General features: G+C 31.5%; 5 protein-coding genes across 5 annotated transcripts in view; 3 read left to right on the top strand and 2 right to left on the bottom strand.

Annotated features, from left to right (window-relative positions):
• Nucleotides 1–3,712: 3,712 nt before the first annotated feature.
• LOC132741114 (uncharacterized) lies at nucleotides 3,713–4,662 on the top strand. The gene is made up of 2 exons (XM_060729207.1): nucleotides 3,713–3,835; nucleotides 4,198–4,662. The coding sequence occupies exons 1-2, from the start codon at nucleotides 3,751–3,753 to the stop codon at nucleotides 4,515–4,517; spliced, it is 405 nt and encodes a 134-aa protein (XP_060585190.1). The 5' UTR covers nucleotides 3,713–3,750; the 3' UTR covers nucleotides 4,518–4,662.
• An 8,530-nt stretch (nucleotides 4,663–13,192) lies between these two features.
• Nucleotides 13,193–23,595, bottom strand: LOC132741115 (low-density lipoprotein receptor-related protein 12-like). Its single transcript, XM_060729208.1, has 6 exons — nucleotides 23,353–23,595; nucleotides 20,204–20,361; nucleotides 16,982–17,072; nucleotides 15,985–16,125; nucleotides 14,673–14,890; nucleotides 13,193–14,039 (listed from the first exon to the last, which is right to left on the bottom strand). The coding sequence occupies exons 1-6, from the start codon at nucleotides 23,420–23,422 to the stop codon at nucleotides 13,968–13,970; spliced, it is 750 nt and encodes a 249-aa protein (XP_060585191.1). The 5' UTR covers nucleotides 23,423–23,595; the 3' UTR covers nucleotides 13,193–13,967.
• Nucleotides 23,596–28,016: 4,421 nt separating this feature from the next.
• LOC132741113 (low-density lipoprotein receptor-related protein 12-like) lies at nucleotides 28,017–35,648 on the bottom strand. Its single transcript, XM_060729206.1, has 6 exons — nucleotides 35,559–35,648; nucleotides 33,850–34,004; nucleotides 33,306–33,393; nucleotides 30,752–30,892; nucleotides 29,293–29,504; nucleotides 28,017–28,256 (listed from the first exon to the last, which is right to left on the bottom strand). The coding sequence occupies exons 1-6, from the start codon at nucleotides 35,626–35,628 to the stop codon at nucleotides 28,239–28,241; spliced, it is 684 nt and encodes a 227-aa protein (XP_060585189.1). The 5' UTR covers nucleotides 35,629–35,648; the 3' UTR covers nucleotides 28,017–28,238.
• Nucleotides 35,649–59,177: 23,529 nt separating this feature from the next.
• LOC132741112 (uncharacterized) lies at nucleotides 59,178–60,362 on the top strand. Its single transcript, XM_060729205.1, has 2 exons — nucleotides 59,178–59,324; nucleotides 59,640–60,362. The coding sequence occupies exons 1-2, from the start codon at nucleotides 59,240–59,242 to the stop codon at nucleotides 59,957–59,959; spliced, it is 405 nt and encodes a 134-aa protein (XP_060585188.1). The 5' UTR covers nucleotides 59,178–59,239; the 3' UTR covers nucleotides 59,960–60,362.
• Nucleotides 60,363–65,187: 4,825 nt separating this feature from the next.
• LOC132741111 (uncharacterized) overlaps nucleotides 65,188–66,327 on the top strand; it is a 2,211-nt gene continuing 1,071 nt past the window's right edge. The window contains exon 1 of the mRNA XM_060729204.1: nucleotides 65,188–65,697. Within this exon, the coding sequence (XP_060585187.1) occupies nucleotides 65,613–65,697 (85 nt within the window). The 5' untranslated portion in view covers nucleotides 65,188–65,612. The remainder of the gene's footprint in view (nucleotides 65,698–66,327) is intronic.

Genomic DNA, 66,327 nt, shown 5'->3' with positions numbered 1-66,327 from the left:
GTTTGTTTTAATCATTAAAGCAAGCGATGATTTATATGTATAGGATATCGACCGAGTACGAGGTCTTTCTGTTTAGGAAAGACCTGGTCACAAATTTCATGTGACACCGAGAGCGCGTACGATGTACGAGGCCGATATCCAATTTACACCGTTAAAACTATATTGGCTTGAGCAATGGCTGATCCGAAGCATTCGATGAATTGCACAAATATTATTTTTAACACAACACATATACAGGTAAGCTTTTATCAACGTTCTGCTTAAATACAATATATCCTTTGCTTTCCCCTTTAAAATCAAAAATCAAAAAATCTAAATGTGCAATTTGTCAATAATAAAGTGAATAGATCTGTAAAAGAAGGTATGTTAAAGAATGAATAATTATGTTCATAGTATGTCGTATCAGACGATGCAGATTCTAGGACATTTGCCCCCGGACAGTTGACCCTGGACGTATGTCCCCTTTTTTGCCGTTGTGTCTTGTGACTTGTCATCTCGTGTATAGATTTTATGTATGCCAATGGAAACATTTTAGTTTTATTTATTTATCGATGCTATTTTGACTTTCACAAAATTTGCGCGAGAGTTTTTGTGTATTTAAGTACAATGAAATTTCGACAATAGGCGATGAATACTGGTAGCAAACAATTCAACAATAAAATATTTTTTTAAAACAGGGAGTGCGCCCCTTCCAAAGATATGAGGGGGCAAATGACCACCATTGCAAAAAGGGGGCAAACTTCCGAGGGGGCAACTGTCCGAAGGGCAATATGTGGATACCAAGCAGACCAAGAAAGACTTACATATGCATATTGTTGACAAGTGTGAAATATATTAACCGAAACTATATTTTATATAGCATATTATAAAGTGTTCTAGAATAAAATATGATCGTTCATCAAAAAATGTTTTAAACTAAATCACTAATAACTTTATTTACATTTTAAAATCGTAATGAGTATGCTGTGATTTGTGCTATATAGTTTCATAGATATGAACTTAAAGCTTCCATTTTGTTATATTATGAACTTAATGACAGAATTACTATTACTTTAAAAAATGACGCGATTAAATAAATGTTAAATGTGTCCTAACTTTGACATGCTATACATTATTTTTATTGAAAGATTTAATATAGGGTTGCTGGAATATTTGCTTAGTTAAAAGGGTTTTAATTTTTGATTGCATTTCATGTTTTCTTTGTCTGCACATAGGCAGGTCTATTTTTCACGTGTATTTCATGACCGGGTCTGTCTGACTAGAACAGACCTGTGCACGTGCAAAAGATAGACCTCATAACGGACTTTTTTTTGTTTAAACAGGTCTATCCGAAAAATATAGACCTGTCACAAACAATAGAGGAGGTGTGTAATGTAAAAATAAAATAGATACTAAAATGTTGATTTTTGAACTTATTTCTTTAGCTCAATACTTCCTGTTTTATGAAAAATTCGTCTGAAATGGAGGCTACCAGTGGGGAAAACAGATTTTGATATTATATATATATTGAGGAAATTTCACTTAAAATGGTATTTTAGCATAAAATAAAAAGAAAATGTGTTTGTTTGTCGTGTAATATGTAATTTCATTTCGTCCCATGAACTTTCAAAACCGTACTCTCACTCGTGGCTATGCTACTCGTGAGAATACTGTATTTAAAGCTCACTCGATGAAATGAAATTTCATCTTACACAAAAAAAAACAAATATCCTCTAAAAACAAACAAGTATCGTCTATATATAAAGTTTAGAAACTATATGAATGGTTTGGTAGTCTATAAAACTGCTATTAAAGCATATTTCATCAGACATTGGAGTGGGGATTTTCCTATTGACACATAAATTTACAATTCTAATGGAAATCATGAAATAAAAGATAACTCGGGATAATTATGACAATTATGTGATCATGATTTCAATCACTCACCCTGAAAAATGATTGAATAATGTTTTCTTGAAACAATCATACAACCTCTTTCAATATTAGTGTTCTTTATGTACCTCTTGCTGCTGTGGCATTTTTGGTAAAAAAACATTAATATTATATATGTATGAAGTTGGAAAATAGGCATTTATTTACAAAAAATAAATAAATAAAAAATAAATAAATAAAAAATAACTAAAAATAAAAACCAACAATGCTCAATATGAGTTGCAATTCTAAGTACTATCCGTTAAATATTTGAGACATCTTTTTTATAAATAAGAATCAAGCTTAATCGCCAAAACGTAAAAGTGCTTGCTGCCAGATGAGCCAAAATATTTCAAGAAAGTCAAACTTGGAAGAAAATGTACTGGGATTTTAAGAAAAGTAAACTGATTTAAGATTCAAGTGATAATTTACATGTTATGTTACATTTATGACTAATTTTGTCGTATTGGTCAACATATTTCTACTGTGTGGCTAACGCAGTAAAGGCTATTTTCTTGATCTCTTTTTTGGTAATTTATGTGTAAAGAGTAGATGCCGAGTACAATGTGAAAATTACATTTTCTGCTCCTTTCTTAAAATTTTGCGTTTTAATACATTTCCGAAATTTTAATAAAATTTAGAATGAATTTGAAGGTGTGCTGCTTTAAACTGGATATGTATCTTTTAGCATAAATGAACATGACAACGACAAAAAAAGTTGGTAGACATTTCTGAGACATTTTTTTATACAAATATGGACCAAAAAGAAACGAAAAGCACAGAAATCCATCCAATAATCATACAATATAGCAGTATATATTGTAAGTAATATTGAAGGTAACAAAACTCACTGAGTCACATGATTTAAAGAATACTTTGCTGTAGTCCAATATATACAGCTACAGACAAAGTATATTTATTCAGTTTTATGGTTTCCATGAAATTTAAAAGGTTTTCCAATATAAGAATACGTAATATGCATGCAAATTTTATCTTATTTAGTCAAATGGTTAAAGAGAAGATGCCATTGAAAACAGTTTTATGACTAACACGAACGTAGAACGATTAGTTTTATTCATAAGCACTTTGTGACCAGGCAATCTTCAATGAATGTTAAGAACCTATCTTAACGTTTTTTTTTTAGAGTCAAAGATATTTTCAATTTGTCCGGTATATAGAAATTTGAAATAACTTTGCCAGTAAAATACTTCTAAAACAGATTTTTTTCTAAACTTCTAATACTTTTATTTTCTAACCGTACATTGACCTTCGTGTCACTGGTAATGTACTTCCCTTAATTGAATGATGTTCGCAAACTGTTTACAAAAATGTTTACAAAATATAAACCTTGAAGACGATCTTGTCGTATTTTCAATTAAGTTTTAATTTTACCTACTTTTCTCAATACATTAATCAAACATTTCATTTAGTGAACAAAATGATATAATGCAAATTTGACTACATTTGAAAAATCAGTAATGAATTGTTACATGATATACTCAAAAACAACATTGCCCTCGGTGGTTCACGGCATTAAAAAAATTAAACTAAGATACAACCAATCCCTTTAGGTTATGACACTTTTGATTTGTCAGTTAATATATCAAATTTTCATCTTCAACAAGAGGGTGAAGACTTTTGATTGGTTCATGTCTTTATGTAAAGAAGAGCTTTAGTGACAAATTACTGTCTATTATAAAGAAAAGGAAGAAAAATGATATAACCTTACCCCATCCCTTTAAATAATGAAATATAAAAGCAAACAAAATCATTTCGATGACATTGATAGCCATACTTTATTTTGCTACTTTGTCTGTAAAAAAAAGGTGTAAAGCAACCATGGGGCTGTTGAAAAGTAAGTGCGCATCAATTGTATTGGTTCTGTGTTTTTCAGCTGTCAATGGTTACAATAGCAACAATAATGGTAAGTATAGGTGCTTTTTGTGCTTTTATATGCTACTGGGTATTTTCATTTCATTGGCTAACACCGTTATGTAATCATATATTGTGGCCTTTGTTCAATTTTTAATTTAGTAATCTAAACGTAATTGAAACAAAAAAAAAAATTTTTTTTTTAAATTATCCTGTTATTTCTATGATAAGGTGTTCAACAAGATGTTATATTTTTGATAAATATCACAACATAATTATATTTTTGTATGGTAAATAACCAATTATTCGTCGTTATGGTCATTTTACTACATGTATATGATTTAAGTGACGCACTATAAGAAATATTTCTGTTTAAGAACCAGATGAAATGCATTTATATTTTCATGATTTCAGGTCTTGGATATTTCCCAAATTTCCTTTCATCACCTTCTGTCAGCAAACATTCATCTAGCCAATATGTTTATCCGAACACCGTTCCAGTTTCCAGCTACATCAACCCGGTTCTGCCACTAAGGGTGCCTGCTTATTCTAACATCGCTTCTGCTCAGGGAATAGTGTATCCAGCGTTTATGCCACATGGAATATCTTTATTTAGAACACCTCCGCCCCATACTGGACATTCTATTCACAAAAATGTTTATAATCACAAAGACGTTGTGACAAAGTCAGTTTTATACTCTGTTTTATTGTCACAAATCTTAAGAAAGATATGATAAGCTTAAGAATCTGCCTTGTTTTCTCACTATTTATTGCTTCATTTTGCTTATTTTAATTAACTAGTATTTATTATTTATAATTATTTTGTATCAAATATATCATATACGTCAACATTTAAATGCTATGGTTATGCTTTAAAAATAAAGTTAAATTATTATTAAACAAATTTTGTTGTTTTCTTTTGCTTTCTTATGACTTTTTGTATCATGATTTAAAAAGAAAATATTAAAGGAACTCCACTGAGGTCCAAAAGCCTTAAAACGTAAAATATGAATTTCTTACATAGATAGCCACTAGGGCACTAATAATTCAAAGATTTGCGATATATAATTAAAAATTATACCAAATACGACGTGTCTTTTTTAAAATTCTTCCAATAATTTGTTTTAAGGTCACGTGCTTAAATCAGTAATCCAAAAATTATTTTTTTCCTAAAATTCAAATATTTTCACTTGAAGGTGAGCAGCTGTGCATGTTTACTTAAACATTCAATCGGAACTTCTCGGCGATATTAAGCATGTATAAAGCTGAACAGTTACCATTGCAGTTAAATGGATAAAGAGTGCTTTAAGCGGTAATAAAAATGTCTTCATAGGAAATACTAAATCCATTTATAATTCTTCATTTCAACACATGTAACTTATAATATTTTTTTTCACACCAAAGAACCGAAGTTAACTGTTGAATCCGTTTAGTTATAATATTCTTACACCTATGACAGTATGTTATATTCACATGTCTAAAAATGTGTTCGCAAACACCAGCTGTACCAGGGCTTAGCACTTAATGCTTCACAAATCAATTTTTTTTAATTCTTTAGAAATGTCAAACATGTGTTTAATAATGGATAAAGAGCATATTTTATGTTTAATGACTGTAGAAAGTAATGCTAAATGTGCAGTAATGTGTCGTTAAGGTATCAAAATGTGAATAAATTAGTATTTTGACTTCCAGACGGTTCGAGAAAACTAGATAAGAAATCACATTTAGGTCGTGCCTATAAGCCAGTATTTATGAATGAGAATTGAAATTATTACTAAAACGATATCATTTAATACGAAAGCTTGTCTATGCGTTGTTATTCATTTCTGGTCCTCAAAGATTTTGATTAATGTCCTTTTAGTGTTGATTGTTGAATCACATTTAAGCCGGTGCGGGGGGGGGTAAAGATGATATATATTACATTTTCTCTAACGATATGATTTAAATTGATAGTTCATCTCAGGGTTATACATATATATTTTTCTGGTCCTTCAAGATCATTGGTTACTGTACTTTTAGTGTTGATGATTGAATTACGTTTAAGCCGGTGCTGGGGGTAAAGTTGTTATATATTACATTATCTCTAACGAACCGACTCAACAAACCAAGTCTGCAGTTCTGAACTATTTACTTAGTTCCCATTGCTCTCGAAAGATTTCTCCTTCACATGCTTAAAAAAACAAAACAAGGTCAACAAGGAGGGTAGGCATTCTATAAACGCAACCTCCACACGACCGACAGAACCAGCGGCATGGAGACAAGCAGGACACCGAACAAAACAGGAAAGGACACATGGCAAAGCTCGGACGGGGTGATTTCTTTCATAAAACATAATAGGAATTGATAGAAATATTGACGATATAATATTTATTATATTTATTCTCAATATGAAGATATTAATATATTTATTTTTTATTAATATTTCATTATTGATAATATATTTGTACTTATTATCACACACCCGTGCCGATTTTGTGACTCCGTAAATATGGTATTGCACGGCCGTGCATTTTGAGAATGAAAAACAATAAAATAAAAACAAACCCAAACATGCAAGGAATTTTCTGAGAGACATTTCTTTAATAAGATACATAAACTTTAGGAATGTTTCTCGTTCAACGAAATACAAACATATTAATTTCCTTTTGTCAATTGCTATATTCTCTTTAATTATACAAAACATCAGATAGATTTTGCAGATTTAATATTCATTGTTTTTTTGACCATTGTGTTGCCACTGCATTAATCATACCCTTCTCGTCCTTTGAACACAGACTACTTGGCATTTATTACAGAATGCAATTAAAAACCTTTGTAGAGCAGCGCATGTATAAAATATATGTGTTCAGAGTTAACTAAGAGACCCTTACGACCATAAGACAATATTCCAAGCTACAAGACCAACGGATTGGCACCTAGTGGGGCACCGGACAAAATGGCAAAAGCGGTAGAGTAGAAGGGCATGTATTGGTTTGTTGGTTTGGTTTACGGCAAACTAACACAGTATAGATCATATTGCGCCGAAACAGGAAACATGATTTTGGCTAACCTCGGGAGTTACTTCAAAGTAACATCAGGGGTCAAAACCACCTCACATACTGGAGGTAAGAGATACATAGACTCAAGTTATTCGTTTGAAAATTACACGCTATTCCACTTGGATAAATTTAACTGGTGCATTATTATTAACTTCTTATCTTATTAAAAAAAACTGTCCTGTCCTTTTTTGTCAAAGTTTTCAAATCATTTATTTAATTTAACTTTACTTTTTAAATATTCAACATTTATTTTGTAAAGTAAATTAATGAATTTTTCATGTTTTTCAAAGAAGCAAAAAGATAGATTCTTCATACTTTCAGATATAAGTTTATGATCCATAATATTTAATCGACATCAATGTTTTATCTGAAAAAGAAATTATCAGTATTGAAATTTTGAGGTACCAATCTTAGTGAACAAAACGTTGGAAATTTTAATTAGCAGACGAAAATATGGTCACATGGTCAAAGAAAACTCGATTGGCACCAGGTGCATAATATGGGTTATGATACTATCATATTTAAATTCATTTACGAATAAGACAATGCACTCAAAATTTTTTCCTGTCATTTTTAACAACGGTTTATTGAAATTTCAATTTTGAAACTGCTTGCCTAAAAACACATCATTGTAAAATTAAGTTAATTTCATTCAGTTCATTTTTTCAATCAATTTCAGCTGAATTAAGATATGACCTTGATGCCAACATGTGATATTTAGTGTACTAATGAATCATATTTATTTCATAATTATCAGATAGGAACATATACATCAAAGAACACAATCTGAAATAAATGATGGATGCAAGAAGGTATTATCTTTGCCAAGGTTGCTGTAAAGTATGTAAAATAAAAAGAAATATTGTTATGTAACAATAAATGAAATCATAACTGCACCTCAGATTTGAGTCTGCTTTGCTCGACGACAATGTTACTGTTTAAGGCAACTACTATAGACGACCCGCTAAGATGGTTTACAAGCATGAACATTAAAAAAAAATAGCATGGGTGCAATAAACACGACTCGGTTGGTTACAATTATTAGCAGAAATTCAAGGAGAAATCAGTCTCATAGACAATACCAAAATGTTTAAACTGCAACAAAAATAATCACAATTGCTTCATAGCAAAGTAGGTACAAGATGCATGGGGTCCTTTTATATATTTTTTTTTACACTTTATACAGTGTAGTAACATGGCATATTTAATAATTTGTATGTATAAAAATTATTTTCATGAGCCAGTGAGTAATGTTTCATCTTTGATTTTACTGTTTGAATATATAACCATACTTAAACCAAAAAAGGAGCAGTTGTTACTTGTTTTTTCTGTGAGAAAATCACATTATATTATGATTTTATTGCGCTTTAGTTTAACGTTGGCAACCCTAGTCCAGCATGTATCATTATGATTCTATGCATTGGACCAGAACAGACCAAGATCACCATTTTGTCCATGGTTTGCACTGGTCTCTTAAGTCTGTACATGAATTTAAAATTTGCCTCACAAAAATAATGAATGGTTTTCTCTATATTGTCTATAAAAGATATAAAGTATTTCAAGCGTAAAATATAGTAACTCTTAATACGCATGAAAAAAAGTTCAAATAACAATAAGGTGAAATAATCACATAACAATAAGGTGAAATGAGTACATTAGCACTCAGCTTTATGTTTTACTACTAACGAGAAAGATTATAGTGAATACTAATTTTAACGTGAAAGAAGGTAATTGGCATTGCGGACATAATGTCCTAATAATACAGTATGATAAAATGTACGAAAACACCAGAAAAATAATGAATGGAATAATATAATCAATTGATTTATAAGCCGTTTTAATACGTAAGTAATTATCATGGCATATTTATAGTGGTTTTATTTCTCATCCATTTAGTCTGAAATTGACGGACTTTCATTCCTGTAATAAATTGCATTGCATTTTACCGATATAACTGTAATAAATGGCATTGAATTTCCCAAATGTCTGTAGTAAATGACTTTAAATTTCTCCAATAATTGTCATAAATGGAAATGAATTTCACGAATTTCTGTAATAAACGACATTGAATTTCACGAATTTATTATTATAATTATTAAATTTCACCAATTTATGTAATAAATTGCATTGATTTTCACCAATATCTGTTAAAAATGGTACTGAATTTCACAAATATCTGTAGTAAATGGTATTGAATTTCACCAATATCCGTAATAAATGGCATCTTTTCGAAAGGTAGTTTTGTGGTGATAGCCGTATTTTATATCGGTTTAATAAATTCGATTTTTTTCTATTTCAAAACTTCTAAAAATGTATTAATCGCTGAATAAAGGTACTTCTATACATTGCAGTTTCAAAGTCAACAAAGATATCTTAACATAAACTTGTCTCAACAGCAACTGTGTTGGCCGGCCAATGACATTTCCGGTCAGTAACACATTTGCCGATGGCCATTACACAAAATGTTCACATTTTCTGTAACAGTCACGTAAAATCAAATGTCAAACGACAGATTTGGATGACTCAATTAAAAATAATGACAAGGTAAATGGCTAAAGATGACCACTTTCTGGGACGGTTTTGATTGGCTAATAAAAATGAAGCACACGGAAAGGGTACGGCTGACTAAGATTTTGGACAGGAAGTATATTCTTTTCTAATTTTCGAGCACTCCCTATCATCTTTAATATAAATACCCAACTCAGAAATTTATGCTATCAAAACAAAAAGGTCTCTAGTATCTTATGTATTCGTCTTCAAATATTCACATAAAACAAATCATGGATTTCACAAGATTTGCTTACTTTGCAGTTCTGTTAACCGTGTACATTTGCTCAGCTCAGGCATATAATAGCAAAAATAATGGTATGTATATTTAATTATAATTAATAATTGAATACTATTTTAATTCATATAATATTAAATGTCTATTTTAATCTTAAAATAATACGCCTTTAATTTGTTTTTGTTCGGGCAAATGTTATTTAATTGATACCTATTTTAATCATAAGAATAAATCACATTTATTTTTACAGAAAGAGATATTACAATAACTCATAGGAACGAACAGCTTCGTTATTAAATAAAATTTAATCTGGATAGTAAAAGATGAATCGTAAATTAAATGAATCATATTTCATTAGCTGGAATAAAGTACAGTTTTAAATTGCATGAACTAAATATTAGTGTTTTTCACGATTCCCATAAAATAAATAATGATAATAATAATAATGATAATAATAAAACAAGCTGATTTTGAAAATATGAAAAGAAAAATTGTATAAATATTATATATATGTATATATAGTAAAATGATATAGATCAATTATTCAAAAATACAGCATAATTGAAACGTTTTCCTACCAAATTTCCTTAGTTTTAACTGATTTTTTTGTGATATTTCATCGAAGTAAAATGTACTAGTGTTGACTTTCCTCAATGCAATCGGTGTAACAAAATAGTCAGAAAACGCAATTTCTAATACTTGCAAACTATGAATGAATAAAAACGCTGCTTGGTACATTTTATTTGATAAGCATTAATGTTACGAAAATACTTAGTGTGTACTTCATGGATAACACATATTTATTACAAGCATTTCTCAATATTATTGTTTATATTTTGTCATACTAATTTTAGAATTGTTATGATTTTTATACTCCGGACAGCAGAGACGACAAATGCTTTGCGTTCGCTTCTTTATCAATCGTTCTTGAAAAGTAAGCCAGTGCTGAAAGGGCGTTAGATATGTTAACCTTTTCATCAAAGCTCATCAATTTAATCATGCTTGCAATATTATAAATTATGTTGTGCATCACTCAAGAGAACTGAACTTTAAAAATGGTAATGATGCCGACACAGTTACAATTTATTTTTATCATTTCAGGTCTTGGGTTTTTCCCAAGCTTGCTCTCTCCTCAACTGATAAACAGACAGACGTACAACTCTTATGTTTATCCGAACACCGTTCCGGCACCAAACTACATTAAACCGGTGCAACCGTTTTTTCCCGCAGCAATGACAGCCACTTCGTACTATGCACCGGCTCCTAAAATAATGTATCCAGCACTTATGCCAGTTTCCAGGTTTGGAGCATACCCAGTTCATGCCGGGCATACAGCTTATAAGCCATTCAATAACCACCAAGATGTTGTTACAAAATCTGTGCTAACCTCTGTAATTTTGTCAGAAATTTTACGCAGAATATAAAACTTACGAATGGCTGAAAGATGAAAACCATGGGAAACTGTGATATTTAGATGTTTAAAAATCATTGTTATTTATTAATTGTAAGATGTTAAATCATTCAAAAATCATAATTGTATTGAATCGTCATTGCATTAGTTTGAAAGAATGGATGTATATTTATTTTTTAGTGCATTGCTATTTATTTAAACAATAACATTAGTCAAAAAATGTTTTGTTTTAACTACTATTAATAAATCGTTGCATCGATACGGACAGAGTTTTTTTTATTTATCTGCTTGTAAATTTAATTGTCACACTTGCTTAAACAAAGTCCTTTTCATATATGTTTATTTAAAAAAAAGTTTAAAATGGAAAAATTATTGAAAACGCCAAGCACGACAAGGCCGAAAATATTGCAGACTCGGTCGATGAACATTAAGACAACGGGGAACGAAATCTACCATCCATGCCCCTTATTCTGCCTTGTGTAGAATTCACCTTTTAATTACAAAATGTTTTACTTATTTTAAATACTTTCCTGTTTTGTATACACGATTTTGATGATCAGTTTGTGACATTTTTATGTCTCTCCGTGAAAAGTGTTGTTTGATTCTAAAATTGATGTCTTATTTATATTAAAGAATAACTCCGGTTACATGATTAATGAATGTTCATCTTTTCCAAAGAATGGCTTTAAATTCAAATCAAGTTAAAAAGGCAAACATGTTCATGGTTAAGAAATTTATTTGTGGAAGAGAAAGCATTTTAGTTTGAAAGAATTTCAACGGTAAACTGCTCAGAGATGAATTTTCAAAGTTTATCTAAAAAAAACTTTTAAGTGTTCTTTTTAGATGAGATTTTATTCTTTTTTGCAAAACATAGTATCTACGATACTTTTATATAATTAAACAATTATGAATAATTGAAACTGATCAATGTAATGAACATTAACTCGACCGATCATTTCTTTTTTTTCAGAAGTTTTTAATATGCTCGAATTTCTTATACAAATAACATGTAAAAATAATTTCAAAATTTAAACAAATACTATTTCATATTCCAAATATATGACACCATTTGACTTCTGTTGACCTCACAAACTATCACAACTATAAACATTCTTTACAGGAAAACGTTTTTACCGAACAAAATAACATAATTGCCTTATTTTGTATTAAGAATTTTGCCGACGAAGTAAATGAGATGAAATAATAAATGAATGTGTTCTGTGCTGAACTAATGATTCAATCAAGTTTCACTGAATTGTAAGTTGCTAAATATAGCTCGTTAACAAGGTCATTTACAGATGATAGGTAGGTGATTGACTGGCTTCAGCCGAATGTTTCATTGAATCCAATACATAGCAGAGCAAAAGAAAGGTTTTTTTTATTTATGTTCTGGTAAATTGTGCTAAATAACTCAATCAAACTTCATTGAACTTTTGATTAGTACATTTGCAATGGAAAAAAATAAATATTACTCAACTTTTAATGCAAATCCCTTCATTGTAATAAACCATTGTTCGTTTATCGGCATTCTTTTTTTGATTTAAAGTCACTGAACCCAGAACATTTTTTTTTTAATCATAAATAATTTATAGCATCAATCGGTATAAAATAAAGCTTTTTATACCTCCATCCGAATTCTGTACAAAAAAAGTTCATCACAATAAAAGAAGATGAAAACATGTGCACCAAGCTTCAAGAGAAAATTGAAGACTCGGTTTGATGAATAGGCTTTGAATCGCGTATTATTCCTCACCCACATCCCTCCCTAGCACCGATTCAAGCAGTTTCACTTACACGCACTTTGACAAGTTACATACCACGTGAGTGACCAAAGACAGAAACATGTTGTTAAATAAATCAAATTAAATGAATTACATGTATAGCATACGTGGATAGGAAACAAGCGGATGATGACTTCAATGCAAGTGGTAGTAGGTTTGAGCAATGCAATATTTTTGCCTCTGACAAAAGTAAGATAAAAAAAAGTGGACTCGAGATTTGTTTTAATAAAATTCACACCAAACGAATGATTTTTCTTTCACAAATGAAACAGAAAAGATTGAGAAAAACTGAAAAGGCCATTTCATATTGAAAGTTAACTAAATATTTTTTCATTTAGGTTTTATTAAATTTCTTTATAAAACACAGGATGACAAGCAAAATAAAATATTTTAAGTCATTTTAAGCGAGAGAGATTGAGAGTTAAGCAAATGTAAAAAACAACAACAACTAATAACAGATCGTAAGTGGAGAAAAATACAAAATAATACAAATTAGTCGAAATATAAAAGATAAAAGAAAGTCAAATCAGTATGACAAATCAATGAAAGTAAAAATATGAGAATAAAATATAGTTTTTAAAAATTTATAAAAAAAATTCGTAATTATTTTGAAATGTTAAATTAACATTGGTTCTTTAAAGACAACTGAGCTAGGACGTTAACCATGAAACAATTTCCAATTATCATGAATTATATACAATGTACTATGTGAATAGTGAAGAGTGCAGACCATGATCTTGGTCTGCACTGGTCACATGGGTAGAAACTGTTGCAGCCAGCAAGCAAAAAGCTAACATTCAACATATATGCACTATTGTCTATAACTAAAACAAATAGGGAGTTAAAATCAAAAAAAATTTCATTCGTAAATCGTTTAGTCATGCAATACAAACGCATAAAATTATATTGTTAGTAAAAAAAAGATTTTGACAGGTTATATGGCTCTATATAAAAATGGGAATGATCCGCTACGCGAGTGTTTTATTTCAAAGAAGCGTTTATAAACTACCGAATAACCTGTAACAAATTTATAACACAGAAAACTTTCATTTTAGAGAAAGCCTTGAAATTGTTTCATAATTTCACAGTTGCCGTGTCTATGGTTTATATAAACGTTACGGTCGACATTACAAATATGTACACAGTTTTATATGTACGCCTATTTTTCTTCACGTCGTGTAGTTATATCCTGTCCCATATCCTGTAGTCTGCGTCACAATAACGGGCTGATATATGCCTCGCTGAAAATAAGAATGGGCAAACTGAACAAACAGCATATCTTTTTCGAAGGTTTTAGCACCAGATTGTCCAATCTCTTACACAGTGATCTCCCTTTATCAGTACAGCGATCTGCCAAGGGAGGTAATCACTGTTAGACGTTTGCAGATTGTCGACTGTTAGAATGAGATACAGGCAAGCAGGAAACATACGAATTTTAAAGGGACTATTTTTCTGTATTTTTGTACTTGAACTAAAATGTTCATGAATTTTTTACCATTTCTAAAATGTTCCTGAATTTTGTGCCAGTACTAAATGAAAGTTCCTGCATTTTGTACCATTTCTAAAATGTTCCTGACTTTTGTGCCAGTACTTAAAGGTTCCTGAATTTTGTACCAGTACTAAAATGTTCCTTCATTTTGTACCAGTACTAAAATGTTCCTGAATTTTAATCCAGTACTAAAAGGTTACTGAATTTTATACCAGTACTAAAAGGTTCATGAATTTTGTATCAGTACTAAAATGTTTCTGAAATTTGTACCAGTCCTTAAATGTTCCTGAATTTTGTACCTGTACTAAAAGGTTATCAAAAGGTTTTCAATAAATTTATATGAAATGATATACGAATATAAATAATAAAAAAGGGGACATCTTACCTTAGAACGTCGTCGGCGTCGTGCACAGCAGACGATTGTCAAGCATGTCAGTCCAATACAACAAATGAGTGAGCCAAATACAATGCCAATGATTACTGCAGCAGCGAGGACACCAATACAGTCAGACTCATCTCCACATGGGTTGTATCCATTACAGACCAACCCATCACAGATGCAACGTCCATTTCCACAAGAATACTCACTTGCGTTACACTTTCCTAAAACAAAAAAATCGTTTGCGTTACACTTTCCTAAATACAAGCACTTGCGTTCATTTGCGTAACACTTTCCTGTAAAAACTTATCACTTGTGTTGCACTTTCCTTAAAATATTCCCTTGCCTTCAGCGATCGAGTTACCTCTTTCGGCTGTATACGGTACATCGCTCTATTGGTCCGAGCTTGTGCATGTCGCTAAAATCAGGTGTCAGCAAAGATGAAGGTTTTTTATTATCTATATATTTTGAAAGCTCTTAACCAAATATCGAAATGCAAAGATGAAGGTTTTTTATTATCTATATATTTTGAAAGCTCTTAACCAAATATCGAAATTCGGAGAATGCTATGCCATGTAAATTAATTAAGATTTCCAGAAAACTTGAAATTATAATTGTGTTTGAAACGTAGTTATATAGCAGCGTTTCCCATTTAGCGAATTAAGCGTTGAAATGGACCGTTTAATCAAGAAACAGCGATTCAGTTTAAAAAATAATACGTTTCTAGTAGATATAAGGTCTATAAATTAAAAATAAATTAAAATCATATAAAACATTAGTGATTAAAGAAAATATAGGATATTCGAACTTTCCTAACAAACTAACCAATGCTGTAATATGTCAGTAGCTGTGTGTAAATGCAACGCTATTCATTCAAATTGGGCTAAGAATCGCACAAAAACTTGATCTTCAGTTAAATAATAGTATTTTTCTTTACAACCCTTTGCTTTCTTCCATTGTTTTAGACTTAAAATGACCTCAGCGGAGGTCCTTACCAAACACAAACTTTTTCTTTAATTAAAGATTTTTATTTTTTCACAGTTGAATAATTTATCATTTATGTGAGTGAATTAGTCAATATTTCAGACAAGAATCATAGGGCGATTTGTAAGTAAGTCAATCGGTAGCAAATTCAAGTGCGCTGAATTACGAGTATGTATATTCCAAATTGCCAAAAACGGTACACTTATAGAGCCAAAACGGAAAAGATGAAAATCTTTGCATGCTCGGTTTGATTGAGTATATTCATGGCTGACGTGTAATATACAAATATGTGACGTCATATATTATCAGAACAAAGAAAAATGATAAACTGGACCTGTATGAAACTGTGTAATCACCATGTCAAAGCCCCTGCTCTGGTATTGAGTTCCGCTATGGAAATACAGGAAAAGATTGGATCCGTTCGTTACCCACACTGCATTGCTTATTGATCTCCCACAAAGATTCCCGGTTAAACCTGAATTTATAATTATATTCTTAAATCAAAAAAAAATAAAATAAATAAAAATAAAATAAGAGTCATTTTTACTGATCGCACATCTTCTTATCACTTTGTAGTCTTTGTCTTGCTTATATGTCCAATCAGAAGGCCTATCTGACTATTTTCCCAGAAAATGTTCCTAGCAGCGTTAATCAAACGTCGAGTCTATCTCAATAAACTCTTACAAAACGTTCGTCAACAACTAATTATGTAAGATGCTAAAAAGAAATTATGCAACGTCTAAAACAACTACACTTGGACTTACGTCCTTAAGTTTTTTTAAATGTTTTTTTTCTATCTAACTAACGTCTAACTCTTATTTACTTATTTTCATCTAAGTTAAATGACTCACAAATATAGTAAATGAAACATGAAACCAAATTTCAGGTTAAAACATTTGATGCATAAACGAAAACATTTGATACATCAAGGAGTAAAACGTTTCAAGACCCAGATTCAACCAAAAGATATGCAAGAAGCGAAAAGCACTCTATGTTGCAAACAGCTAAATTCTCTGACAGTCATAGTAACTCTGGTGACCCTTCGAAGTGAACTTCGAAAAAATTAGAAGTTGAATCGAGATAAAACGACGGCCATATTATATATTCTTAAGATAATAAACCACTTGGGCAGATGTTTACTATGTAACAGTACCATTCTCAGACACATGGTGCACTGTTGCATTTACAGTAAGAATAACTCCCATTGGCCTATGGAAAATTAAAATTTCAAAAATAGTAAGGAGTAATACAAGTCAAAAATTGTTAAAATATTCATGTTAATTAATTGTATTTTGTAAGACTGTAGATTAAAATTAATGTTTAAAGGATACCTTCTACATATGAAGCATTCATACGGGATCCATCATGCACCTGTAACCAATTTGATTGACAATCTGCAGGACCATCTTCTACGTCAAATTTCTGAAACAAACATGAAATTTTGGTGAAACATTTGTTCTGCTAATACGTCTGAGATTGATATTCCCTGTCCAACACCGTTTACATTAAAGCAAATGCAGCCAATCGAGATTTATTTTTAAAATTCTGATTACAGATTCTTTGCTTGAAATAGGGATAATAAGACAGCACAAAAGTGATACTGTAACAGTATTATGCTCCTCTCGAACTTGTATTGACTGAAGTCCTGTTTTACTGTAACATGACCTGACAAGAATGGAGGCGAATATCCGCCAAAAGTATATGTATCTTGATGACATGTTTATATCTGAATGGTACAAGTACATATGTTGCTGCAATGCAGTTATTGAGAAGCTCCGCGCAAAAGAGGGGTTAATTACAGATACCTTACTGAGTTATTCATGCACAGATGTCATTTTCTTTTTAGATTAAGTACTAGTGTACATTATCCATACATCCAAGCAAGAAACGCCGCAAGTGATGATATCAACTAGTAGACATCTGATGACCAGATATTCTTATAAACTTTTCAATGGTTAATTGGAATTTACCAGAATTGTACATGTATATCATAGATGAATGGGCGGACGAAAGGAACATTGGTATACTTGCTAGAGATAAGAATATCAAATGTATTTTCTTTGGAACATACAAAACAGAAGTCAAAATGAACAAAGTCTGTTTTTTTGTTATTAAAATTGTAACATATTACAAACAGAATATAACAATAGCAACAAAACGAATTAATATAATAATATTACATGCATTTTTATCATGTCAAATTAAGAAAAAGGGTTTCTTTTAATACAGAGGAGTTAAGATACAGTAGCTAAAATGTAAGTCCCAGATAAATACTGAAAGTACGAGTAGAACACACACTGGAATGAAAAATTTGTGATGAATTAAAAAAAAATCAGGATGTTTTTGTTATACGCGTTAACAAAAATAATGGTACATTAGAAATCATGAATAAATTTGCATGGCATGTTGATATAGTTAAATATTATTTATCAATGGAAGACTGTTACCTGAATTTTAGACAGATATGAGGAAATTCACTAAGATCATGTCCGTGCGAGTCAAAGCTACTTGACATTGGTTATAAATAAAGAGTTATTGTTAATTGATTTATTGTGAGATCAATCTACTATTTTCCTGAATCGCTTCAAAATCCTCGTCCAGTTTTAACACCGCATTTAAAAATTGCAGACCAAAGTTTCTAATGTTAAAATGTCACAGTATTCGGCAAATCAACATTCCACTGAAACCACCATAAAACCGATTGCCTTTAAACAAAATAGAATCAACTTCTTACAGCAAACATTCCAGAAATCAGGGTCAATTGTAAAAAATAATATTCATAAGTGCAATCAGAAAGCAGCTATTAATTTACTTGGAAAAAAACTACGGACAAATTAAATTTGAAGTCTGGTCAGTTTAATCTGTATCTATATATATTTAAAGGCTTTTAAGACCCGTTGATGTTCTTGTGTCATGTTCTTTGTCCGTTTTCCGTTAATATTTTGTTGTTTTGTCTGCAGTGTTCTTGTTGTATGTTTCGTTACGTTTCTGTTCTATTTCTTCTATCCGTCTTACGTCATTCATACTGAAATCTCGAGCACTTGGTTTGTAGGCAGAGAAGTATCTTTTTCTGTCTTCTTGTCTATAATGTTAATGTTATGTCTTCTATTGTCTATCCTATCAAGTTTGTCCGTTTCTTGTCTTGTCTTCTGACAGTAATTTGTAATGGTCTGCTCCATATAGTTATTTATCAAGTACTGTTTTGTGTTTTCCGTTTTGTGGTTTGTCTTGGTGCTATTCAGTGTCCTTTGGAATACTTAAGTTAGGAATGTTGTATATCCTGTTAATTCTTTTACTGTCTGTATTTGTTAACATATTCCGTTGTTGCGTTTTATGTTAGTACTTGTATTATTGGTCCACATTTCCTGTTCCGTTCAAGTGTCATCTTATCTGCATCGTTGATGTCCCTGTATTTTGTACCATTATGTCATCGAATTGTTCTCTTGTCTGTATCGTTCATGTTCTGTGTCTTGTTCCATTAAGTCGTTCTCTTTGTCTGCATCGTTCAGGTCGCTGTGCCTTGTTCCATTGAGCCATGCTCTTGTCTGTATCGTTGATATCCCTGTCTCTTGGTCTATTAAGCAGTCCCCTTTTCTGTATCGTCGATGTCCCTGAGTCTTGTTCCATAAAGTGTCTTGTCTGTATCCTCGATGTCCAGTCTTATTTTTCTGTTCCGTTTTGTGTCTTTTTTCCTGATAGTTTCTTTTTTGTACTCACATATATTTGATTGCAGTTTCGTGTCTTGTCGTCTATTCGATCCATAGAATCCTCCATTTTGTTGTTCTCTGTCGAGTGACTCTTTTATGTATGTCTATTTGTTTCGTTATGTCTCTCTCCACTTTTCCATTAGGTCTTTGGAATTGAATTCTGGTCCGTTTAATTTGTATCTGTATGTTTTAACTATTAGTCTCTCTTTGTATGTTCTATTCAGTTCTGTCAGTCTCGTAGTCAATTCTTTCTTTAAGTGGAGTAGCGGGGGATCGAACTCACGACCCCTTGTTTGGTAGGCAGACAGCGTTACCACTGCACCATAGCGCCCGCTCTGAATAATAACGGTTTTTGTAAGTCCTTTATACACCATTACTCCAATGGCTAACAAAAAAGGTAGTGCAATTAAATTTTAACACCTTTACTTAGGAAGCCAACCCACGTGGCTTTTAGTATACCGTAAAAGAGAATATAACTCTAATTAAGTAATATTTTATAGACAACTTTGCTGTTACTTTAAGATAATCTTGTTTGAAACCGAGACTGAATTTCGAAATTTTCAACAGCTGCTATGGTATCGCAAGAACACGTACCAATCTCCCGATTTCAGACATTAAAGGCGAATAATAGGGCTATTTTGCACAATGAAACGTTCCATGAAAAATGATCGTTAACACTGCAATAATGCTAGAAGCACTGAATGTAACGCCTTAATTAAATCAAATTCTATATTTTGAAGGCTTTTCGGACCTCGGTGGAGTTCCTTTGTGAAGAGTATGCAACAAACACGTTAAATATAGTCAATAGTTGTCAAGCTCTTATTCATTAATTTAAAGCACTCTTACCCTGAAGAAAAGCATAAACTGCTCATTGTATTTCGATGTAGTTATTAGTAAAGTACAGTCCATGCTTGGTTGAAAAACATGACTTGATGTTAATTTGAGCCGGATAGATCCCGTGTCAGTAAGGTCTAAACTGCCGCCACATTGTTCATCCATATAATCTGTAAACAAACAAAAATAGAAAAAATGATATATATATAATTTAGCAATGTACAGAAAGAACAAATCGCCTATAAAAAACACACAAAAAAACGACAATACAATGCGGACCTCTCCAGGCCTTATACCTTGAGCCTCTGAAATGTTTACACATTATCGTCGGTCCAAACAACGATAATTTCATGCGGGCATCTCAACCATTTTCTTGGGGTTAGTGCTTTGTGCCTTACATTTTAATACTGTAACAAAGTGCCTTCAAACTCTTGCAAGGCCTAATCCGCAGCGGAATCAGACAGATGGTTTGACACAGGAGAAAGGTGTGGGTTATTTTTTTTTTGCGAAAATTTATACACTAACAAATCACCGATCAAAAAAAAAAACAACACCAAACAATAAAACCAACAAAAAACACCCCCCAAAAAAAACAACAACAAAAAACAAACAAACAACAACTTGGAACTATTTTTCTTCAAACGATACCATGATCAGTAAAATAAACAGCTTAAGATTCCATTTATACGATTAATATATGTTTCATCAATTTTCGTGAATATATGTATAGCAGACAAACATTCCATACACACGTTATAAAATCAGCATAAATCTTCATTACATGAAGATAATTTTACCAACAAATCAGTACACTATGTATATCATCCTTATGTGAACAAAATACACTACAAAAAATTAATTTCCTTGACATATACAGCAGGACTTGATTTTGCTATCTTCGGACAGCTTCAATACTATCTATCTTCTTTTTTGGTGACTAATTTTACATCGTTATAATTATATGAAAACTTCACCACTGAGTTATTTAAAACTTAATCAACCATATACCAGCATTTAACATTTAAACATGAAAATAGTAAAACAGACTCGTAAAAGTACTTCATTATATCAGTTCATATCAAGGTAGTGTCTATTATAATATATAATATTTTAAATGAAATGGTATTATGTCTGTGAAACACGTGCAGTTTTCAATTCATTTAAACTGATATGTGTAGAATATATTTACGATATTATATTATTATTATATTACAGATATTATAAAACACCCTGTATTAACGCACAAAATTAAAGTGACATTATGCTCATTTTTTTCGTTGTCAGGTCGTGCTTAATTGATTTAATATTTCGAAAGATTGACTATTTTAATAGTCATTGGCCAAAAAAGTAATAATTAAACATGGAAAGTCAAATATTAAAACTGCCTAAAATATAAACAGACTGTCGCACTCTTTTTATCATTTGAACGTTTAAGGTACATTTTGAAGAATATTTATGAAATTTTCCATGAATCACGTAAGAGGTTATAGATTATTTCTATGAAGTGGAATTACAAATTAGAAACAATGTCAAAATATTAAACTTTTTAACCTGCTACACAATTTACACTTAAAAATCAGTCACTTTAAACAATTTTCCTTTTTCTTCGGTTTTAAATAGATATTGGTAAAAACTAAACTACTTTTGCTTTATTATAAATCATTTGAAATCTCAACTAAAGTTATTCACCTGAATGTACATGTAAAGTCTTAAATTAGTAACGATATCAAATAGCACTGCCATGCTACAATGTATATAAAGTATTTAATATCTGTCCTTTAACTAGGTGCCTATAAAGCAGTCTGTCTCCCGTAAAGAAATCTCTGAGCTTAAAATCAGATCTCAAGTTTTGATTGGACAGAAACTAGGACAGAATATTCATTAACCAATGAAAATCCTGAGATCTGAGACAGAAGTCAGGAAAGAAATAATAACCTCGAGGCTAGTTATCCGGAGTGAGATTTTTTTGTATATATATTTTCACTCGCACGATCTTAAAAATATCTAAAAATTAACCACTTCTTAAGCCTAGGTCACAAATAAGAAAATGCCGCCGGGCGGCGTCTGTTTCTCCAAAAAATCGCAATATCGGCCGGCGTCTATCGTCAGTGACTATCGGACGGCAGCAGCTGAAAATTTTGCTCATCGGGCGGGCGCCTTCGAGTTTTAAGTAATACTTAAAAGCTAACGGCGGCCGGACGATAATTTTTGGGGTCACTGAGTATAAATATCATCGAGCGGACATCGTTCGGACGCCGGGCGGCGACCGGGCGATGATTTTTTTTGATCGGGCGATTTTTTGTTCTACTAAAACAGCGTCCGATTTAAAAGGCGTCCGGGCGGACATCGGCCGGGCCCCGCCCGGTGCCTGAATAGAGCTTAGTAGTCAAACGATTATCGCCCGGTACCCGGACGATTCATGTACAGGCACAGGACGGTCATCGTTTTGTCATCCGGCGACCGGGCTGCTTGTGTTTGTTGTAATTTCAGCTTGAAGAAGTTGTAATTGCCTCAAAAATATATTTGTGAATTTCTTTTGAATACTAGTAAACATGAATTTTTTCTTCAATGTCCATGCGAATGTCTGATTGATTTTCGCCTTCTACGGCCTCGATACTGGCCGTTGGTGACTCGTTGTCAACAACACGGACCAACTCCTTGGCCTTCCCCTTGGGTTTGGCAGCTGACTTCTTTGCTGGCATAATTACAACTGGCTGATTTATCTAGGATGTCATTAAATGTAAAGTCATTGTCGCCCGGCGCCCGCGCGGCAACCGTCCGATTCCCTTTTAAATCGCACAGGCGCCGTACGGACATCGGGCGGCGACCGCCGGATCCGTTCAATTCTTTCTGTAAAATCCACTCGGCAAAAATCGCCCGACGACTGTTTCATTCGTGACCACGCAAGGTATCAGATTTAAAATCGCCCGGCGTCCACGACATCAAAAAATCTGCCGATTTTATAAAAATCGTTTAATCGGACGGCGCCCGTTTTATTTGTGACCTAGGCATTAGTGAGATAAATTCCATATCTTCTAAAATCAAGCAAAATTTAATGTTCTATATTCAATAAACAAAAATATATGACATGTTTACGCACATAACATTATATTTTTACTTGTAAGACCACAAATCAAACTGAAACAAACAAAAAACCTTACATTTTGGTAAAGCTGAAACGTTGGTACACCAGTGAGATGACACAAGAAACATCACAACCAAAATCTTCATTTTTGGATATTCCTGATCCTTACATATAAACTTAAGATATCACACTCCGTATAATGTAAAAAGCTGGTCGTAAATATTACGCGTTATGTTTTATTCAAGCATTGATAAATGTATGTTTACTATGATATGACAAAATTGTACAATGTAGTTTATTTTAAACCGGACTTTACCACAACACAGTATTAAATTTAAATGTGTGTCATAAACAGAAGGTTTGCACGTGATTTAAACCAGGAAGATAATTAACTGATGTCAAATATCTTCCTTATTCGTTTTTCTTTCGTCTGCATCGGTTTCATAAAAGCTTAAAAGATATTGTCACGATCAAAGTTAAATGAAATATTTTTTAAACCTCATTAAATTAAACTAAACAAAAAAACTATACTTAGTTGCATAAGAAAGTGTACACTTCGTTATACTCTAGCAAATTAACACGTAATTGGTCAGAATAAAAGTAAGTTTAGTGCGACAAATAAGCATTTTTAGAGAACTTTCTTATAGGAATTGAGATCCTGTACAGTAAGCTTTTGTACATGTATAATGAATGCTACGTACTAATAAAAAAGCTGTAGGTATCAGTTCGTATAGGAATTCAGACCCTGTACAGTAAGCTTTTGTATAATAAACGCTACGTACTTATATAATATATAAAAAAACTGTACATATCAGTTTATTTGATCTTGTTCACAGCAATATAAGGCTCAAAGCTCCCCTGCCTGAAAAGAAATATTTTTTTTTATTTCGCAGACGATTGTTACTGCAGATAACGAGTGCCTTACTGCCTCACACATTGTTATATATACTCATTTGCAACAGAAAGTATGCATCTGGTTAATTGGAAATTCTGTATATATGTATTTACTTGTGCAAAATAATGACAATTTGGTATAGAGATTTGCAACCGTTTAAACATTATCTGTTTGATTCCAACGCGGGTTTGATTTTGAAGTAGAAGGATCTCCTCTGCACAATATAAGGCTCTAAGCCCTAATCCAAGGAATATGTACTAGAGATTTCCGCGTGGCATTGTCGTTTTAGGACCGGCGATTTGTAATTCCTGTATATATAGTGTATAAAAACACCATTTTCCTGAGCCAACCTTTTAAACAACATTGGTCCGATTTCAATGCCTATTCGATTTGTACAACATGTACTTCTTCAAAGCAATATAAGGTCCAAAGCTCTCCTACTTGAAAAGAAATAGCAAGAGGTCGCTTTTTGGACAGGCGATTTGTTATGTTTGTATATAAATTGTTGAAATTTCCGTAAAAAACACAGTATTCTCGAGAAAACCGTGAAAAAATCGTTTGACTGATTCCAATGCGGATTCGATTTTTTTACAAGTTTGCTGGGTAAACTGTAATATAAGGCCAAATCCCTAACATAAGAGTTATGTCCAGGAGATTTCCGCATGGCATGGTCGTTTTTCCGACTTTCGATTGTTCTTTCTGTGTATAAATTCTAGAAATTTCCGTAAAAAACATAATATTCTCGAAACAACCGTGAAAAAAATCGATTTGCCTGATTCCAATGTGGATTCAATTTTGTACAATTTTGGAGGGTTTTCTTTGTACAATATTGAGTTCAAATCTCTAACCCAAAAAATATGTCCGGGAGATCTCCGCATGGCTTGGTCTTTTTTGGACCGGCGATTTGTTCTTTCTGTAAATAAATTGTATAAATTTTCAGAAAAAACACCATTTTTTAGAGCCAACTGTTTAAACACCATTTGTCCGATTTCAATGCGGATTCGATTTTGTACAAGTTTGGAGAGTCTTCTGTGCACAATATGTACAAGAGATTTCCGCATGGCATGGTCGTTTTTTTGTTCCGGCGATTTGTTCTTTCTGTTTATAAAGTGTATAAAAACACCATTATTTCAGAGCAAACCGTTTAAACACCATTTGTCTGATTGCAATACGGATTCGATTTTGTACAACTTTGGAGAGTCTTCTGTGCACAATATAAGGCTCAAAGCTCTAACCCAAGAAATATGTACTAGAGATTTCCGCGTGGCATGGTCGTTTTTGTTCCGGCGATTTGCTTTTTTTCTCTCTATAACCGTTAATCTACTTAGAAAGCAACATCTTAGTGACAACATCCTTCTCAATCTGAGAGTTACATTATGTCGGCACTTTATCAAAATATAATTTAGTGTAGTTCGACAAAAATGCATTTAAGAGAATTTTCTTATAGGAATTAAGATCCTGTCCAATAAGCTTTTGTGTAATGAACAGTACGTACTAATAAAAGAAGCTGTACATATCAGTTTATTCGATCTTCTTCTCAGCAATATAAGGCTTAAAACTCTTCTGCTTGAAAAGAAATAGCAAGAGGTCGCTTTTTGGACCGGCGAGTTGTTATGTTTGCATATAAATTGTTGAAATTTCCGTAAAAAACACAATATTCTCCAGAAAACCGTTAAAAATCGTTGACTGATTCCAATGCGGATTCGGTGTGTACAAGTTTGCTGGGTCTGTTTCACTGTAATATAAGGCCAAATCCCTAACAACAGTGAAAAAATCGTTTGACTGATTCCAATGCGGATTCGATTTTGTACACGTTTTGGAGGGTATTCTTTGTACAATATAAAGTTCAAAGCTCTAACCCAAGAAATATGCCCGGGTGGTCTCCGCATGTATTGGTCTTTTTTGGACTGGAGAAAATTCACCATTTTCCAGACCCAACCGTTTCAACATCATTTGTTTGATTCAAATGCAGATTCGATTTTGTACACTTTTGGAGGGTCTTCTATGCACAATATCAGGCTCAAAGCCCTAACCCAAGAAATATGTACTAGAGATTTCCGCGTAGCATGATCTTTGGCATGGTCGTTTTTCCGACTCGCGATTTGTTCTTTCTGTATGTAAATTTCAGATATCTTCGTAAAAAACATAATATTCTCGAGACAACCGAGAAAAATCGGTTTGCCGGATTCGATTTTGTAAAATTTTGGAGGGCCTTCTTTGTATAATATAAAATTCAAAGCTCTTACCCAAGAAATATGTTCGGGAAATCTCCGCATGACTTGGTCCTTTTTGAACTGGCGATTTGTTCTTTCTGTAAATAAATTGTATAAATTTTCGGAAAATACACCATTTTCCTGAGCCAACCGTTCAAACATCATTTGTTTGATTCAAATGCGGATTCGGTTTTGTACAAGTTTTGAGAGTCTTCTGTGAACAATACAAGGCTCAAAGCCTTTACCCAACAAATATGTACTTGAGATTTCCGCGTGGCATGCTCGTTTTTTGTTCCGATAGTTTGTTCTTTCTGTATATAAAGTGTATAAAAACACCATTTTCCTGAGCCAACTGTTCAAACACCGTATGTCCGATTTTAATGCCATTCGATTTCGTACAACTTTGGAGAGTGTTTTGTGCACAATATAAGGCTCAAAGCCCTAACCCAAGAAATATGTACTTGAGATTTCCGCGTGGCATGCTCGTTTTTTGTTCCGATGGTTTGTTCTTTCTGTATATAAAGTGTATAAAATCACCATTTTTCTGAGCCAACTGTTTAAACACCATATGTCCGATTTTAATGGCTATTCGATTTTGTACAATTTTGGTGGGTCTTCTATGCACAATATCAGGCTCAAAGCCCTAACTCAAGAAATGTATTCTAGAGATTTCCGCGTGGCATGGTCGTTTTGGGCCGACGATTTGCTTTTTTATCTCTTTATAACCGTAAATCTACTTAAAATGCAACATCCTCCTAAAACTGAGAGTTACATTCTTTCGGTTTTTTATCAAAATAAAAATAAGTTAGGTGCGACAAAAATGCATTTGAGAGAACTTTCCTGTAGGAATTAAGATCCTGTACGGTAAGCTTTTGTATAATGAACGTACGTTTGTATAATGAACGTAGTACTACGTTCTTATAAAAAACCGGGAAATATCAGTATTATATATATTATTTTATATATTTTTATTATATATCTTCATCATAGCAATATAAGGCTCAAAGCTCTCCAGCTTGATAAGAAATAGCAAGAGGTCGCTTTTTGGACCGGCGATTTGTTTGTAGATTAATTGTTGAAATTTCCATGAAGAACACAATATTCTCGAGAAAACCTTGAAAAATCGTTTGACTGATTCCAATGCGGATTCGATTTTGTACAAGTTTGCTGGGTCTCCTTTCCTGTAATATAAGGCTAAATCCCAAACGTATGTTTGTACACAGTTCAAATCATTAGGTGACCTTACAACGTATGATGTATATTATTTCATTGGTAAAACATGTTTGGAAATTCATAAAATCGTACATCGGTAACAATCTTTTCATATTAAATTGTATGACGTAAATGATGTCATTCCGTACAATCTGTAGCTACAAAGAAACAGTGGGTGGGTATGATTTATTTAAATAACCAGAGGCAATAACCATCTTTCTGGTAAGTTATGCGTGTCTGTTACAAGAAATTATAATTTGATAGAAACACAAGAATAGAGTAAAATAATCGATTGCACAAATCAGTACATTTAAAAACTCCATATGTAGAGCCTCTCACTTTATGTGTCTTACTGCTGAATTACAAACATATATTTTTTTTAATTGAAGTTTTATCAAATAAAACGCTATAAATGACAACTTGTGTGCAGTTTTTTATTTGAAATACAATAATATGGAAACAAAAATAGCCAACATGAATATTCTAGATGATCGGCGCTTTTAGCAGCCATCATGGACGCCATCTTGGATTCTGTATCGGACTTGAGTCAAATGAATATCCGCTGCAGAAACCGCAGACCCAGACGTACAATTTAGTATATAAATCTTGCTGTTGGCTGACATAGACCACTTCGGTGTCATTTTATTCAATCAATTCGTACTGTAATTGTAAAAATATCGGAATTACAAATTACCGTCCATTTGAAAGCGAAGTTGCAAAATTAAAAACAAGTTGCAGGCTCGGTTTAATCACGGTAGTGATAATTGCAAGCTACCGTTCACGCCCCCTAGCACTGACTTAAGCAAAATTCAACATTTAACATGAACTGGTAAATGTTTGAATTTTGAAACATCTACATATATGTTCATATTGCGGTTATCATGGAACCTTCGATCTGACACGTTAGTGCCATTCTATGGAAAGCAGCATAATGTCCCCAAATGAAAAAAATGTGTGTATCCTAGGGTGCATGTCCGTGCAGTCTGACCTGGCTATTTGCAGGTTACAAAGGTAATTACAGCAGGGTGAAGGCTTTATATGACATAAATATTACACATAAAAATGTCTGAGAAAAAAGGCTAAAATTTGATTAGCCTTTCGGGGCATTAAAAATTTTACAGTATATTGCCAGTGCTAGGTTGGCGTTGACGTTTACATACACTTTCAAGTTTAGTACATGATCAGTCTCAATCAAACCCAGTTTGCAACATTTTCAATTTTGTGGTTTTGGGCATTCGTTAGGGATTACGTTTTCTCTATTTTACAACATTTTGACTAAAGAACCTTCTGTCTGTCAACAAAGCTATTTTCCGAGATATATTTTCCAAGTTGTGAATCATTTCAATAATATTTAGTTAGAGAAAAGACAGACAGATTAATTTCACTTTAATATACACAGTCTTCTTTGCAAATACCACTACTGGCCATGAACAGGCTCAGTCAAACCGGGCCTGTAACATATTTAATTTGCCGCTTTTGGACGTTCTTTAGGAATTCTGTTTTTCTCTATGCTTGCTCAATTCTTGATACTAGATCGTAAATATAAAATGTTCTATTCTAAAACTATGAAATGTAGAAATTACTGAAGCTCATTGTATGATTATACATATTTTTATGCTGTCAAAAGTTTCAGTCAACATTTTTTTTAAACAGAATATTAATACATTTAAAATTTGATATTACAAAATTTACTCACATTTTGGCGTCGTCGTCGGCGGTAAATCAATATCAAATACAAAACACAGATGACAAAGACAAAGGATCCGGCGGCAATGCCAATAATGACTCCGGTGGCAAGCTCACTGGTACAGTCAGAATAATCCCCGCATGGATTGTACCCGTTACACACCAAACCGGAAGAGACGCAGCGTCCATTACTGCACGAGAACTCATCCTCGTGACATTTACCTGCAACAAAAAGGAATATTTCAAACTAATGAGGTTAATTTTTAAAGCATATCTCACTTTGTAAGGAAATTATATGGTTGAGACTTTGAAACTTGTCTGATTCTAGAGATAAGGAGTGTTCTTTGGGATTGGGTTTTTTTCTGAATTTTTATTATTTCGCAGATAACATAAAAAATTAAGAACCCTTAAGAATATATTTGCAGGCAAGTCTGGGATTTTTCCCAAGATTTCTGATGGTCTGGATCAATATAAACCACTATTAAATGAAGCTTAAATAAATATAAGATGTCAATTAATTAGAAATATGACTGTATCATTCCCAAGGTCATGGTAAAAAATCTTGCCTACTATGAGTGTTCTTTCTTCGTTAACCTGCTGTCCGCAAGTGGATCAACCCATGCAACTAGTGTAGACTGTTCGCTATTCAGTAGGGGAACTTTGTCATTTTTTTTCAAAAGAAGATGAATGGTTTTGTAGATTGTTTAGTACGACATAATTGTTATGTGTACATATTTGTGGTATTTTAGTTCCTTCTATCTATTTGATCTTTTTTCAGCTTGGGTGCAACCAGTTTTCCTACTTGAACACTGTATAATCACGCTTAGGATATAGGGCCTGTTTTTTTTTATTAAATTTGTATTTTAACGTGATATGCGATATGCCAGCTTCACAACCTCAGATCCCCCTTTAAAATTCCGCTTTGTTTAGTTCCGCCCATTGTTTTCTCGTTTTGGGCACACGCTTTCTTTTACTTGGAGACCATGCACCGCTTTTCATGGAATGGCACGAAAGTGTCACATTGAAGGTTCCATTAAAATCGCCGTATGAACACATCTGGGGATTTTTCTAAATTCAAAATATTATCCTTTTTTCATGTTTACATGTTGAATTCTGCTTAAGCTGGTGCTAGGGGACGTGAACGGATACTTGCACTTTTCACTTCTTTCAATTAACAAGCTCAATAAAACCGAGCTTGCAACATTTTCAATTTTGTCGCTTTTGCGTTCTCTGGGGATTTTATTTTCTCTATTTTGTTCAGAATGAAAAATGCACGAGTCCGCTTAATGTATTAAGCGTGTTCAGGGTGAAGCGGCCAAATATTTTAAGAAAAACATATATTAAATATAATATCAATAAAACTGTAAAAGGATGCAAGTAAAAGAAAGTCAAAATAAACATTTATAAATGAATATAGATATTAAATCAATAAAGCAATCTTGCTCAAATGACAATGGTTAAGAGCTTACCGGTATAATACTGAGTGATGATCATGTCAAACCCTCTCTCCTGTCGAATACTACTACTTTGAAAGTAGAGGAAAAGATAATTGCCGCTTGTTTTCCTTACAGAGCTACTCATGTAACTTCCACACTGCCTATTTGATAGTCCTGTAATATTCGAAAGAAAAATGTTCTCAATGCTTAAGAGCAAACACCGGTAATATTCAAGACAGAAAATCCTCTTATATTGAAGAGAAAATAAATCGGCATCAGTCAATGGATAAACTCTACGTTCATTGAACGCCGCCTTTCTTTGTTGATCTTGTTTATCATATTTTATCTGGTGATATTCAAAAGCAAAAATATCTCCTTTCCGCTGAAGTTTGTTTCTCTGTCACAAATAAAGATTTTCTCTGACACACAAACAAAAAAATATTTAACTGACCAGTTTTGGTACATTAGTTTCAGTTGGGCCAGGGTCAAATTTACAAACAAATGACAGTTTTGAAATTGAAATGGACAAATGAGCCGATAAATAATAATAGTTTGAATACTTCAAGGGCTTGTATTGGGTTTAAGTTATTTAAAAAACTAAGGTTTAAGTGGTGGTGGTGACCGCCTCCGTGGTCGAGGGGTTAGAGTCGATGACTTCTAATCCAGTTACCTTTCTGGCGTTGGTTCGATCCATGGGAGATGCTTTGGTAGTTTAGCGCGGAGGAATGTAGGCTACTACTGTTGTAACTCTCCAGGAACGATGGTTAGGAAACTACCCGCCTATATGACTGAAATACTTTTGGGAAAAGGCGTAAAATAAAACAAACAAATTAACAATCAATTAAGTGGTGGTGAGCCATATTTTTTAAAGAGTTCCTGCAAGAATCATGAAGCGCCCTCAAATCAGCAAAGTAATCAGACGACAAAGGAGTACATACTTTTCTCTTTGTATGCTTCTTTATTGTCTTTAGATTGAGCAATTTTAAGAAGCAAGAAACAAAGGAGCATGTTATTCTAACTGGTGAAATTGGGTGAAATTCTATTATTTTTGTCATTAGTTTTCGCGATAAAAATAGAACAGGACCATCTGCTAGAGAATGAAATAGAAAAAAAAAAACAATGTGATCCCTCGGAAGCATTAATCACAACAAAATAACATAAGAATTGCAGACTCGGTTTGATTGAGTCTGTACATGAGGATAATAGAATAAGTGCAAAACATCCCTCACGCCCCCTAGCACCAGCTTGAGCGGTACTCAATTGTCAACACTTAATAGTGCTGGATTTAATGATCCCGAAGGACCAGAAAAAAATAACAATCGGAAGTGAAGTGCGGGCAAATTTTTACGGCCGCCGCACGGCACTTGACACCAGCTGTTGTGATGTATACATATCTGGAGACAACGTGACCCCTCGGAAGCAAAAATCACAAACAAAATTACATAAGAATTGCAGACTCGGTTTGATTGAGTCTGTACATGAAGGATAATAAATAAGTGCAACATCCCTCACGCCCCCTAGCACGGCTTGAAGTGGTTACTCAATTCTCAACACTAATAGTGCTGTATCAATGATCCCGAATGACCAGAAAATATAACAACACTGAAGTGAAGTACGGGGCAACTTTTTACAGCTGCCACACGGCACTTGACACCTGCTGTTGTGAAGTATAAAATCGGGAAACAAAGTGATCCCTCGGAAGCATTAATCACAACAAAATTACATAAGAATTGTAGACTCGGTTTGATTGAGTCTGTACATGAGGGATAATAAATAATTGCAACATCCATCAAGCCCCCTAGCACCGACTTGAGCGGTACTCAATTCTCAACACTAAATAGTGCTGGCATCAATGATCCCGAAGGACCAGAAAAATATAACAACACTGAAGTGAAGTACGGGGCAACTTTTTACAGCTGCCACATGGCACTTGACACCTGCTGTTGTGAAGTATAAAAATCTGGAAACAAATTGATTCCTCGGAAGCATTAATCACAACAAAATTACATAAGAATTGCAGACTCGGTTTGATTGAGTCTGTGCATGAGGGATAATAAATAACTGCAACATCCCTCACGCCCCTAGCACCGGCTTGAGAAGTATTCAATTTTTAATAGTGCTGGCATCAATGGTCCTGAAGGACCAGAAAAATAAAACATCACTGAAGTGAAGTACGAAGTTGAACATGTATTATTGTCTGTTGAAGTGAGATAGTAAGTATATAAATGTTAATTATGAAATGCATTTATTTTAGATGTGTGATTAAAGAATTGTGTGTTAGGATTTGATTGTAATTGTGACGCGGTTATTTGTTTGCTGAGAATGCTTAAAAACTAATATATGTATTATTTCCAAGATACAAGAATTTATAATTCGATACATAGAGTAAGGGGTGATGATATACCAGATATACAGGGATTAAATTTTCTTTGATGTAAAGGGAAAGCTTTTTTTCTGATAATACCCAAAAAATGTTTACTACAATGGGAGTTTCAGAGGGAAGTGAGATAATTTTCCTAATTTGCACGCATTATTTATTCGAAAAAGTAAATCAACTCGATAAATAGAATAGGGGGAGATAATTTACCTGGTACAAACGGTGAGTTTATACTGTTGCCATCATGAACTTCAAGATAATCAAGGTTACATGAAGCACTTGTTTCGACACCGAAGTCCTACATACGAAAATTATTATAGATAACAATAAAGTCCTTCTATTTAAATAATCTACGATACATGCACATTATCTTTACACTATTTAGATATCATCAAAGTATCAAAGGTATTGCTAACACATAAAGATCTATAAACCATAAGCTGTAAAGACGTAGTGATCCATAGAGTTGATTTTTTTATCATAAATACATAAATGAAAAGTACTGCAACACTTTTCACTAGAATCGGTCTAACGAACGGCACAAGAATCGGTATTCAATTTAATTTGAGTATATTTCTTTATATTTTGCAGAGTTTCCAAATATCATTTTCCGCATGATTTGTGTAAAAATAAAAATATTTATGTTTTTCAGTGCCTTGACCTCAGTGGAGCTCCTTTAATAAGCATTGATTTAACAGAAATCCTAGTGTTATCTCTTTCTTTTCATAAGTCTAAAGCATAATAATCACCCAACCTTGAAGAAAAGCATCAAACGGTCCGTTGTGTTGGCAGTAATTAGTAGTTTACAGTTCATATTTGCCCTGTATGAATTGTGTCGTGTTAGCTGCAGTCGTATTTGATCAATGTAAGAGATGTCCACAACGCCATTACAGTTGTCTTCCATGAAGACTGAAATGAAAAGAACTTTAAAGAAATTGCACTGAGGTCCAAAAGGCTAAGCTCATAAAATCTATAATTCTGACATAGATAACCTGAGACACTTTAAACAGAAAGTTTCAAAGATAGTAAAGATATATACTCATCTTATTTTCGCGCTATTCTTAGCCCAGTTTTAAGACGTTTTTTTTTCACAATAACAATAATGGTTCTAGGGAAACAGAGTGAGTGAATGATCTGAAACTTTGCCCACAAGTTATTGATCTAAACCTAAATCAAATTGCTGAAACAAACCTGAAACGGCTTAAAAAAGAAGTTTATTTTTATCAAAAATCGAAGAATGCTATGTCAAGTAAAGCATTTGTTTCGTCATTTTGGATGCAATTTCGATACTTAATAACCCAAAATGACGTTGCTAGTACTTTTACCAAATATTAACTATAGTGTATTATCTATTACATTCAGACACATCTTAAGTGATTTAATTACCGTAAAGTAAATGTCTGATTCGTGTATGGAACATGATCAAAAACTCCCCTTTGGCTCAACGCAAAAATATTTCAAAGAGCTTGCCAATGGTTGAAAATATTTAAAATACATGTAATTATCATTTGCTCAAATGTGATTGAGTCATCGACAGGTGCTGGCGCCATCGGCAATGTAAAAGAGCCCTCACAAATGTGATCAAGCCAATACAAATATTCAGTTAGTGTCGAGTTATAACTATTTTTGTGTTGAGCAAATTGTGGTAGAGAAATCACTTAAGATGTGTCCCCTTGTGAAAGAAAATACATGAGTTGATATTCGGTAAAATGTCAAGCAACATCATTTTGGAGTATTTGGTACCATAATTGCATCCCAATTGATAAGAAAAAACATTTTTTCAGAAAGTTTGAATCACTATTTTAAAATCTGAAATGAGATAAACATGAGTAACGTATAACTGATGACTGAAAGTGTGATGAATGTGCAATGTAAATGAATGTTTTATTCTTTTTTATCTATTTGTAATCAAGTTACATGTATGTAAATAATCTTATCTCATGCTACATCTATATCAGTTTTATCATTTTATGGTCTCTATTTTTTTTTAAAAATATGTTAATTGGATTGTATTAAAATTTTTTTTATTTGATGTTGATCAATATTCTTATGTTTAAAATTTTTTTTTTTAATTTGTGTATGTAAACGCTTGAATTTTTTAAAAATGAAAAGGGGTTTTAATTAAATAAAAATTTTTAAATTTTTCTTTTAAGGATCCCAAATCTCTAATCTAAACAGATAATCAAAATAAAATGTCAAAGAGCTACTGTAGTTAAGTAGAGGTGTAAAAGCTATGTGATCAGTGTATCAAAATGATAAAAATATTTATGGTGATAAAATGCGTACAAAACAAGGAAGTTTTGTTTGTTTTCCCTGTATTTTTACGCCTTTCACACATATCCCGGTAGTCGCTCTGCTGTTTATTAACTAGTAACTGACAATTTCACTTAGCTGCCGCTTTTCATAAATTATGAATAAAATTAAAAAAAAACATACATGTAAATAAATGATCATAGTACTCACAGTATACTATAGCACCAACACAATCTAGACTTAACAATAAAATCACACTTACTGATGGAAAACACTTCATGGCTGCTGTAATACGTTTAAACTCGGATTAATATCGGATTTAGTATTTCCAAATTATCGTGTAAGTCTTGGTAGCTCTGTTAAACTCCCGTACCATTACCGTGTTTATGTTCCGTACAAAAACAAAAAATAAGTCTATATAAATATAATGTCTATACATGCATAAAGTTGAAAATAAATAACCGACATACGCAATTGACTAAATGTGATACGAATTTTTTTATAATTAAAACCAAATGTTTCGCAATGTATTCTCTTTGAAAATTTTTATTGTGGTCCCCACAGACCTTAAAACCGTTGATAAAAAAATAGAAAAGTAAAAGGAAAATGATGAAAAAAATTAAAATGTTTTGTAAAAATTTTTGTTATAAAATAAATGCGTTTGTAAAAAAAATTTGAAGGGGCCCTTTTAAAATTGAGAGGAGGTGTTTTTTTCCCGAATTTGAATAAACCTTTAACTTTGTAAGGGAATTGTCTTCGAGGAATGCTGCAAAAACGAAAACGTACGAGGAGTTTTGGGCGTTTGAGAATACTTTACGTATGAGGAATACTGGAAGTATGAGGATAATTTGACATATGGGGACTACTGGACGTATGAGAACTACGGGAAATATTGGACGTATGAGGATAATTTGACATATGGGGAATACTGGACGTACGAGGGCTACTGGGAATACTGGGCGTATTAGGATAATTTGACATATGGGGAATACTGGACGTACGAGGACTACTGGGAATACTGGATGTATGAGGATAATTTGACATATGGGGAATACTGGACGTACGAGGGCTACTGGGAATACTGGACGAATGAGGATAATTTCACATATGGGGACTACTGGACGTATGAGAACTACTGGAATACTGGGCGTATGAGGATAATTTGACATATGGTGACTACAAGACGTAATGAGGCTACTGGGAATACTGGACGAATAAGGATAATTTGACATATGGGGAATACTGGACGTATTAGAACTACTGGGAATACTGGGCGTATGAGGATAATTTGACATATGGTGACTACAGGACGTATGGGGCTATGGGAATCGGGACGTGAGGAAAATTTAAAAAGGGAAAGGTAAAAAATATGGGAAAATGGAGTTGAGGTACTTGACATATGGGGATAGGGCGTATGAAATACGGGGAAAACGGGACAAATGAGGATAATTTGCATAGGGTGATACAGGAGTATGGAGCTATGGAATTTTGGGCGTATGGGGAAAATTTGATATAGGGGGAAATTGAGTACGGGGATACGGGTATGGGATGGGTCTTGTTTTGATTTTACTGGAAAAAGGGAAAATTTGGGGTATGGGAAAAGGGATACAAAAGATATTGGTTGGGACGATGGAGTATGGTGATAAGTTAAATTTGGGGAAATCTGTATGTATGGACTAATGAAATTTTAGGACTTCTGAAAAGTGATTTATTGGGAGTCAGGATTTTGAGTAGGGAAACTTTTTAAATTTTTTTATAATGAATGCATAAATTTACTAGTGGAGAGATACTCGGGTGCCCCTTCGTGCATTATTGAGACACAGACGGGCACCTAAGTAGAACCACGACGTACCGTAGGCAGCTGGATAAATGTAAGAATCATATGTCCTTACAGAATTTGATTTCAGTAGAAGCAGTCATGTATTTGTGTATATTTGGCGAGAAATGAACGGAAAGAAAGCAAAATATGTCAATCTTTTATTATAATGAACTAAAAAACGAAAATAACATTTTTAAATGAATCTACTACAAAATAACATGTCAAGATTCATATGACCCGTGTTTGTTTCAATTGTAATATAAAGTCTTTCATATATTGATGAATTGAATCATGAATAAAAAATTATAATGTGCTTGTAAAATTATTCATAAAAGACAAAAGATCCAGAGACGCATTGTATCATCCAAAGAAATTCTGGGATTCATGGACAGAATCCATTTTCCTCCCTACTTAGTTTTAAAGATAATATTTACAGATTGTGATCCCTAATGAGCAAATTTGCAAGCCGCCATAGTGTTAACTAATCATAAAATAATCACGTGATATTGTCACGATATAGGCACGTGACGTTGCTGACTTCGTTGAATATCTATTTCTTAGGTTATAACACGAAATGAAATATGTCACGATCAAGGCATGTGACGTTGCTGACTTCGTTGAAGGTATATTTGGTTATATAAAACTATACATATTATATAATAAATAACACATCATAGAGGAAAGTCGAAGTTAAGTTTATAACTTTAGATGAAGCACTCAACACATAGTGATCAACAGTTAAATATGAAATATTTCTAACACATAAAATCAGTTCCAAATGTTCAAAGTATACAGTTTGCCAAAGCAATCTCACTGCCCACTCAAGGAATGTTTAACTTTTATTTAATATGAGCAGTTGTTACTATTTACTATAGTAGCTTTGTATTAGAATCATTGCTTAAAACCTGCATAAACAATTCTTAAAATGTTGCCTTAAACCTTGGATAAAATAGCTTGAACAATTTATAATGTTTTTCTAATTGTCAAATTTCTAACCTTGATAACGGCTTAACGCTTTCCATAGTTTAGAATAAACGCGAGAACAAAATATCGGACCGGTGAACCGTGTCAAAATAGCAGAAAATATGTGTAAATACTTGTAATAAATGAAACAGCTTATCAAAACCCTAAGTAAATTAATATGTTCATATAGATAAAATAACCCGCAAACCTAAGTTTAATTTTAGAAATTTATAGAGCGTAGCTTTACGTTGCTGTTTCTGACTTAAAGCTGCATGCCTTCAGATGTGTCAAAATATTTTAATAAAATCAAACTTGAGAAAAATGTACTAAGATGTAAGGAAAGGTAAACAATTTCAAGATTCAAGTAATATTTTACAAATTATGTGCGATTAATGACTCATTTTTCAGTATTTACAACCATATTTCTACTGCGATACTAACGCAGTAAAGGCTATTTATGCATATTTTGGCCACATTTTTTTGTAATTTACGGGGTTTTTAGGTACCTTGATAATGTGTAAACTGCTTCCTTTTGGCTAATTCACAATATTAAACATTCAAATACATTTTCAAAATTTTCATGAAATAAGCATGAATTTGGAGTCGTGCTGCTTAAAGACTCCCCGAAATCTCAGCCTATTTATACTAAATCTGCAACCGCAACCAAAATGCACCCAAAAGTTGACTGATCACCCCAGAAAATGGTTGCAGGTAAATGCACCCCAAAAACAGTCTGCTAGCAACCAAAAATGTACTCAACGAAATGGTTTATCACCCGTTAAATTGAGTGCAATCTTAGAAAAATTTGAAAAAATTGATAAAACAAGAAAATATGGCAATCGCGGCAAAGTTTTTATTACATTTTTAAAGTAAAAACTAGTTTCACGGGCTTACTTTAAGGGTTTTGAATTTGTTTGTATAAAAACAATCCACAAAATTTTGGAAAAAAGGGGTTATGTAAAAGTTAAAAGTGTTTACAAAAATTTTAACTTCAAATAATTTATGGATTTTAAAACATTTAAAAGGTGCTAAAAAACATTTTGGGTTTTTTACAAATGCAACCCCTGTTTTCATAAAGTTAAAAGGTTTTTTGAAGGTATAAACAGTTGAAAAATTTCATTCCCCAAAGTTGGTCCAGTCAAAAAAAAATAAGAATCCAAGGCTTTCAAAATGTGGCAAAAAAAGTATTAAAATATTGTATGAGTGTATTTTTGTATTTATAGGGAAATATGCCTCAAAATTTTGTTTTATGCTGTTTTTCCAAAAATTTTGTCAGAATCTATTTTAAAGATTATACAACCCCAAAAAGTAAAAAGGGAAAAAATATTAATCGATAAAATTAAATAATATATCTTCATAAATACTAACAAAAAATAAAATGTAGTTTTTAAAAATTTAAAAAACATGTCAATAAAAGTAGGATTGTCCAAGAAAAATATCAAGTTTCAAAATCAAACTAAAAAAATTTTTTTTTTAAAAAAAAATTTAAAAATACTTATGCTTTGTAAAAATATTAAAATTTTATACCCCATAGTTTCAATATATTAAAGAAAATGCAAAATTGTAATTAAAAGATTTTACTATGTTTCTGTAATTTTTTTTCCCCTTTACTTTTAGATACGTTTCTTATTTTTCACGCCCATGTTTTATGGTCCTTTCAAAAAAGGGGGCCCCCTTTTGGAATTTAAAAGTGTAAAATTCTCAATCGGTTTCCCATGAACCCCCTGCTTTGTCTTTCCTTTAAATTTACAATCGGAAGGTCGATGTTTTTTTTCCTTCAAGTCACTTCGAATCCTATTTGAAATTAAAAATTATATCTATTTACAAAAGACGAAAAGAAAATTTACTTGAAATTTTATAAATATATTAATTTAAAAGCAAAAAATAAATAGTATGGACACACTACCATTCCAAACAATTATGCTTCAAGTTTCGAATTTCAAGTTTATGTTTCAAACAATTTTGTGAAAAACTATCAACGCAAATGACAAAGAAAAAAGTCTATAAAAATAATATCGTATCGATTAATATTTGTAGTCAATGGGTAGCTAGTTCCACTTTGGACCAAAGAGAAATTTCTCCTTGACAATTGATCGCTTTGTCGGTCAACTGGCTTAAATAATTCCTACATGTCAAAACTCAAAACTGGTGTTAAATATTCAATAAACATAACTGAAACCAATATTATTTCGTAAATAAAAAAAATGTACTCTTTAATTGATTCTTCCCTCTAGTAAAACAGTATTTTATATTTAATTCTTTCATGAGAACGTTGAGATATAGGAGGAGAAGTGCACACTGAGGTGAAATTGTTGACGACAGACGGACCACCCGACAGGCGTCAACACCATGATTATATTCTTTCAGATACCTTGATTAATTTGATTATTTCAATTATGACATGGTAATCCTATCAAGAAAATGTCAATGGATAATTAATGTTAGGTATTATCATTTGTCAAAGGACTTCTCTCAAAGTATTAATATGATGCCATTATCATTTTGTTGTTGCATTCATCAAAGTTTAAAAATTTGCTTCTGTTAAGAACATAAAAAAATATTTTTGAAATCTATTATCACAAATTAAATATTTAAAAAAGCACTTACCTTTGTCAGAATTCTCTGCAATTTCATTCAAATTTAAATGTAAGTAAAATGCTACACTTCTCCAATGTTTCGTGAGTTCAACTTTGTACGTTTAACTTCAACTTTTTGATGTAGCCAGAACATTTGATAGGCATTTAATATAAGATGGTACAAAGGATTTTTATGAAAAAGTTTTGTTATTTCTTGTTATTTTGATAAGTGGATATTCGCTGATAACCACGCGGTTATCACAAAAAAAAAAAAACGTTACCACGTACTTATGTTACAAATGTACTATTAATATCATGAAGATAAAACCACTGAGCTTTTTGATGATTTTAAAGAGGGGTAAGCACAGTGGTTTTATCTTCTGACATTAATAGTACATTTGTAACATTTAAAATCATCAAGTAAAAAACGTCCAGTCAAGATCTCTTCTCAAATTGATCTCTTAGAGTCCAAGAAACATAAAACAAATTGAAAATTTAGAAACAGTTGACGAAAGTTATAAATAATGGCAATCCATCAGAAAAAATCAATGTTCTAGCAAAGGGAGGACCTCTTTTATAGTAAACAGTTGAAAACTCTTAAAAATTATTGAAATGAGAACTTTACTTATGAAATTTTAAATTATTAGAAAAGGATTCTTCTTCTGAACCAAATAATGTGACAAGAACACCAATTAAATTTTTGTAAAAGGAAACGTTAAGATTTTTCAAGAACGTTTTTTGTTTGCTAAAAAAAAATAATAAAGTCGAGGTTGCTCCCCCCGGGGTGGCTTTTGTTGCATTTATCCTGGGAAGAAAAGATAACAATTAGTCGCAAGATTATCGGTTGTAACAAATTTGCTTAGGTTAAGAATTTTATACCGCAAATGGCTGTACATTGAAATAAAAATAATTTTTTTTTAGAAATCTTTTATTACAAATTAATTATTAAAAAAAAGCACTTATCTTTATCAGTATTATACGGAAGCCCATTAGTGCCATTTTGTCTTAGGAGTTTTGTCTTATGACTGATGACTTATGTATTATGACTTCTGTCTTATGCCTTAGGACTTATCTCAAATGTAAACTAAAAAAGGCGGCAAATAGACCAGTTTCATTACGTGCAGCAATTGCGGCGTACAGAAGGGGTACAAAAAAAGTGAAAAAAGAAGACTTCTTTGGTAAGTGTTGAATTGTGAACAGTTTTACATAATTATATTGTTTATGAAATGACAACTACTGTACAGGCTTGAAAAAGAATGTTTTAACAAGACGCCTGATTTCGTGAAATACTTTACTGTATTTTGTAAACGTAACTTTTCCTCGCATCTGTTTCATTTTTTCCAAAACTTAATGACATAATTGTATGCATAACAACTTGGAACTTTGATTCCATTGATGACTTTATAGAGTTATGCCGCTTTTAACTTCTTTTTAAAGCATAAAGTAATTTTAAGTGTTCAGGGCCTGTTTTTGGTGTTCTAATTACTTATATCCCGCTCGCTTAGCTTGTGGAGGAGGTATAAGTACTGGCACAGAATCCAGGGGCACTAGATCTATGACTGAAATACTGTGAAATTGCCCTAAACTACAACGAAACAAAAATCCTAAATTCTTAGTTGAATATTTCTTATCTAGTCATAATTAAATACTTCGGTTAAGTTACATTTCAATTAAGATACAACCTAATTGGCTTCCTTAGCAACAAGATAGCTATATATTCTACCATCATACCAAAAAAGTAGCCGATATTGCTCTATGCAAACCAAACTCCGTCTACGTTCAAGCTTTCATCTACTAGCAACTATGGCTTCATTTAAACAAAAACGACACTACTACAAATTTCATAAGATACATTATGCAGCAGCATTTTAATACATTACATATAAATATTGTTTTTTGTCTGTCATCTAAAAAATTATGAATAATAGCTTAAGTACTTAATAGCTTATGTACTTTGTTTTTCAGATACCTTTAAAGAATATGTTCGCGTTTTATAGCACGTGGCTTTGTCTGGGATACAACAGAGCTTGTTTAAGAAGTGACACCTTCTAACATACCTGAAACATTGACAGCGCTGCTGGAAGTACACAAATTGTATTCGTGAAACAATATTTTTACTGTACTGTTGGGTTATATATCCTGAAATTGTTCTTCTGTTGTTCGTTATGAATAACATTAAAATATTGCTTCGACAGCTTAAAAGAGTAACCAAATGTATCGGCGTATGACGTCGAACTGGATACACACCATAGTACAATTTTGTTTTTGATTATATTTCCAATAGAATGAAACGCTTGATAAATGAACATAGGTTCAGAGTTTAATCTTTTAAGAAAACTATTGATCCTGATTGATATATTACTGGAAAGCCCACATAATGAAAAGGCGCAATAATAAAGGGTTCAAGTAATGTATAACACGAAGACGGTCACAATAAAGTGAAACCATATGACTTTTCATACACTGGAGACGCTTAGCATTGCTACACAAATACTTCGTTATGTTAAAGGCACTTTCGATCTTAACTACAACCGTTTCTTCCGGTACAATGATACAAATAATATGTCGAATCCTATAGAAGTTGTATTTCCGGAAACTAACGTTTCAATGAATAGAGATTTGGAGGGGAACCACACGGCGTCAAAGAATTCAATTGCGGATTTTCTTTTTTTCAGAGATGAGAAAAGATAGTCACGAGTACGGTGATGTGAATGATTGAAATTATGTTTCATTCACTTGCTTCAGGCCGAGCTTAACAGAATAGCGGTGAATTGAAACTTCTAACCATACATAAACAAGAGTCCTGAGATACCAAATGATTACATGTAATTATAACGCGATGCAATTTACTTTCTGTCGGAATAATTTGGTGGACACATTTATGGAAATATTGTAGATCAACATGATGTTGATGCTTGTTGCGAAATGTACGGCGTATGCAGGACTTAATGCAATTTAAGAGTTAGCAATATTACTAAACACTAACCTTCGCACACCCACTAGAAGTATACAGGGAACTACTGGAGCTTATTGACGAAGTTGTTTATTATTCTTGTACAACTGTTAATTAGATATTACGAGTGTATTTTCATATTGAGTTTTTTTTAAGAATTATGATAAAATATGCGTCTGTGTGGGCAATTGATTTTATCCTTTAATTATAAAATCAAGATATGCAATAAATTCAATATCAAAAGAAACAAAATTGATGTTATTATCTTATCTTTTAATTGCAATTGAAACAATTTGTCCGTTATGGAAATGGTAAATTCAGCCAATGGTAAATTCAGCCATTGTCCAAAAATCTTAAACAGCATTGACGTCACAGTGGTATTACAAAAATGTTATACAATGTATACAATATGGCCGGTAGGTCTAAACTACGAAAACTAGGCTGTTTTTGCGATGATAATAAAATCAAAATGATAATAAAATAAAAATTCAACTTATTTTGTTTTAACATAGATCTTTAATTATCTTTCTTTGTCATTAATATAATATAGTAATACACTTTTTTTAAAGCTCAGGAAAGCTATTATGAGCTTTGATTTTGGAGCACTCAACCTTCAATCTCACGCTTTTTGGGTCTTTTTTTAAAAATAAATAGTACTGCGATGAAACACACCTATAGATTTAAAGTATCTTTGAAGATTTGGTTTGATATATCTTCATTTGGCAATACAAATTTATTCTTGCACCTCTTTCTCTCCGTCTGTGCTGTTACTTGTCAAAATTTCCTGCGAATTTCATAAAGTCGTCCAAACTGTAATTTATATGTGAAATGCCTCCCATGACCCAGCTGTTTCTGTAAAAAAGGATATTAAGTATAATTTAATGAAAATACACGAAGGCATACATATTTATCTAGAAATTTGATGTTTAAATTGTCAGTTTTTATTTTCAATTTTTTTGTATCGTGTCTTATGTATTACGACTTATGTATAATGACTTTTGTATGATGTCTTATGTATAATGACTTTTGTATGATGTCTTATGTATAATGACTTTTGTATGATGTCTTATGTATAATGACTTTTGTATGATGTCTTATGTATAATGACTTTTGTATGATGTCTTATGTATAATGACTTTTGTATGATGTCTTATGTATAATGACTTTTGTATTATGCCTTATGTATAATAACTTTTGTATTATGTCTTATGTATAATGACTTTTGTATTATGTCTTATGTATAATGACTTTTGTATTATGTCTTATGTGATATGAAATTGACAATTATATATTTGGAATTAAAAAAAATATGGTTCTTTTTTCCTCAGTATCAGTATTTCATATATTCACATATACTGTTGAACTATCAAGAATTAATTTGATAAAATATCATCATTCGGCACATTTGGCTTTGTACTTGTCTGATAAATCATAAATCGATTTCTTGTATTTTCCTTTGTAAAGAGAGTCACAGGTAGAAGATGAATGTCCAATATGTTTACCATCAATGGATCTCCATAAGTTAATCTTTTTCAATGTTTTCTGGGTCTTTTTCTTCTTAGTGGGCTGCTATGTTCTGAACTAGTGCATGAATACGTTTAATACTCGCATTGTTTACTACTCGCATTTACCTGAAGGAGAAATAATTTATATTTTATACATTCAAAATAAAGTTAAACACATGTTTTAAAAATGTGTCAGTCTTGCAAATATCTTGATACTTAAACTTTAACAGTTAATACGATTGTTGTGTCCTGTGACTTATTTTTCATCTGAGATGACCCATATTCGAAAGGGAGATAATTATTCAAGTTAGGGGAAATACAGTACTGTCATACTTTTTAAATTTCAACACTTACCAAATTGTCTTCTGTTTCACTATCAGATTTACCTCCAACGTCCATGATTGGTGCATGTAATGAAACTTGCTCTTTTGCCGCTTTTTTGTCAAGTCATAATACATAAGACAAAAGTCATAATACATAAGACATTAGTCATAAGACAAAACTCCTAAGACAAAATGGCACTAATGGGCTTCCGTAGTATTATCTTCTATAACATTAAAATTTAAACGTACATAAAACTTCCCTTAAATTGCGGTTTAAACTTTGAACCGCAAAACTATACCTTTATCATCAATTAAATGCAGAGCTAGTGTAATTGTAAAAACAATTTATTATGACCGTTGGGAAGTGAATGTTAAGGTATTATACAGATAAGTAGAAAATAACATAAAGGATAAGACCTTGACTTTTATTATCATGAAAAGTTAAATTATTATATAGATAAGTAGAAAATTACATCGAGTATATGACTTTGACTTTTTATAATAATTATAATGAAAATTCAACAATGCATAGCATAGTTTAGTTTAATAATATTTTATTGCAACTATATAATACATGTAAGATATGAATAACACAAAAACAATTATGTACAAATTAGTATTATGCAAATGGGTTGGGCTACAAGTTATTACAACATTAGCAACAGCCCTTCCCACAAAGTCTAACTTTTATAATACATATTTTCCGGATAGTTTCATAAAAATAGTTACAAGTACAAGTTACAAATTGATTTGTCAGTGGAAGTGAGAAAAAAAATCAAAACGCACACACACGCACACATGCACCAACACACACACGCACTCACACACACAACGCGCACGCACATATAAACATATTATTTATAATGAGGTAACATATTGAAAAAGTAAATATACATTGAAACTAAGCTACTCACTTAACCACACGCACACACGCTCAAGTACACAAACACATATGATAATTCAAATGCATATTGTTTCGTTTACTTGCCGAGACTTCATCAGCACATGTTTACCACATGAAATATTCAGAGAAACGTATACACAACTACATCTAAAACTGGTTTTATAAACAAGCAACCTAATTAGATTATGAGCATCATATGAGATTATAGTTGTATATATATCACATAAATACAGTTACTTCTTGAAAGAAAGAAAAAAGACTTTGAAAATGATGCTGTCAATAACATTTCAATTTCCTTTTTTTCCGGTAGTGCATTAAAAAAATCCGCTACTTGTAGGCCTTTATCGAAACCGAAAGTATAAAGACCAATATACGGATAAAACATATCATGTCTCACCAGATGTCTCAGTGCGCATTAATATCATTATCATAATTATCACCAATGTCTTAATATCATTAATTATCATCAATGTATATATACCTCAACACTTCAACAAATCGTATGTTTTACATTACATCAACATGTCATCATCATTACGCCATACAATCATCATGTTTTTTAAAAAAACTCCTCACAGTGATTACCTCATTTGGCAGAATTGTTATCACTGCCTTCAAAGACGTCACATGATGATGAAAGTCACATGACGTAACGTCGAAATTCAAATGTAAATATCGACCGTTACATAGAAAATCTAATTTCTGTTTTATTTTTAATCTTTAGTGCCTACGTTCGATATAGTTTATCAAAAAATTATCAAAAGTGTACAAAATTACGGAAAATAAATTCAAAAGCTAAAAACTATAAAATATCAAAATATTGTCTCGGTAGAAAATGTTCTCATATTTTTTAAAACTATTTCTAAATATTCATATTATTTACTTATTTATTCATAAAGATTGATTTATCAGTGAGAAAAAACTTATTTGATAGATAAAAGCAGTATATAAAACAATTTTTGAAAAAAAATATAGTATATCAGAAATTCTGATATATCGGACCTTGGTGGCAGAGATCTACGCCGAAGAATTAAGGGGAGATCACTGCGTGGTGATTGTTTTTTTAAGTACTCCCTTTTTAGAGACAATGAAGACTCTACAAAAAAAACAAAAAAACAATAAAAACAAAAGAAACAATGAACCTGTCATGAATATTATATAATATTTTCAGCATATCATACACATCTTGTAGCTGAATCAACTTGTTTTATGTATAACATTTCATTTACAACAAGGTTTGTGTATTACAAAACACCATAAACAATATTTGATCATCGATAATGTTAAGTCGTTTTACACCATTATCACAATTCAGTTGTTACACTATCATTAACACATTTTTCCTCACTTGAGAACAATATACATATATCATATAAAGTAACATTATCTATTTGATAGAACCATCTACATGTTTCATACATGTATGTAAAGAAATACTGTAAAGCAGTCTTCAATGAACTTTGTTACTTAGTTGTCGTTGAAGTTGTTATTATATCGAACAAGTTTATCACATGAATCAATATCCTAGTGAAGTATATGCCTTCCATTAAATTGGCAAAGTTAACAAAGCAAAGACTTTCTAAGTATAAATGCATTGTAAATAAATTTTGAAAGATTTCTTATTGTAGCTTGATTATCAGCTCTGTAAATTTAATAACATTTGGTCATAGGCTTTGATATAATGTTTTCTAAAATCTTCGTACATCGGACATGATATTACAAAATGGTACTCATCTTCAATATCTCTGTTTTGACAAAAAATACAATAACGTTCATTTTGTTCAACTCTGTTTCTAGAATAGCGTCCAGTTTCAATAGCCGGTTTATGTGATAAACTTTAATTGTTTAATTTTGATAAAGAATTTCGAAACTTGAATGGCAAGAAATCTTAATATGGTTCAAATCTAAATTCTGTTTTAAATTGCTTATACATAAATAATGTTCCGCATTCTTGCAATCGTTGGAACCGTTTTGCTTAAAAGTGTCAATAAGCCGAGCTTTAAAATGTATATGAAATTTACCTAGATCAACACAGGATGAGTTGTTACAAACATATTGAAACCATAGCAGTCCAACATACTTTTAACTTGATATGCCTAATTATTTTTGATAACATTACATGTACAAAAATTATCATATAATAATATATTTGTAGACGATACAATTTTACATCAGAATTAAATAATGTGAACATATATTTTAATGTAATGCGGATAGCGCCCTAATTCACCATACTACCACCAATATTTGTACAACAAGATTTAACATTTAATAACATTTTGCAAAATTTCAAATGGATCCGTTCAATTTCTTTTGACTTACTGAATCCCCAAATTTCGCAGCCATAATTAAGAGTAGCTGTAACAAAAGCATCAAAAGGTTGGAATATAACACTAGGTTTAAGATTTAATCCCTTTATATTATGCATCAAAATATTAAGGGCCTTAAGGCCTTAGCCAGCCAATGTTTCTTGGTTTAATATGAATGTACTCGTGTAGTTGAAACAATCCCAAGGTTATTAAAAATATCAACTATTTCTATTTTTTCATTATTATATGTGCATTGCTCATTTTGCTTTAAGGGACCTCTTTTCCTAAAAACAAGTATTTTTGTTTTGAGGATATTTACTTCTAGGCCCCAATTGTTAAGTACATGTATGTATATAATAAATCTAGACTATTTTGAAGATCGCAAACAGTGTCACTTAAAATAACCATGTCGTCTGCAAAAAAAAGCATTAGAATAAAAGTAAAATCATCTAAGGTTAAACCACTGCCATGACCTCTTTGTAAAATTAGCTCAAGGTCATCAACAACTAATGAGAACAATAAAAGGGACATAACTTCTCCTTGTTTTAAGCCTACAGCACACTCAAAATAGTCCGAATATGAGTTACAACCTTTGATACAACTTAAACTTGTGAATACATGTCTCTTAATATTCTAAATAATTTTCCATCAATACCTAACTTATGCAATTTTAGCCATAGGCCGTTTAAATACACACAATCAAATGCTCTTTTCATATCAACCATACAAACGTTTATTTTCATTTAAAATCTTATTTACAACAGCGTTTAATACAAATGCTGCATCTACCGTTGAACGACCCTTGCGTAAACCAAATTCAGCATCGCTTATGATATCATTTTTTTCGGACCAATCATTCAGTTGTTTATTTAAAATTCCAGTAAAAATTTTGATAGACAACTTACAAGTGTGATGCCTCTGTAATTCCGTACATCGCATGGGTCGTTCTTTTTTAAAATAGACACTATAATACCGTTACACCAATCAGATGGAAAATTTCCAGAATTCAAAACTGCATTAAAAATATCTACCAAATGTGCCGAAAGTATATCATAACATTCTATAAAGTATTCATCTACCACAAGCTTTATTTCTTTTTATTTTTTTTACAATAAATTCGACTTCAGTTGTTGTGATTGGCTTATCTAACTCCTCAAAACTACACCTATTTGCATCAAAATCATATTCTGAACAAAATTCCTCAGCTTCATTATTCACTGGGGTTTGAAATTCATTTTGTCAACTTGAAAAATATTTTTTTTTAATTCATCTTCAGTTAATGTGCCACTTCCTTTCTCATTTTTTCTACGAAAAAACTTCCAAAAATCTTTTGGTTTTGAATGCCGTAAATTTTCAATTTGTTTTCACATTCAATTTATTTCTTTTACGTTTAACTAACATTTAATACGCACGTTTAAAACGTAACATTTCAGTCATATTTTCTTCGGTTTTTGTGTCTATTATAAACAGAAAGTGAATCGAAAAAAGCACACTTAGCTTCTCGACATTCATCGTCGAACCACTCAATCCTTTTACATACTCGATTATCACATTTTACTCTATTTGCGTCAATAATGGTAGGTTCCTTAAAAAGTGGAACGAACCGACCTATTATAAGCGAGCCTGTAATTCTGAACTATTTGCTTTGTTCCCATTGCTATCGAGAGATTCCTCCTTCCCATGCTTTATACAAAAACAAGGTCAACCAGGAAAGGTGGCGTTCAATGAATGCAACCCCCGCCGAACCAACAACACAGGACAAGGAGCCCAGCAGGACACAAAAATAAATATAAAAACGGACCAGGACACAAGGCAAAGAACGGACGTGATGATTATTTTTCTAATACATAATAGGAAATAACAGAAACACGCAAAGACATGTATAGGATATTTGTTTATTGATGAAATAAAAAGCATGAAATAAAAGAAAATTTGTTGTGTTAGATGAAATTTTATTTAATCGAATGGGCTTTAAAACAGAGGTTGAAATTACATCTTACACAACAAACAAGCAAATTTTCTTTTTATTTAATGCTAAAAATCAAGTTAAAACGAAATTTCCTTGTGGTGGCCTCTATTAGACGAATTTCTCATTAAATACAAAAATTCTTGGGCTAAAAATAAGTTCGACAATCAACGTTAAATGAAGGTGATTTTATTCATTTTATCAAAAAGATGAATGATCGCTTGTTTTAATAATAAAAACAAACAATTCTAATAGAATAATAAGTCACACCATCCAAACTCATTTCCGTTAATTACAGCGAATTTATATTAGACCTGGCTTTGTGAAATGTAAGCGGTCGCCAATTTTTAAAGTTGTGTATTTAACGGGAGGAAAATAATTGTGTTTGATTCAGAGGGATATCATTTTGATTTGTTAGTCATACGTCTTTTAAGAAGAAAGAAAACTTATTTGAGGATTGTTATAGACTGTCAATAAATAAGTGTTGACATATATGTAAACATTCAAAAAGCGGCTAGAAAATTGGAAAATATGGAATTGTCGAAAGGCTGCCTTACGAACGCTGGATTGTTTACTTATTCTCCGAGCTGATGGCTGCCATTGCTTTTTAAGTTTTCATAATGCATTAGGAAGTTATCGCTCATAGGATACCTAAATATGTCCAAATTGTCATCAAGAGCAGTTTTGCATGTGGAAGGAATTGTATTTTTTAGACTGTAAAAATGAAACAAAAAAATTGAAGAGACGATATTTGGTGATTGGTAATTTGAATGAATTGAAGTAAGTTTCCTTCTTTTTATTACTTTTGAAATTTAAGTTATTTATCAAGTTTAGCTTTGAATTTCTCTAAACAGGCATGACAATGTCAGAATTGTCAGCAAAAATAAAATTGAGGTCCCACATGGGGAAAAACTTAAAAAGTAGTTTCGTCATTGAAAGGTGTGAAATTATATTTTGTTAATTTTCACTGTTTGATCTAAAATATAATTTTCACGGATAAATCACTAATTCACTGAAAAGCATAGAATAAAATGTTATATTTTTTTGCTCAATATGAAAATATTAATATATTTATATTATATTGATATATTGTTATAATATATTTGTACTCAATATGAAACATAATAAACGATAAACTTTTCTTAGTTATCATCAAAAAGTGTATGTGTACAACAATTCTTACAGCATTTTATATGATATGCGAAAACCTTATTTATGTTATTGACATTTTTTAAAACATAGATATTTTAGTATTCTACAAATGAAGTTGCAAGTATATTTATAGATTTAGAAATATGAGTCGCGCTAATAAACATAGCCGACAGTGTCATCGGCATTTGACCTCAAAATTTTAAAATAAAATATCACCTTTACCTGGTGTTAAACATTTGTGTGTGTCAAAATTTCGCTCCCAGTCCGTCTTTTGATGTCTCAATTTAGGAAATGACCAATCATATACATGTCATATCATTAGAGGGTAAAACATTAAATATTTAAATAGAAAGAAATTAATTTTGTCCAACTTGACTTCTTCAATAATGCATAAGAAACAATACAAACACTCTTAAAAGAGGAACTTCATCATAGAAAGATGTTACCTATAAATTAAAATTTAATTCGATGTTTATACCAACATTGATTTGGCTTAACATTTGCATTATACTCATTCATTAACATTAAAACTGTCTTTTTTAAAGTGTTTACGATAGATGATTCAGAAATTGCCGGGAATATACCATAGATTAAATAATATTATAACATGTCAGCGTTAAAACACTAAACTGATCCAGCATATATTTTCTTAAAACAAAACAATTAAATAAACTATGATCAGCACATGCACATCATTACAGAAAGTTAATCAAATACAATTCAATTTAAGGCTGAAATCCCAAAATACTCAGTAACGAATTGAGACCTTTTGTTCGGCACTAACAGGCCGTACCAGTGCTTCCTACTTGATAAGTGTAACACGATACAGAACGTTTATGTGTCCACTAACCAACTTCGGCACAACAAATTATGTTAATATGGCTAATTATCTGTGGAGATAAATGACTATCACTGTGTTTTAAAATCAAACTAGCGGTCATGTCCGGGGACCGTAATCGATAGCCAAGCTACTTTTTGTGCCTTTTTGGAAGTCTACCGGACGACATTAAATGAAAAATATTTTGCAATTAAATAGATTGAACATTGATTTGTTTTTCAAGTATAAAAATGAGGACAATAAATTATTAAAGTTTCAAACTTATGAACACATTCCGCGCTTATGAACGCATTCCGCACATATAACACATTCCGGGTATCTTTTAACCATACCTCTTATAAATGAATTTTATAAAATTTTTGAATTTCTTAACTCATCTTACGAAGGAATGAAAAAAAAACGTACTGTTACACATTGTAAAGATTTGAAACTGTATTCATAGTTAAAATTCTGTCTTTTTAAACATTTACACTATTTGCCGCAACATGGAATCATACTCTAGTAACATATATAAAAAGCGTTATATTCTTTAGTTATGAAGTTATATATATACAACTGTATATGTTATCTTAAGAAATGTTATGCTATCTTTAACTATGACAAATAATTAACTGTTGTGTGTGGTTTTTTTTGCATCTCTTTTTTCTTTTTCAGAAAACTTTTCAACGATTTTTGAGAAAAAAATTAAAATAAAAGCAAACCCAAACATGCAAAGAATTTTCTGAGAGACGTTCTTTAATACGATACATAAACTTTATGAATGTTTCTCGTTCAGCGAAATACAAACATATTAATATCCATTTGTCAATAGCTTTATCTTTTTTAATTATATCAAACATCAGATAGATTTTGCAAATTTAATATTCATTGTTTTTGTTGACCATTGTGTTGCCACTGCATTAATCATATCCTTCTTGTCCTTTAAAGACAGCCTAATTGGCATTTATTACATTGTGAAAATATCAAACGAGAATTACAAATTTAAAACCATTTTTACCGTGCATGTATTAAATACATGTGTGCAGAGTTAACCAGGGGACCCTAACGACCATAAAAGACAATATTTCTATCTACAGGACCAACGGATAGCCACCCAGTGGGGGCACCGGACAAGGAAATGGCAACAGCGATGGAGAAGAAGGGCATGTATTGGTTTGTTGGTTTGGTTTACGGAAAACTAACACAGTATAGGTCATATGGCGCCGAAACAAGAACAGATGGTTTGAACTAACCTCTAGTGTTAAAAGTTCAAAGCAACACGAGAGGTCAAGTGATACAACGACGCAAGTTATCCGTTTGAAAATACAAAAGATTAAGGTCCCCGCTATTTTACTTGGATAAATTTAACTGCTGCATTATTAATTATGTCGAAACTATAAGTAAAAAACAAACTGTCGATTTTCTTAAGTTTTCAAATCATTTATTAAATAAGACGTCATTTTTTTTTAAAATATGTAACATTCATTTTTAAAGTAAATAAATGAATCTTTCATGCTTATCAAAGACGCAAAACATAGATTCTTTTTTATATTTTCAAATAAATTTATGATCAATAATTTTTAAACGACATCAATATTTATCTGAAAAAGAAGATATCAGTTGAGGGCCTCATGGAAGATTGATATGTTTGTTCAAATGAGTTCTCTCGTTAAATAAAGTCTTTATTATTATTATTATTATTATTAGTATTGAAATTTTGAGGTACCAATCTGTGTGTACAAAACGTTGACATTTTTAATTAGCAGACGAAAATATGGTCACATGGTCAGAGAAAGCCCGATTGGTTACAGGTGCATAATATGAGTTATGATACTATCATAATTAAATTTAATCACATATAAGACAATGCACTCAATTTTTCCTGTTATTTTTAAGGACGGTTTATTGAAATTTCAATTACAAAACTGCTTGCCTCAATCAAAACAATGAAAAATTAAGTTAATTCCATTAAGTTCATTCTGAATCAAGATATGACCTTGGTGCCAATTAGTGATATATAGTGTACAAATGAATCAAATTTATTTCATAACTGTCAGATATGAACATATGCACCAAAGAACAAAATCTGAAATGAATGATGAACGTATTTGCCAAAGATTTCTTTAAGTATACTAAGGATTTGTTGCGTGTATGAAAATCACTTGTAAATCATAGTGTTTGTATGGTTTATTTTTGCTCCAAACATTGCTATACATGTCATTGTTACTCCCCGTCCTAGCCCCGCACACATATCCTCTGTTTTGATCGTTACCCTGCAATCCAATGACCATGTGTTGCCTTTGTTTTTGTCGCTCTTTGTTGTTGACCTTTCGTTTAATTTTTGGATATATAGGGAGAAAAGCAAGTTAATTGTATGTCTGAGCATCAAAGAAGTTTTGTATGATATATAATTAGGATTTTCTACAACATGCATTGCAATCAATACTCAATCAATACTCTATAGATCTGTCTGCATGTATAACCTCAGCTATGACGAATAATATTCCCCGGGGGCCATTATTCATTTAGCGGGTTGATTAACACCTTGCGACCCCTGACATGTATTTACCTCTTGTTTGGCAAATGTCTCAAGTAAAACCCTAATTTCATAAACCATAGAAAATTATATATTATACTTAGACTTTAAAAACTTTTAAATATCTTTTGAAATTTTGACCACTATGTTTAATAATGTTAATACAAAAAAATACTCTAGGTGTGTACAGTTTTAACGAAATGATAAAAACACGTGAGCTGGTTGACACAGTAGCCGGCTGCCTACATAAAAGACATTTCGCGTTAAAAATTTTACATAATTATTACAAATTGACTTTAACGAAACTTCAGAAAGTATTACAAGTAAAATTAATTAAATTACACACCCTTTCACCCGTTACAAAAACATGTTAGATAAAAATAAAAATAAATCAATTCAAAATTGCGTGCACGTTAGATTTGAGCCTGTTTTGTTCGAAGACAATGTTATTGTATAAGGCAACGACGCTGAAAAGTTTTACGAACGTGAAACTTTTAAAGGAAAACATGGGTGCACTAAACACAACACGGTTGGTTTCAATAATAAGCAGAAATTCAAGGAGGAATCAGTCTCATAGACAATACCAAAATAATGAAACTGCAAAAAAAATAATCACAATGACTTCATAGCAAGTAGGCACAAGTTGCATTGGTGCTTTTATATATTTTTTATACACTTTATTCAATGTAGTAACATGGCATATTTAACAACTTGTATGTATAAAAACTATTTTAATAAGCCATTGAATGAATGTTCCGTCTTTGATTTTACTGTTTGACCATAAAACCATACTTTAAGCAAAAAAGGAGCAGTTGATACTTCTTTTTTTCTGTGAGACAATCACATTATATCATGATTTTATTGCGCTTTAGTTTAACATTGTTTCAAGATTTTTCTTAATCCTTGTGCAGCTTGTATCATATGATTATATCCATGGGACCAGTACAGACCAAGATCACCTTTTTGTCCATGGTCTGCACTGGTCTCTTGTAAGTCAGTACAATAATATATAATTTTCCCCACAAAAATGATGAATGGTTTTGTCTATATTGTCTATAAAAGATATTAAGTATATCAAGCGTTAAATATGGTAACTCTTAAAACGCATGACAATAAGTTCATATAACAATAAGGTGAAATGAGTACATTAGCACTCTGCTTTATGTTATACTACTAACGATGATACAAATTGTAACGTAAAAGAAGGTAATTGGCATCGCGGACATAATGTCCTAATGATATAGTATGATAAAGTGTACGCAAACACCAGAAAAATACTGAATGGAATATAATAATATAATCAATTGATTTATAAGCCGTTTTAATACGCAAGTAGATTATCTATGTATATTCAAGCAGCCATATTAAAATCATGTTAGCCCAACAACAAATAAATAAATACCTTATTCTGTGGTCTTTTGCAATTACTCTGTCGTATTGAAGTTGATCTATGGCAATATTGATAGCACTTGCTTACTTGAATAAATATTGCCAACTTCTTGGATTTACATTAACAATTATTCCAATTTTTGTTGCACAAGATTGGAAAAGGAACAGCAATATGCTGATGAAAACATATATAAATTCCATGTTGAATAAATTACCAATACTGCTTTTAACAAAAAGCCATTCCAATTATGAAAGGAATCACGCTTTTGCTCAAACCATATACAACACTACATGTTACAATATAGGATACTATGATATTTTCTAATATTAGTTTGCTTTGCGATGAATTTGAAAAGCAAAAAATTTAAAAAATGATTGCTGTATTTGGTTTCGTACTTACACGGTAATATTAATTTAATGGAAATAATAGATATTTGTAATTACGAGAATTTGAAAAACATAATTTGCCATCTGACAATTATTGCAAAAAGTTTGTGATACCTGAGTATACATAATATCTTAAGTATACTCTATACTGGGATTTCAACATTGTAATTTCCCTTAATGGAATACTCAATAATACACTTGACAGTTCATTTGTATTGAGTTCAGTGAAATATCTAATTGTAAACGAAGAGCTCTTTGAAACTTAGCAGACTGGATATTCTTTCTAGCAAACAAGTTAAAAACTTATTTTCACTACATTTTTCTTTCTAGCAAAGATTTATTCACTTTGGCGAATCCTTATTGCTTTTTATCGAAGACTTGTTCATTTAGGAAATAGATATCAATTCTGAGTGCATTGTTGTAGAATAATGCACGGTTTGAGTTCAAATGCGTAATAATATAATCACGAAGGCCGATAGGCCTGAGTGATTAATTACAAAGCATTTGAACGAAAAACGTGCATTATTTAAGAAATAATATATCCCAAACAGTGATTTTATCGCTCAATAACATCACTGTTTTGAGTTCGGATGCGAGGAATTATGATATAATGATGCGCATCCGAACGACAAACAGTGATGTTATCAAGCGATAAAATCACCGATTTGGATATATTATTTCGATTCTAACACGACATCAACAAATAAATGTTGCCGTACTTGATAGATAAGCAAAATTGCGCCTGATTTGTTTCCGTACTTATTTTCCGCGCGTCGGATTTTTAGTGGTTACGTCACGAGTATAATGATTACGTCACATGTCTAAATATAGAACGTCAAGCTGTGCATCTGTTGCATAATAACACACACTTTCTGTTCTTCTATGTTCAATAGGGAAAAATGCGGGTCGTGTTAGAATATACAATAATGCACGAAGAATTAATATCTATTTCCATTCTAACACGTCAAGCAAAAAATATAATTATTATAATAAAGTTGGACTCTATGTTTGGTGGTTAAATTTGTTTTCGCCTGAGAGTTTCCCATAGAAACGTTCTTTAAAGGCTGTTATAGTGGGTTGAAAAAAAACTGTCGATAAATCTACCGTGTGTAGAAACATTTTGAGAATAACAAATTTTGAAAACGTTGGTAAAACTTTGTTCGTTTATTTTATTTCACTCTATAATTTTTCAAGCGAAATGCAAATTTTAAAAAGTGAAATAAATGTAAAACTTAACTCGTTTGCGACATTAAAATAGCGTACTTGATTTGATTGTTTTGCACGTGCTGTTTGGCGCTACATTGTGACGTCAAGTAAACAACACTTTAAACGTCTGTACAGCGTTAACGACTGAATTAAAGATATTGGTGTTCGGATTCATTTTCTTAGTAAGAAAATTTTCTTTCATTCTAGCCAAATGGTTACATAGAAGATGTCATTTAAAACATTTTAATGACTAACACTAACGTCGAACGATAATAACTTTTGCTTATGGTAATGAGCACTTTGTGACCAGGCAATCTTCAATGAATATTTAGAACCTATCTAAACGTGTTTTTTTTTGCAGTCAAAGATAGTCAATGTCAGGTATATAGAAAATTGAACTAATTTAGCCAATAAAATACTTTTAAAACATATTTTCTAAACTTCTAATACTTTTTTTCTAACCGTACATACTGACCTGGACAATCAATTTTCGTGTTACTGGTAATGTACTTCCCTTAAATAAATGTGGTTCGCAAACTGTTTACAAAAATATTTACAAATATAAAACTGGAAAGCGATCTAGCTGTATTTTCATTTAAGTTTTAATTCCGTCTTTTTTAATACAATAATCAATGTCATATTTAGTCAACAATGTGTTATGCAAAGTTTACTACATTTGATAAAGTCAGATCACTTACGAACTATTACATATTATACTTAAAACATTGCCCTTGGTGGTTCACGTTAACTTTTAAGTCCCGCCTTTACATACTCGTACGTCATTAAAATGAAATCTAAGATATAATAACCAGTCCCTTTAGGTTATGACAATTAACATATGACTGGTCAATTTTTCATCTGTAACAAGAAGGTGAACAGTTCTGATTGGCTCATATCTTTATGTAAGGAAGAGCTTAAGTGACAAATTACTTTTCTATTATAAAGACAGGGAGGAAGAAAAATGATATAACCTTACTCCATCCCTTAAAATAATGAAATATAAAAGCAAACAAAATCCTTTCGATGGCATTTATATTCATATTCTATTTGCTAATTTGTCAGTTAAATTAAAGGTGTAAAGCTACTATGGGACTGTTGAAAAGGGCGTGCGCATCAGTTGTACTGGTTCTTTGTATTTCAGTTGTCAATGGTTACAATAGCAACAATAATGGTAAGTACATGTACTTTTATGTTATTTTCAATTCATTGGTTAGCATATACTGGTTTTATGGACTTTGTTCTTAATTTGAATTTTGAAAATAAACAAAAAGTATTTTAAATTATCATGTTATTTCTTTGATAAGGTGTTCAACAAGGTTGATATGTTTGAAACATATCACAACACAATTATATTTTTATATTGTAAATAATCGAATTTTCATCGTTATGTCCATTTTACTACATTTATATGATTTAAGCGACACACTATTAGAAATATTTTTGTTTAATAACAAGATGAAATGTATTTATATTTTCATGATTTCAGGTCTTGGATATTTCCCAAATTTCCTTCCATCACCTTCTGTCAGCAAACAGTCATTTAGCCCGTATGTTTATCCGAACACCGTTCCAGTTTCCAGCTACATCAACCCGGTTCAGCCACTAAGGGTGCCAGCTTATTCTAGCATCGCTCCTGTTAATAGAATAATGTATCCAGCACTTATGCCACATGGGGTTCCTTTATTTGGAACACTTCCGCCACATACGGGACATTCTTTTCACAAAAATGTTTATAATCACAAAGACGTTGTGACAAAGTCAGTTTTATACTCCGTTTTATTGTCACAGATCTTAAGGAAGATATGATCGGCTTAAAAACCGGCCTCGTTTTCTCACTATTTATTGCTTCATTTTGCTTATTTTGTTGATCATTTTGTATTAAGGATTTCATATACGCCAACATGAATATGTTATGGTTATGCTTTAAGAATAAAGTTAAATTATTAATTGTTGTTTTCTTTTGTTTTGTAATGACATTTTGTATCATGATTTAAAATGAAAACATTAAAAGGATTCATCTGACGTCCAAAAGCCTAAAAACTTAAAATTATTTTTTCTAAATTACGAAAACATGAATTTCTTACATAGATAGCTGCTAGGGCACTAATAATAAAAAGATTTGCGAAATATAATTAAAAAATATACATAATACGCGTGTCTTTGTTAATTTTGTCAAACTTATTAATATTTTGGTCAGTAATTAAAAAAAATTTTTCTTAAGATTCAAACATTTTTACTTGCCGGTGAGCAGCTGTGCATGTTTACTTTAACATTCAATTTGAACTTCTCGGCGGTAAACATGCATAAATCCGAAAAATTTCCATTGCAGTTAAATGGGAAAAGTGTTTTAATGCGGATTAAATTGTCTTCATAGGAAATATTAATAACCGTTATTTATCATCGATTTATAATTCTTCATTTCAGCACATGTAACTTATATCATTTTTTACAACAAAAAGACCGAAGTTTACTGTTGAATCTGATTAGTTTTAATATTCTCAACATAGAACACTATGATATATACAAATGTCTAGAAATGTGTTCGCAAACACCAGCTGTACCCGGGCTTCACTGGTTCTTGTTGCTGGGTCGTGTGGGGGTTGCGTGTTCATTGAACGCCGCCTTTCCTTGTTGATCTTGTTTATCATATTTTAGTTGATTAAAAGTTTATTTTTAAAGGCACTTTATGTTTCAGAAATCCTTAATTTTTTAATTCTTTAGAAATGTCAAACATGTGTTTAATAATGGATTAAGAGCATATTTTATGTTTAATGACTGTAAAAGTAGCGCAAAAAGTGCAGAACAAGTTTTTGAGGAATAAAAATGATAGCATTTTTTAGTCATAATGGACATTTAATAATATTGAACAAAAATATCTTTAATAATATTGAACACAAATAGCATTACTTAAAAAAGTTTGACGGTTCGAGAAAAATAAAAAAGAAGTCACATTTAGGTTAGGCTTATAACAAGTTTTCTTTACGAGAAATGAAATTATTACTAAAATGATGTCACTCAATACAATCGTTCATCTCGGTGTTATATTTTTCTGGTCCTTCAATGTCATTGATTACTATACTTGAGTGTTAAGAATTGAATCACGTTTTAGATGTTGCCAGGGGGGGGGTGTAAAGATGTTATTAAATACATTATCTCTACCTTACCGATCTGCAGTTCTGAACTATTTACTCAATTCCCATTGCTCTCGAAGGATCTTTCCATTCCAAGTTTTTTAAAATACAAAAACAAGGTCAACAAGGAAGGGCGAGGTTCAATGGACGCTAACCCTACACGACCCAATAACATCGGAGCCCAGCTGGACACCAAACACAAACAGGACAAGGCACAAGGCACGGACGGGGTGATTACTTTTTAAATACATAATAGAAAATAACAGAAACATAAAAAGACATAATGTTATATTTTTTTCACAATATGAAAATGTAATATATGTTATTATATTTATATTATTGTTATTAATAATATATTTGTACTCAATATGAAACATAATAAGACATGAAACTTTTCTTATTTATCATTAAGTATGTTTGTACAACAATTCTGACAGCATTCTATATTTAAAATGTGACGTACCAGAGCACTTATTTTCTTTATTGACCTTTTTATAACAAATATACATTTTAATATACAAATGAAGTGGCTAAGTATATTTATAGATTTATGAATATGAGTCGCATGAGTAAACATAGCCGACAGTGCCATTGGCAAATGACCTCAAAATTAAATTTCAAAATAAAATATCACCTTTACCTGACGTTTACATTTGTGTGTGTCAAAGTTTCGCTCCCAGTCCGTCTTTTGATGTCTCAATTTAAGAAATGACCAATCATATACATGTCATATCAAGAGGGTAAAATATTAAATATTTAAATAGAAAGAAATTTATTTAAGGGAATGGTTTACTTTACATATCAGTGTCTTCTTTTAAATATAGGAAGTCCAACTTTACTTCTTCAATAATGCATTAGAAACAATACAAAAAAAGGTTAAGAGGAACTTCATCATCAAAAGATGTTACCTTTATATTAAAATTAAATTCGATGTTTATACCAACATTGATTTGCCCAAACTTTTGCATTTCACTCATTCAATAACATTAAAATTGTTTTTCTTAAAGTGTAAACGATATTCCCGGAAATATACTATAGATTAGATAATATTATAAAACCTCAGCGTTAAAACACTTAATTGACCTTGCATATATATTTTCTTATAAAAAACACAAAAAAATATAACAATTAAATTAACAATGATCAGCACATGCATATCTTACATCTTATAGTAATGTAAATACTACAACTCAATTTAAGGTGTACTGAAATCCTAAAGTACTCAGTAACGACTTGAGACCTTCGGGTTCGGTACTTACAACCCGTATCAGTGCTTCCTACTTGATAAGTGCAACATGATACAGAACGTTTATGTGACCACTAACCTACTTCGGCTCAACAAATTATTTCTATGTGTAATTATCTGTGGAGATAAATGACCAACACTGTGTTTTAAAATCAAACTAGTGACTAGTGTTCATGTCCGGGGACCGTAGACAAGTAATATTTAATATGCGGTTAAATTGGTTGTACATTGATTTTTTATTTCAAGCATAAAACAATTTCAGACTAATGAACACACTCCGGACTTATGAGCACCTTCCGGGATTATGAACTTATTAAAGACTTATGAACACATTCCGGGTATCTTTTAACCATACCTCTTATATGACTATTATAAAGATTTGAATTTCTAAACTTATCGTGTGAGGGAATGAAAAAAAACGTACATAATGATAAACATTGTAAAGATTTGAAAGTGTATCCATAGTTAAAATTTTGTCTTTTAAAACATTATCTCTATTTGCCACAACATGGAATCATACTCTAGTAACATAAAAAGCGTAATATTCTTTAGTTATCAAGTTATTTATATACAACTGTATATGTTACCTTAAGAAATGCTATACTATCTTTAATTATGAGAAATAGTTAACTGTTGTGTGTGTTTTTTGTTTCTCAGAAAACTTTTCAAGGAATTTTGAAAAAAAAAAAAAACAAAAAAAAAAAAATAAAAAAAAAATAAAAGCAAACCCAAATATGCAAAGACTAATAAGATACATAAACTTTAGGAATTTATCTTGTTGAACGGAATACAAACATATTAATTTCCATTTGCCAATTGCCATATCTTCTTTAATTTTACCAGACATCAGATAGATTTTGCAAATTTAATATTCATTGTTTTTGTTGACAATTGTGTTGCCACTGCATTAATCATACCCTTCTCGTCCTTTGAAGACTGTCTAATTGGCATTTATTACAAAATGCAATATGATTGTGAAAATGTCAAACAAAAATTCCAAATTTAAAACAACTTTTACCGCGCATGTATAAAATATATGTGTTCAGAGTTAACCAAGAGACCATAACGACCATAAACGACAATATTTCTAGCTAAGATGGTTTATGAGCATGAACATTAAAAAAACAAAACAAAATATCATGGGTGCAATAAACACAACTCGGTTGGTTGCAATTATTAGCAGAATTCAAGGAGAAATCAGTCTCAGAGACAATACCAAAATGTTGAAACTGCAACAAAAATTATCACAATGGCTTCATAGCAAAGTAGGTACAAGTTGCATTGTTGCTTTTATACATTTTTATACACTTTATACAATGCAGTGACATGGCATATTTAATAACTTGTATGTATAAAAATTATTTTAGTAAGCTAGTGAATAAATGTTTCTACTTTGATTTTACTGTTTGACCATAAACATAAAACCACACTTTAAACAAAAAAGAAACAGTAAGAACTTATTTTTTCTGTGAGAAAATCACATTATATTATGGTTTTATTGCGCTTTAGTTTAACGTTGTTTCAAGATTTTTCTTAATCCTTGTGCAGCTTGTATCATATGATTATATCCATGGGACCAGTACATACCAAGGTTGCAAGTTTTGTCCATGGCCTGCACTGGTCTCTTGTAAGTCAGTACATAAAATTAAAATTTTCCCCACAAAAATGATGAATGGTTTTGTCTATATTGTCTATAAAAGATATTAAGTATATCAAGCGTTAGATATGGCAACCCTTTATAGCATGACAATAAGTTCATAATTATAATAATAAGATGAAATGAGTACATTAGCACTCAGCTTTATGTTATTCTACTAACGAGAATACAAATTGTAACGTAAAAGAAGGTAATTGGCATCGCGGAAATCTGTCCTTATAAATATAGTATGATCAAATGTCCGCAAATACCAGAGAAATAATGAACGTTTTTTTGGAATATAATAATATAATTAATTGATTTGTAAGCCGTTTTAATACGTAAGTAGATTAAGTAGGTATATTTCTTGTGGTTTTATTTCTCATTCATTGTGAACTGAAATTGACTGACTTTCGACAATTTCCGTGATAAATGGCATTGGATTTCACCAATACCTGTAGTAAATGGCATTAATCAAAATAAACTGTAATTTACGGCATTGAATTGCACGAATATCTGTAGTAAATTAAATGACATTAAAATTCACCAAAATATGTAATAATGTGCATTGAATTTCACCAATACCTGTAATGAATGGCATTGAATTTCACCAATATTTGTAATGAATGGCTTGAATTTCACCTATACCTGTAATGAATGGCTTTAAATTTCACCAATGTCTGTCGTAAATGAAAATGAATTTCACGAATTTTTTTATAACAAGCCGTGAATTTCACAAATTTATTAACATAAAATTTAACAATGTCTGTTATAAATTGAATTATACCATTATATTTGTTAAAAATTTTGTTGAATTTCACAGATAACTGTACTAAATGGCAGTGATTTTCACCCATATCCGTAATAAATGTCATCTTTTCGAAAGGTTTTTTTGGGTTGAAAAAGAAAAGGTTACCCGATTAGAATTCCATTTTTTGCTATTTCAAAAATTCTAGAAATTGCGTATCTGAAATTGAATTAATCGCTGAATACAGGTACTTCTATACATTGCAGGTTTAAAGTCAACAAAGATATCTTAACATAAACTAGTCTAAACAGCAACTGTGTTGGCCGGCCAATGACATTTCCGGTCAGTAACACATTTGCCAATGGCTATTACACAAAGTGTTCACATTTTCTGTAACAGTCACGTAAAATCAAATGTCAAACGACAGATTTAGATGACTCAATTAAAAATAATAATGACAAGGTAAATGGCTACTGATGACCAGTTTTTTGGGACGGTTTTGATTGGCTAATAAATTGAATCACACGGAAAGGGCACGACTGACTATGATTTAGGACAGGAAGTATATTCTTTTTCAATATTCGAGCACTCCCTATCATTTTTAATATAAATACCAAACTCAGAAATTCATGCTATCATAACAAAAAGGTTTCTAGTCTCTTGTGTATTCGTCTTCAAATATTCACATAAAACAAATCATGGATTTTACAAGATTTGCTTACTTTGCAATTCTCTTAACCACGTACATTTGCACAGCTCAGGCATATAATAGCAAAAATAATGGTATGTATATTTAATTATAATTAATAATTAAATACTATTTTAATTCATATAAAATTGAATGTCTATTTTAATCTTCAAATAATACGGCTTTAATTTGTTTTTGTTCGGGCAAATGTAATTTAATTGATACCTATTTTAATCATAAGAATAAATCACATTTATTTTTACGGAAAGAGATATTTCAATAACTCATAGGAACTAACGGCTTCGTAACTAAATAAAATTTAATCTGGATAGCAAAGATGAATAGTAAATTAAATAAATCATATTTCATTAGCTGGAATAAAGTACAGTATTAATTTGCATGAATTAAATGTCAGTGTTTTTCACGATTCCCATAAAATAATAATAATAATAAACATATTAATAATTATAAATAATAATAATAATAATAATAATAATAATAATAATAATAATAATAATAATAATAATAATGATAATAATAATAATACATCAAACGATTTTAAATAACTCCAATGAAAATTGTCAAATTAAACAAGCAGCTTTTGAAAATATGAAATGAAAAATAGTAAAAGTAGATCTTTATAGAGAAAAATGATATATAGATCAATTATTCAAAAATACATGTACAGCATGATTGAAACATTTTCCTACCAAATTTTCTTGATT

Source organism: Ruditapes philippinarum, unplaced genomic scaffold (genome assembly GCF_026571515.1).
Source record: "Ruditapes philippinarum isolate M1 unplaced genomic scaffold, ASM2657151v2 ctg2647_1_1_1_1, whole genome shotgun sequence".
Classification (NCBI taxonomy): Eukaryota; Metazoa; Mollusca; class Bivalvia; order Venerida; family Veneridae; genus Ruditapes; species Ruditapes philippinarum.
Note: the sequence above shows the minus strand (reverse complement) of the source record. Positions and strands in the feature narration are given on the sequence as shown.

Coding starts and splice junctions, on each gene's coding strand:
- LOC132741112 (XM_060729205.1), top strand. CDS start 59,240: ATGGGACTGTTGAAAAGGGCGTGCGCATCAGTTGTACTGGTTCTTTGT. Junction 59,325..59,639: donor TTACAATAGCAACAATAATG/GTAAGTACATGT, acceptor TCATGATTTCAG/GTCTTGGATATTTCCCAAAT.
- LOC132741114 (XM_060729207.1), top strand. CDS start 3,751: ATGGGGCTGTTGAAAAGTAAGTGCGCATCAATTGTATTGGTTCTGTGT. Junction 3,836..4,197: donor TTACAATAGCAACAATAATG/GTAAGTATAGGT, acceptor TCATGATTTCAG/GTCTTGGATATTTCCCAAAT.
- LOC132741113 (XM_060729206.1), bottom strand. CDS start 35,628: ATGAAGTGTTTTCCATCAGTAAGTGTGATTTTATTGTTAAGTCTAGAT. Junction 33,394..33,849: donor GTTTGATGCTTTTCTTCAAG/GTTGGGTGATTA, acceptor TTTCGTATGTAG/GACTTCGGTGTCGAAACAAG. Junction 30,893..33,305: donor AAACTCACCGTTTGTACCAG/GTAAATTATCTC, acceptor CGAATATTACAG/GACTATCAAATAGGCAGTGT.
- LOC132741115 (XM_060729208.1), bottom strand. CDS start 23,422: ATGAAGATTTTGGTTGTGATGTTTCTTGTGTCATCTCACTGGTGTACC. Junction 14,891..15,984: donor GATTACACAGTTTCATACAG/GTCCAGTTTATC, acceptor TTTTTGTTTTAG/GAAAGTGTAACGCAAGTGAG. Junction 14,040..14,672: donor GACGCCGACGACGTTCTAAG/GTAAGATGTCCC, acceptor TCTTATTTTCAG/CGAGGCATATATCAGCCCGT.